Here is a 68,859-nt window from a genome sequence, read left to right on the forward strand (position 1 = left end):
GCTGAAGAGATAGACACAGGGTCCTGGGAAAGTTTGAAAAAGGGGCCCCCAGCATCGCCCCCACCCCTGCTGCCCCCGGAGGAGAGGGAACTTGCTGGAAGACATGAAAGGAAGCTAGAAGGGTTTGCTTGGGAGAGAAAGTGGGAAGGGTATTCTGGACGGAGGGATGGATAAGGCAAGGCTCCAAGATGTGCTGAGTGTATGCGAGAGCTGGAGGTGGGGGACGGCCAAAGCCCTGCTGGGGGCTGACAGGAGAAGCCACTGAAGAGAGGGGAGCTGAAGCTGGAGGAAAAGGAAGGCCAGGTGGAGGCGAGGTGGTGGGCCACCCCAGGGAGCTGGCATGAGGACAGCAAGGAGACCGGCTGGGATGGCACCGGCTGGCCCGGCTGACCCCTTGCTGCGGGTCTGCCTCGCGCCCTTGATGTGGTCAGGGCTGCTTGACCCACGTCGCTGATCACTTTCACTGAGATAGCCGGACCACTTTGGCCAGACAGCCTTCTGAACCTCAGTTTCCATGTCTGACAAATGGGGAGATCCCTTCCCTAAGTTGTGGCAAGGACTGCATGGCATGCTGCATCTACGTGTACAGGTATGCCCAGCACCTAAGAAGCACCGAGGAAACGGCCGGCGGCTCCATGGGTATTTTGACCTGTGTAACAGGGACGCTGATACCGGCTGGCAGGCCATGTCCACTTCATGGTGAGGATCCTGTGAGGGCTGGTTGTGACCAGGAGGAAACTGAGGCTTGGGGGAGCTGAGTGTCCCTGTCCTCCTTCTCGGAGATAAAAGCAGTGAAGAGTGACCCGGGCAGGGTGGTCTGCATGGACAGCCTCCTCTTGCCTGGGTAGACACCCACCACCTTCTGGCCCCCGGCCGTGTCAAGTGGGGGATTCTGCTCTGCTCCCCAAGGCCAATTTTTGTTCCCTATGCTGCCGCACAGCACAGGACACCTCTTCCCAGCCAGCTCTCTAGTCTACCACATGGGACTAGGGCTCCCTTCCAGAAGTTTCTTCAGATATTCTGGCCAACAGCATGATGTCCTCCTGTGAGGGGCGCTTTGCCGGGCAGCCTGGTGGAGAGGATACAGGCCTTGCCCGCCAGAGATTCAAATTGAGTTGGGCAGCGGATACCCCCGGGCACGTGGGCACAGATACCCATGGTCTGCCTAGCTCTGTGCTGGCTGCTGGCAGGTAGGGAGCAGTCTCAATAATTGTGCCATGAGGCAGTCAAGTGCAGAAAGAGCAAGAATTTCAGATCCAGTGGCCCAGGTTCAGATTCCGACCCTGTCGCTTCTTATTGCGTGACAGTAGGCTAGTGACTCTGTCTCCCTGTGCCTCAGTTTCCTTGTCTCTAAAGTGGGCAGATGCACAGTATTGCTCTTTGAAGAGCTCCATTCAGTTTCCAGTGGGCGTTCGCTGCCCCCCTTCCAGAATGAGTCTCCCTATTCGCCCAGCCTGCCACAGTCGATGTGTGGTTCACTTTCTTGTTGTCTTCCCCTCTGTCTGTGAGTCCCCATGGGCTGGGTCCTGCCTCTCCGTACCCATTTCTTGGGCAGGGGGGGCAGTGGTCTGCTGGTTCGCCGATGAGCAGTGGTGGCCAGTTTCCGTGGTGTAAATCTTCCCAGCAGGACTGATTTCAAGCTGCCAGCCGTTTAACAGTCTCACAATGGGAGCCGGTACAGCACCCAGGCATTCAGTAGGTGGTTAATAAACAGTAGAACAAGGAGGAAAGTCCCTGGGAGCTGTTGGTCAGATAGACTTGGGAAGCAGCCACCTGATTCTGGAGCTGCGGAGGGCTTGTTGGAGGGCGCTGGATAGGCGGAGGGTGGGGCGAGAGACTACCCTGAGTAAGCATCCACAGGGAGGAGGGGAGAGGGAACGGCGGCGGTCTCCTTCCCTCCACACCTCTGAGCCTGCCTCTCTCCTCTCTAACCCCTCTCCTCCCAGGGGCTCCCCTTGACCTTGGCCTGGGCCTTAGCGTAGAATGGCCCAGCTGGACCCCATGCTTTAGCCAAACAGAGCTCTGAGATGTGGTCCACACATGCCCCAAACCTCAGATTCTATTCCTTTGCTTATGCTGTTCTCACCACCCAAATGTCTGTTCCGCCTTCTGTCCCTGGCACTCTGGCTCTCACCAGAAGCCTCCGTCTGATGCCAGCGTGTTTGTTATTGTGTGTTTAGCCCCGTGGACCTACAGGAGCACGAATGAATGAATGAATGAATGAATGAGTGATTCTCAGCCAGGGGAACATCCCTGCTCTTCCTTCCACCTATTCCTCCTCCTCCTCCCTCCCTGACCAAGGACACTGAAGCTCCAGTGGGCAGCCTCACTAGCAGCAGAATGGTCACAGGGACCTTGCTTGTCCCCATTTCCCAGAAGGGGAAAGAGGCTTCAGGAAGGGGTGAGAACTTCCCAAGGGCTAGAAGGAGGCCTGGGGGGGTGGAAGGGTAGTGGACCACCCTCGCATGGTCTAGAATAGGCTGACAAGGGGCCCAAGACCTTGCTTATAATCCAGAAAGTTAACAGGGAATACTTTTCCTTGCATTGCTGAAATTCTCCTGTTGGCTCACTTCTTTTCATCTTTTCTATAAAAGTAAAATCGGAACAATAGGAATCATTCACACACCTAATTACTCTGTTGTCTTATGAGTTTAGAGCTTATTTGGCTAAGACTTTGGTTCCCACTGAAGTGGGAATCCCGGGGGTGGGGTGGGGTGGGGTGCAGGGTGAAGGCCAGGACAGGAGGTAGGAGTCTGTGCTGATGGCGGGGTCTCCTGAGGGCCCGGCCTCTGGCTACCCCTCTAGGCAGGCCAGGAATTTCCCAGAAGGAGCAGGCCCGGAGGTCTGAGGTCTGAGTGAGGGAGGGTGGCCAGAGGCCATCTCTGAGAGTCTGGATGCCAGAGACCCGCGATGAAGAACTTTGCAGTCATAATAATTTGCAGCTATTTATCGAGCACTTACTATGTGCTGGGCGCTGGGCCAAAGCACTTTGTCTGCATTATCTCAGAGACACCTCCTAACTTCCCACGAGGTAGGTACTATTATTATCCCATTTGGCAATGCGAAGGGGCTGGGGACCCAAGGCCGGGAAGTGGCAGGGCTGGGATCCATTATATCCAGCCAGTAGTTCCCCAGCCTGTAGGATGGGGCTGCTTGTCCAGACCCTTCCATCACCCAGAGATGACTGCTGTCTGCGGCTCATATGCCTTGGACTGCCGCCTCCCCCGACCCCGCCCTCCAGAGGGCCCTGGGGTTGCCTGCTTCCTTCTCATAGGCCTGGGACCCTGCCTCAGGAAGGCCTGCTCAGCCTTGCCTGGGCACCAGGGGGTTAGTATGGATTTTCCGGGCTCCCCTCCCCGCCCTACCGAGTCAGAATCCCATCCTGGGAGGAGGGTTGGAAATCTATAGTTTCGAATCCCCTGGAGATTCTGAGGCCTGTGGACTCCAGGAACCACTGCTTGGCCCCACGAATTCCATGCTGCCTTACGAGACCCCTTCAGCCTCTGTGACTCAGCTGCTTCCTGTGTTCTCTCTGCTCCCCCAGCTCTGCAACAACCACACTGTCCCACCCCTCCCATCCCTCTCTTCCCAAGCCCATTGCTTTTATCTCAGCACCTGCTGCCACCACCTCCTCCAGGGAACAGATCCCAGGCTGACTGTGGACCCCCCAGAGCTTGCTTACCACTTTGGACAAGCCCCTTGTGGCCGCCCTCCTCTTTTACTGGGGGGCTGGCACGCGGTCTGGGTGAATCGAGGTGACTGGGGAAGAAGGCCCCGGGGGAAGCTGCCCATTAAGTGGGGGCACTGGTTCCTGAGCTGGGCACACGGGCACTCTCTGGGAGGCTGGCACCTTGCCTCACACAAGCAGGCACTTGAGAAGTATTTAAGTGTTTGCTAAATGGTGATTTTGAAAATGGAGGGTGAGGGCCACTTCCGGAAACAAGGCAGATTAGCTGGTTTAGGTGAAAGGTGGAGAAGGTGCCTTCCCGACCATCACCTGGGACTGCGTGTGTCACAGCTCATGTTTATGGCGTGAATGGGAAGGAGACGCTGGTGCTTTATGGCGTGATTTCGCTTCAGCACCTCAGGGCCGCTGCACCAGCTCTCCCCCTGACCCAGACAAGTAGCGCTGGGGCTGGGTCCCCCTGCGGCCTGTCCTGGTGCTGTCCCTCTGTCTGCAAGTGCCCTTCCTCTCCTCTCCTGACTCATCTGTCCTGTAAGACTCTTCCAGGAAGCCATGTGGCGTTCGTACTACCCCACATTCCTGTCTGTCTGCCTGGGAGGAGAGCCTTGTGCAGGGAGGTCTGTCGAGGGCCTGGTTGGAGGGGAGGGTGCCAGTGGTCGGGGGACTGGGGAGGAGGTCACCAGGGCCAGCCATGGGGCTTGCTCTGCTGTTCGTTGTGTCCAAGTGGCAAAGGGAGGGGGTTACAGGAAGGGTCAAGGGGCCTCCTGGCAGGGCTCCTGGAAGCAAATGTGAAGCACAGTCCAGCCAGGTGACAGCCACCTCAGCCCAGAGAGGGGGCCAGACTGAGGCCACCCATTTCACAGAGGGGACGTTGAGTCCCGGGGCGCTTGGCACTGACCCAGAGCTTTGCGGTCTGTAGGAGGAGCGCCCAGGACTGTGGGTTTGTGCCCCACCCCCATTCCTCTCCCACGCTGGAGTGTTTCTCAGTGGGGTCCTGGTCAGGGGGTGGATGAGAAGGAGGCCAGGAGAGCAGAGTCCCCAGGGCTCAGGCCTGCCCTCGGGTCCTCTGGCTTGGAGACAGTGCTCCTCAGGAAAACTGCGTGTTGTCCCAACCTGGCAGGAAATCCATGCCAATAGTTCATTCCAGCAAAAAGGTGCTCAGGAAAAAAGTCTACAAGAACTTAGGCTACAATGTTAGCCCAGGGGTGGCAGGTTGATGAGTGGTCCTGTCTCTTTCGCTGTGATGTCCAGATTCCCCAGAATGTATGAGAAACCTTTAGAACCAGAAGATGAAGTTAGGTTCTAAGAGAAGAAAAGGGGCCGTGAGAACAGCCAGCTCCCCATTTGTTGGATTCTGGGGTCCCTGCTCGTGAGTAGCCTCCAGGGAGGCTGGCTGTGGGGTCTCAGGGTGGGAGTTGCCCGGCCCCAGGGACATCCCCCGGCACAGGTGCACCGGGGCACACAGCTTCCTTCTCTCTCATCCCTGGAAACTGGGTCAGTGAGAGTCCAGGCCAGGGGGTACTGGGATGCCACGCCCCGAGAATTCTGTCCACACCTCCGACCTCCTTCCTGTGGCCCCAGTCCGACCTCTGCACCTCTTCCCCTGCGCACCCCACGTTCCTGCCTTGGGGCCATTACTGTGCTGGACTCTGCATCTGGAAAGCCAGCCAGCTCCACCCAGGTGTTGCCATTCACCGAGGAAGCCACCTCTGCCCCTTCCAACCAGAGGCGCCCCTAGGGCTGTTGGCATTACTGCCCCCCCCAACCCCTGTGCCCAGTGGATTGGCTGTCTTCCTGACTGACCCTGTCTCTGAGCGCATTTCCGGCAGTCCTGAGCCATAGTCAAGTTCTCACCTGTGGTCACGGGCTTCCTAATGACAGCTGAGCCCTGATCAGCTGGGGACTTGATCTCTGTCTCCACCACGGCCCCCTCTGTCCTTGGTACAGAGCACTTGTTCATCCAGTTAGTACTTGATCACTGGGTGTCTTCTCTGTACTGGGGGCTGGGCTACGTGCCAGGGCAGGGTGTGATCATGTCTGTGATTTTGTGCATTTTTTTTTTTTTGGGCGAGTTACCTAGCACACACACAGCAGGAGCACCTCCATCATACGAATGCATGTCCCTCAGGCTGTGCCCGTGTGTAATCCTGCCAGTCCCGAACACGCCTAGCTAATTCATTCAGCAAGCGTTTATTCAGTGCCCACAAGGAGGTGCCAAGCCGTGACCCAGAAGCTGAGTGCCCCAAGCTCCCTGCCCTTGTGGAGTTCCTGTCTCGTGGGGCCATTATAGAGTGGGCTGGTGGGGAAGGGGGGCCAGCAGGCGTGGGGGGTGGTCAGGACGGCATCCTGGGGTGGCAAGGAGAGGGGTGGGGAGGGGCACTCCTGCCGGGGCTGTGGGTGTGCTCTGCGATCCCGCCATGGCCCTGGGAGCCCGAGCGGGCCCTCCTTGCTGGTTTCGCTGCTCTAGGACCACGGAGCCCTGGGCTGTGAGTGCCGCCGCTGGTGCTAGGAGGAGGGCACGGTGCCCTGAAGAGGGAGTATGTTGGCTGGAGAGCCTGGGCTGCAGAACTTTCTCTTTTTTTTGTTTAAATTAGTTTATTTGTTTATTTTTGGCTGCACCGGTCTTCGTTGCTGCAGGGGTGTTCTCTAGTCGGGGCGCATGGGCTTCCCGTTGCAGTGGCATGTCTTGCTGCGGAGCATGGCCTCTGGGCGTGCTGGCTTCAGAGTTGCAGCACTCAGGTTCAGTAGCTGTGCCGCACGGGCTTGGCTGCTCCGCGGCCTGTGGAATCTTCCTGGACCGGGGATCGAACCCATGTCCCCTGTGTTGGCAGGTGGGTTCTTATCCACTGTAACACCCGGGCAGTCCCTCCAGCTATAGAACTTTCTATGAGAGGCGATCCTTGGAACTAGAACCCAGAACACAGCACCCAGAAAGTAGAAACCTCCCCCCGCCAAATTCAGACCAGAGAAACTGGAAGATGGTACTTGGAGAGGGAACATGAAGCAGCAAACCTGGAACGCGGCCTGTTGGAACGTGGAGTGCTGATGCGGGTCAAGCTGGAAGGTCACGTCTGCGCCCCCAGGGGTCAGTGGGAAACTGAGGTCCAGAGAGGGTGGGGCGGCCCTTGCCTTGGGGAGCAGCAGTGGGCATGTGCGTGGTCTCCGCTGAGCCAGTCCCTTCCCACGGCCTCCTTGGATGAGGCACATCCCCTCTCTAGGCCTCGGTTTCCCTGCCTGTGAAGTGGGCTTGAGCAGATGGGCTAGGATGAAGCGCACCGCCTGGGAAGGGGATGCTGCTGCTGGTGCCCAGGGTCTCCCGGGAGGTTAGCCGGATTGCCGGGGCCTGGACCCCAGCCCCCTGGCCCCTTCTCACCTGTGCTGATGGTTCTGTCGCTACTATTTCATCCTCTGTCTCCTGCCCTCTGATCAGTGGGAAATCTGAGCGCCTGCCGGCCTGTTCCAGAATGCTCTGTGGATCCAGCGGGCGGGAAGGACTAAGCCATTACCAGTGAGACCAGATTGGTAGCACCCGTGAAATTAAGGAGCAGGGGCCCAGCGCCGGCAGCCCTGTGTGATATCCCCTCCAGTGGTGAGGGCTTATGGAGAGCACCTGGTGGGGACAGTCAGGTCCCGACCCAGGGATGCTGTAGCTCCTCGCAGGCCGGGTCGGACAGAGAAGAATCAAGGAGGGAAAAAAGAAAAGGCTCATTGTTCAGCCTTGAGGAGGTTCACCTTTGCCCAGAGCTGCAGAGCCAACCAGCTGTGTACCTGCTCAGGACTGCACCCAGCAGGTTAATTATGCTGCTCAGGTTCCCAGGTGGCAGGAGCCGCTGCCTTTGGGCCAGGTGCAGCCCCCAAACCCTCCTGGGAGCCTGCAGGCGGCGTTACCAGCCTCCCTTTCACGCCGCGGACAAGCCTGGAGAAAGTGGGAGTTTTGCTTGGGATCGCAGAGCTTGGGGTGGCAGAGCCAGGCTCAAGCCCGTTTCCTCCCTCAGCAGCAGCTGCTTGAGCACCTACTGTGTGCCAGGCCTGGATCTGGGCACTGAACACACAGTGGTGAGCCATGGTGGGGAGGATCCTAACCTGCTCGAAGCGGTTGCTTCACTTTCCACCTTCCTGTCCCTCCTCGCGGCCATCAGGCATCTCTTTGCTCTGAGCTCCCTGAGGATGGAGTTGTGCCCTGTGTCTTTCTTTACTACCGGCTCATTGGAAGGGACCCTTAGGATGCATGCAGGTGAGCCCCTTCACTGGGGCATCCTGAGCCCGAGGTCACATGGCAGACAGAGCTAGGACTTGTAGCCACCTTTCCAAGCCCCCGACCAGGCCTGAGAGCCCAGCGGCACTCACTGAAAAGTAGTATGTGGATTTGGGGGGGGGGTCTTTCATTCATTCATTCTCCAAGCCTCTCTATCAGGTGCTGGGCTGAAGCTGGGGACCCCGGGGTATTGGGGGGTTGTGCAGGCCAGGGTTGAGACAGCTCGGCTCTGTCCACAGGCCAGGGTCAGAGAGGCCTGGAGGAAGTCAAGTCCAGTTCAGCTGATCCCTCTGAGCTCGGCGTGGGGCCGGGGAGTGTAAGATTACACAGAAACTTGGAGCCTCCTGAGAGATCTGGACTTTATCCTGAGGGCCAGGCTGGAAGGGGCAGCGTCAGATGTGGCTCCTGCCTGGCTCCAGGGCACCTGGCTGGAGCCCCCCTTAGGAAGGCCACAGCTGTTGTCTAGGTGAGCACTGGCAGTGGCACAGCCAGCGGGGAACGGGGCGCAGGGCGAAGGGTGGGGCTTGAGAGGTTTCAGGGCACACGGAATAGACCCGCCTTGGTGACGGGCGTGTAGGGTCAGCGAGAGGGAGGCTTTAGGGTGGCTCCTGGGGTCCTGGCATGGGCTCCCGGGGTGGCAGCTCACGTCACTGGCCGGGCGCAGGAGGCAAGTTGGTAACGGCCGCGGTTGTCCCTGTCCTGGGTGCCAGGCTCAGGTCACGGGTCATCGGCTCAGATTGTTAGAACAACCGTTGGAGCGAGTTCTTTGCTCCCTGTCTTGCGGCTGAGGGTGGCAGGCAGGCATGATGGGAACTGACTGTAAAGCTCAGGTGCCTGCCCTCCCTGCGGCCCATCCGGGATCCCGTGGAGCCTGCCTGTCTGTGTCCCTCAGCCCAGCCGGTGCTCGGGCCTCCCACGTGCACACGTGCACCTTGCCCCCCCGTACACATGGGGAGGTGCCCGTGGGAGGCCTTCCACTCCCACTGCCTAGGAACACGGGGACCAACCTCTGCCTCCGTCCTGTGCCTTGGCACCCCCGCCACCCTGGGCATGGGCACTCTCTCGCCCCCCCGCCCCCCCCAGCACAGGCACTCTCCCACCCCGACCTCCCAGGGTGCAACGCCTGGGACAAAGTTCCTCCAGCTGCAGCTTGACTCTCTTGCCCACCCAGCCTGAGCAAGAGAAAGCACCATGAGGACAGAGAAGGGGTGGGGCGGACCCTCCCCTCCCCTCCCCTCCCCTCCCTTCCCTTCCCCTCCCCTCCCCTCCCCTCCTCTCCCCTCCCTTCCCCCACTCTCAGGCCTTCTGGGCTGGAGATGGAGCTGAAGTGGCCCTTTGTACATTGTCCCTGGAGGATGGGCGAGCCTGAGTGGGAGGGGCTGGCACTGCCGGGGCTGCCTGCCTGGGAAGGATGGCGCTGATCTCAGCGGGGAGGGGGCAGGGGGCTTTCTCAGCACAGCAGAGAGCATCCTGCTAGGCGTGGAGTCTAGCATCACTTCCCGTCCGGGTTCCGTGCTCACTCAGCAGCTGTTTGTGGAGCTCCTGCTCCGGGGTGGGCTTTCCCTTAGGGAGTGGGGGGCAGCAGGGACCGGCGACTGTGGCCCATGGTGACCCTGCTCTCCTGCTGTTGACATTCCAAGTGAGCAGGGTGTGGGTGGGGGAGACAGACCACTAACACGTAAACAAGATCGCTTCCGCAGTGGAGTGTGGAGCCCATGACGGGGAGGGGACCACTGCTTTAGCTGGCTTTAGCTGGTTGGTCAGGAAGGCCCCTCTGAACAGCAGCTGGCATGTGGAGATCCGAGGGAAGGGCATTCCGGGTGGAGGGAACAGCCAGGGTGAGGACTGTGAGACAGGTGAGCCTGGGGTGTGGAAGGGACGGGAGGCAGGGACTGTGGCTGGAGTCACGTGGATGAGGGACATGGGGTCAGCAAAGATGCAGGGACCAGATGGCCAGGGCCTGTGGGTACAGAAAGGAGTTGGGATTTTATTCTGAGTGTGATGAAGGTTCAGAGCAGGGGGATGTGGCCCAATGGGGCCTTTGCAGTGACAGAACTGGTGGGACTCAATGCCAAAGGAAAATGTAGGGCCCTTTGTTCAAAAATCGAGAATTTCAAGTGGTTAGGACTCTACGTTTTCACTGCAGGGGGGCATGGGTTCAATCCCTGGCTGGGAAACTAAGATCCCACTTGCCCGGAGGTGGCAAAAAAAAAAAAAATTCAAGACGGAAAAAGATATAGGCAAGAGGGAGACCAGTGAGGAGGAAGAGGAGGAGGGGCCTTTTGGAGGGACGTGCCAACTGGCCTACCAGCATCCCTGCCAGGCCATCCAGGCACACGGAGGGCATGTGGAAAGCAGGTATTGACCCCAGCCTGGAAGCTCAGCGGACTGGTCTCTCTCTTTAGGTGTTATCCTGTTTAATCCTCCTGGGGTGAGGGGCTAGGGTGGTCCCACATTGCAGATGGGGGACTCTGAGTTTCAGGGATATTAAGTGACCTGCCCAGGATCGCACAGGAGTGCAAAGGCATGGGGGCAGGATTTGAGAACAGTGCCTCTGGATTCTGGATCCCGGGCAGCTGCTGCCCGAATTGCAGTGCCCTGCCCCACGTCCTGAGAGATGGGGCTGGGGGCGTCTCCTACTGTGCTGGGCCTAGAAATGAGTTGCCTCTGTCTCTCATAGAGGCAGAAGGTGCTCAGCCCCGGCCTGACCGGCCTTGCTTTTCCTCGCTGTGAGCCTAATCTCTGTTCCACAGACGTGGACACTGAGGCAGGGCAGGGCCATCTGCCCTGGCCACCCTCTTGTCCTGATGGGCCAGAGTGGGTCGTTTGGGTCTGGAAGGATGAGCGGCTGGGAGGTGGGCCAAGAGCTGCAGGCCCGAGATGCAGGGGTCTCTGGGGAAGTCTCCTCCCCACTGGCTTTGGTGGGCTCCATAAAGATATGGGTAAACTCCGGGAGTTGGTGATGGACAGGGAGGCTTGGCATGCTGCAGTCCATGGGGTCGCAAAGAGTTGGACACGACTGAGTGACTGAAGTGAACTGATAAAGATGTGAGCAATACATCAACTATGAACTTCCAGATGTTCAAGCTGGTTTTAGAAAAGGCAGAGGAACCAGAGATCAAATTGCCAACATCCGCTGGATCATGGAAAAAGCAAGAGAGTTCCAGAGAAACATCTATTTCTGCTTTATTGACTATGCCAAAGCCTTTGACTGTGTGGATCACAATAAACTGTGGAAAATTCTGAAAGAGATGGGAATACCAGACCACCTTTGACCTGCCTCTTGAGAAACCTGTATGCAGGTCAGGAAGCAACAGTTAGAACTGGACATGGAACAACAGACTGGTTCCAAATAGGAAAAAGAGTACGTCAAGGCTGTATATTGTCAGCCTGCTTATTTAACTTCTCTGCAGAGTACATCATGAGAAACACTGGGCTGGAAGAAACACAAGCTGGAATCAAGATTGCCGGGAGAAATATCAGTCACCTCAGATATGCAGATGACACCACCCTTATGGCAGAAAGTGAAGAGGAACTAAAAAGCCTCTTGATGAAAGTGAAAGAGGAGAGTGAAAAAGTTGGCTTAAAGCTCAACATTCAGAAAACGAAGATCATGGCATCTGGCCCCATTACTTGATGGGAAATAGATGGGGACACAGTGGAAACAGTGTCAGACTTTATTTTTTTGGGCTCCAAAATCACTGCAGATGGTGATTGCAGCCATGAAATTAAAAGACGCTTACTCCTTGAAAGGAAAGTTATGACCAACTTAGATAGCATATTGAAAAGCAGAGACATTACTTTGCCAACAAAGGTCCGTCTAGTCAAGGCTATGGTTTTTCCAGTGGTCATGTATGGATGTGAGAGTTGGACTGTGAAGAAAGCTGAGTGCTGAAGACTTGATGCTTTTGAACTGTGGTGTTGGAGAAGACTCTTGAGAGTCCCTTGAACTGCAAGGAGATCCAACCAGTCCATTCTGAAGGAGATCAGCCCTGGGATTTCTTTGGAAGGAATGATGCTAAAGCTGAAACTCCAGTACTTTGGCCACCTCATGCGAAGAGTTGACTCATGGGAAAAGACTCTGATGCTGGGAGGGATTGGGGGCAGGAGGAGAAGGGGACGACCCAGGATGAGATGGCTGGATGGCATCACTCTCGATGGATGTGAGTCTGAGTGAACTCCGGGAGTTGGTGATGGACAGGGAGGCCTGGCGTGCTGCGATTCATGGGGTCGCAAAGAGTCAGACACGACTGAGCGATTGAACTGAACTGAACTGAACTGAGATGAGGAGACTGAGGCCTGGACAAGTGGGAGGAGGTGGAGCCAGGAAGCCAGGCCCTGTGAAGGGCAGAGCTGGCGCCAGGCCAGGCCGAGGCCGGCTCATCAGGTAGCCACCTACCTGCGGCCTGCGCTCGGCCTGAGGGGTGGGGAACCGCCCTCAGGGAGGAAGGAAGCAGCTGCTGTCCTGCCGTGTGGGCTGGGGACTGGGTCGGGCAGCGCCTTGCAGCAGCTGGGACAGGACGCTGCCTCACCTGTGGCTTGCCACCCTGGGGTCCGAGGCAGGTACCGGATTGGGTGAGGGGAGGGTGGGCCTGGGGGCTCTAGGGAGGGGCCAGGCAGAGAGCAAGGTGGGGGGGCGGGGGGCGGGGAGTGGGAAGCCCCAGGGTCTAGGTCGGACACTCTGCCGCCACTTAGAGGGTGGGTCAGGCTGGGCACTCTGACCCTGAGCCTCCTTCCTCACCTGTGATGGCACTGGCAGCCAATGAAAGGATCAGATTGGAACAAAAGTACTTAGTGCCCCTGCCAGAGGGTGGTTCTGGGAGAGGCCTCAGGTGGGCCCGCTTCTTCTGCCCATATTGCCAACAGGCTGGTGGCGATGGCTGTTGGCACAGGAGTCCGGGGGTCCCCAGGCCATGTGGTCAGGCCCAACTGGCAAACAGCAAGCAAATGGAAACCTCCAGCAGGGGCGCAATTGTGTGGCACCCTTACTGTCTGAATCCTGGCCATTAGGGCCAGGGAGAAGATAATGGGGAAGCTGGGGATAAAAACTGATGAGAGAGAGCGTGTGGGCAGGGGGCAGCAAGAGTCAGGTCCTCTGGGAGGTTTCAGGCCCCCAGAGCTCCTGAAGTCCAGGCCTGGCCTCAGAGTTTCCCCAACTTTTTGGAGCACCAGACCCCCTTCAAGCTACTGGAGACCGCAAGATAGGACCCTGTTCAGGGTGATCTGTTCCCATTGGAGTTGGATGAGGGGCTGGGAAAGGGCCCTGGGGCTCCCTCAGCCTTTCTCAGGGAACCCTGAGTTGTGTGAAACGTGTGTGTTTTTTTAAAATTTTTATTTATTATTTCGCTGTGCTACCTCTTAGTTGAGGCACGAGGGATCTTTAGTTGCGACATGCAAACTCTTAGTTGCGACGTGTGAGATCTGGTTCCCTGGCTAGCGATCGAACCCGGGTCCCCTGCGTTGGGAGTGCAGAGTCTTAGCCACTGGACCACCAGGGAAGTCCCTGAAATACAGTTTGAAGTCAACACAGGCCAACCTTGCAGAGTATCTCATGGTGGGGTGGGAGGACTCACATCGTTACAGGGGGAAGGGAAGGGAAGGGAAGCTGCCAGCCATGGGGGTTTGGGAGGGTGCAGCTGTCCTGGGCACGGGGCTCTGGTGGCTGGTCTGGGCACATGCCAGAGCCAGGGAGGACTGTGACCCACAGACTCAGGCCCACGGGCTCCTGCCAGAGGCCCCTCCCTGGGTCAGGCTCAATGCGGCCTCCTAGCCTTTGTCCTGGAAATCCTGAGTGAGGAGTCGCGGACGTGGTGTATGGGGCTCCACTTCCTCCCAGCTGGGTGGTTTCTGGCAGAACTTTCCAAGGTTGATGGGAGGCTACCTCTGATCAACATTATCAGTTTTCTATAAATCCAGCGTTTATAGGAAGTCAGGTCTCCTAGTCCTTAAGTTTGGTCTCCCTGAGGGTACATGTGTAAGAAACTCCACTTTGTATCTCCTCTGGTTCTACTTTATTTATTTAGTTTTGGCCATGTGGCATGCAGGATCTTAGTTCCCCGACTAGGGATCGAACCCGTGACTCCTGCCTTGGGAGCACGGAGTCTTAACCACTTAAGCCCGCGAAGCCCTCCTCTGGTTCTATTTTAGGCTGAAAGTTTTGCACAACTGCCTTGGGACTGCTGATCCCAGAGGGTGCTGACCAGGATGCGGTGCCCAGGCTCCTGCCCTAGCCACCCCCAAAGTGTGGGGAGTGTCTGTGCCACCCCTCGGGGCCCCTCACCCCTCCCCAGGCTCGAGGCTCCTGCTTTGCTGCCCCTGCGCTGGGCTTCCCAACACGTTGGCTTCTGAGCCCTTGGCCCCACGCTGCTGTCCCCCCGCTGCACGGTGGCTGCTTCTCGATCTTGGGTCTCCGTTGAAGGGTCCTCTCCTTGGGAGGCCCTCCCTGACACCTGGCACCCTCTGCTGGTCAGTTTTCTCATTTGCCCTCTGTCCCTCCGCTGGACTGAGCTCTATGAGGACCTCCTCCCCCCACCTGGCTCCCTACTGTACCCCCAGCTCTCACCTACCCCAGGGCAGGCAGAAGCACCAGTGGCCTGATGGTGGTCCGTACATTTCCCAAGGGCCTCTCTCAGCCCCCGAGTGCCTTCCCTCCGCCCTGCTCCTGCACCCCACCCCCCAGCGGCTGTGCGGCGCTGCTGAAGGGCACAGACGCAGCCGGGTCCTTGGGCCTGATATCCCAGCCTAGCACGCCTCCCTCTGCTGTCGTTGTCATTCAGTTGCTCAGTCGTGTCTGACTCTTTGTGACCCCACGGACTGCGGCGTGCCAGGCTTCCCTGTCCTTCACGATCTCCCAGAACATGCTCAAACTCATGTCCCTGGAGTCAGTGATGCCATCAAACCATGTCATCCCCTGACACCTCACCTCTCAATGTTTCCTGGCATCGGGGTCTTTCCCAATGGTCGGCTCTTTGCATCTGGTGGCCAGAGTCCTGGCCAAAGCTTTTCCCTCTGGCTTGCCCCAAACACTCACTGAACGTCTGTCTGTCTGGGCCCTGGGCTGGGTGTGGGGAGCGCAGGCCTACCTGACTTAAGAGAGCAGTGTAGGGACAGAGGTGGGCAAGGCAGGGGACAAGGCCTGTCGCCGCCAAGGGTGACGCACCCAAAGCAGGGGTTGGAGGAGACGGGACTGCCCCAGGGTGGGGCAGTTAGGGTCAGGGCTGGGGCACCTTGGGGGCACCTTGCTCTGCAGACACCTGTTCTCAGTGCCCACAGAGCCCTTTCTGTGGCTTGTTTGTAGGTCTCTGTGTCCAGCCCCTCTCCTCATCCCCAGGGCCATCCCAGAGTCCCCACTGCCACCCCAGAGGCCTCAGTGGTCTCCCTCCTCCTGTGACAGACACTCCCCACGTGCCCCTCACCAGCTGTTGTCTCACACATACCTCCTGGTCCAGGTACTTCAGACACGCAGACCCCTCACCACTGCCCCATGACGGCCACATCATCACCCCATTTCACTGGTGAGGAAGCTGAGGCCCACGGAAGTGGCGAAGCCCTGCCATCTGGCTGCAGGGTCTGGGCGCTGTCTCAGGAGGCCTCTGTGCAGATCCAGGCCTAGTCACCCCCCACCCAGCCCCCCGTCTTGGATCAGTCTGTGTCCCCGCCTGGCACAGACCACGGGCACCGGCTGGTCCCTCACGGCTCTGCTCCCGCTCTTGCACCTTCCCAGACCTTCCTCAGGCCCTGCCTTCAGCCCCATCTTGGTCCCGGCATGTCTGGGCTCCCCTCAGAGCGCCATGCCTCCTCTGGCTCTCTCCCTCAGTCACCTAGTATTTAGCAGTTAGTGTTAGTTGCTCAGACATGTTTGACTCTTTGCAACCCCATGGAATCCTCTGTCCATAGGATTCTCCAGGCAAGAATACTGGAGTCAGTAGCCATTCCCTTCTCCAGGGGATCTTCTCGACCCAGGGATGGAACCCAGGTCTCCTGCATTGCAGGCAGATTCTTCACCATCTGAGCCACCAGTCATTCCGTAGTTCTTAGTCCAGGCTGGCCTGCCAGAGCCGAGCCAGCAGAGAAAGCGGGAAGTGCCCAGGGAGGTGGCCTCAGTGCCCCATCCGGCTGGTCCAAGAACTGGCTCCCGGTGGGGCTCTGCCTGGACGCTTGGGTCCCTTATCTGTGGATGGGGAGAGTGGTAGCTGTGCCCCACCCCCCACCCCCTGGTAAACAGGTTTTGCCAGGACATTCCGGTCACCTGGGCAGATGGAGTCCTTCCCTTGAGCCGATTCCCTCTCTCCAGGGGATGCCAGGGGAGCAGAATTCCTGGGGACTGAGGGTCATGGTACACCACACCCACCCTCAGCCATTCTTGTCCAGCCCGGGGCAGGACTGCCAAATCTGCAGCCCCACTCCAGGTCTACCTGTTGGCAAGTGCAGGATGCTCGGGGAGCCTCAGTTTTCCATTTCGTCTTCATTCCCACAAGCCCTGGGTGGCGGAGTGAGTAGCTTAACCTCTCGAAGCCCCATATTTCCTCATTTGCGAAATGGAGACACACGAACCTTCCTTCAGGCTCTGCCCCAGGCATCTGCCCCTGATTTTTTCTCCAGCCCTCGGATCGGCAGCGCCTGGCTCATAGCAGGTTCTTGGTAAACGTCCACCAGCAGCCTGGGTCATGCGCTGGCTGTTGAGTGACCTCAGGTATAGGCTTGTTTCTTGTGGAGCCGGCCTGATGGATATGAACCAAAGGAATGAATAAAACAAGGAGAGATGACTCAGCATCAGCTGTTTCTCCCACCTTGCCGGAGCTCTGGGATCCGTCATGTTCTGTAGCCACCTCCTCGGCCCATCTCTTCTCTATGTGGGATTGGGGAACCTCACATCGGAAAGACCTTTATTTAGTTCCAGACTCAGCGGGAGGTGGTTGCTGTCTTCTGGTCCCTGAGACACTGGTTTCCTCTGCTGAGCTGCAAGGAAGAACCCGGAAGCGGTGGCAGAAGCTCCAGGGAAGCTGATTGAGGCCAATAGAAGAATTTCTAGCAGCCCAAATGGCCCGGAATGGGCGGTACTCAGAATTGGACAAGCAGAGGCCAGATGGGCACTCGGGAGGGGCACTGGCATGGGGCAAGAGGTTTGGTTCTGAAAGCCAGATAAGTCACTGAGAATGCATTGAGGTGATGGGTGCCAGTCAGCAGTAAGGAGCGCCCCCGCCTCCCAAATTTGCCCAGTCATTTAACAAAGCTGGCCGGGAGCAAAGCCTGGCACACGGAGCTAGGCAGAGCCCTTGGGTACTGTAGAGCGGAACTGGGATGGGGTGCAAGGCAGACTTTGGCTCAGTCAAGATGCCTGCTGAAGCACATGGGAGCTGGTGAGAGTCCATCTGAAGGTACTCTTGGGTTGGGGGTGTAGATTCCTGCTAGGAGTGGAGACAGAGGGTGGGCTGTGCAACCTCCGAGATTTCCCCCATGGATATTCCGAGAGTGCCCTGAGCACCTCCTAGGTGTCAGACCTGTTCGCTGCTGGCCCCTTCTGTCAGCCAGAGGAGTTGGGTGCCCTGTGGCTGCTGACAAGCTGAGGACACCAGGGATCACAGCTGTCAGCAAGGTGTTTCGAGGCAAGACGGGGAAGGGGGCCAGAGGGTGGTGAACAGGGGACATGGCCGTTAGGACAGAAGCTGCAAGACCACAGCAGAGGCTGGCAGGGGCCAGGGTGAGGCCGGCTAAGGGCCGAGCTAGGACCCTGGTCAGCGCATGTGAGCTCAGGACCATGGAGAGCGCCACAGGAGCCTGGTCGCCAGGTGACAGCTGTCAGGGTGCACCCATACCCAGGAGGCTGCCGCCCGCCTGACGAGCACATGAGTCACAGCCCGTGGCCTCCAGGGAGCACCTGTCTTTTCTCTGGCCGGCAGCTCCTACTGGACGCAGCCTGAGCCCAGACCCCAAGGCCGTGACTGGGTTGTGGGCTTTGGGCTCATCTTCCTTCTCTCACCTCATAAGCTTATCAAGCACAGGCCGGGTGAAGAGGTCACAAGAAGGAGGGAGGAGCAGGAAGAGGCAGGGTAGAAAGACAGTCTGCCCAGCTGGAACCTTCCAAGCATGGCCATGGCTGAGAGTCAGTACAGAAAGAGGAGGCCCAGGGTGGGCTGGTCCTGCCAGCATCCTGGGTCTGGGTCAGCTTCCTGCGGCCATGCTTATCTGACTGTCAGGAAGCACCTGGTCCATTCCCATCACCTTCCTGCAGGAGACCCAGGGCTCTGAGGCTGGTGCAAACCTACAGAGTGAGTGAGTGAGTGAGTGTGTGTGTGTGTGTGTGTGGCGGGGATCTTTTAGGGAGGCTGGTGCAACCTACAGAGTGAGTACGTGTGTGTGTGCGCCTGGGGGTCTTTTACGGAGGCTTCCAGAGAGTCTCATAATTCTTCCCTCCTTTCTGTAGAGCCCCAGTGGAGCCCAGGGAAGCCGGGCACTGTTTCCCAGCCCATCTCCCATCAGAACTCAGGTTCTGACCAGGCTCCAGTTGAGCCCCCCACTCAACTCCTTGCTGCTGTTAAATAAGAAAGCACCCACCAGGCCCCAGGCCCTGCCAGGGGCTCAGCTCTGGTTGAGCCTGTGCACCTGCTGCCCCCTCCCCCAGCTGAAGGCTCTCCCTGCTCTTCTTCCAGGTGGGGGAATAACAGCGGTAAGAAGAGCTAATGCTTATTGGGCTCTTACTCTGTGCTAGGAGCTTCACATGGGTTATTATTGAACCCTCATTTTCTAGATGAGCCAAAGGAGGAAAGTTATTTTCACCTGCCAAGTCCACGCAGATAGGAATGGAGAAGGCAATGGCACCCCACTCCAGTACTCTTGCCTGGAAAATCCCATGGATGGAGGAGCCTGGTGGGCTGCAGTCCATGGGTTGTTAAGAGTCGGACACGACCGAGTGACTTCACTTTCACTTTTCACTTTCATGCATTGGAGAAGGAAATGGCAACCCACTCCAGTACTCTTGCCTGGAGAATCCCAGGGATGGGGGACCCTGGTGGGCTGCTGTCTGTGGGGTCGCACAGAGTCGGACATGACTGAAGTGACTTAGCAGCAGCAGCCAAGGCCACGCAGATAGGAAATGGCAGAGCCAGAGGTCTGAGCTGGACTGTCTGGTTCTAGGCTCTGTGTGCACACAGTTGGCGGCTCTGGCTGAAGCTTGCTCCCTGACGGCTCCCTGCCCTCAGAGGCTCGTGTCCAGAGATGAGGAGACAGATGGGCAGATGGGCTCAGCACTGGGAAGAAGGGACGGAGTGGGGCTGCAGATTGGTCTCTCTGATTCGGTGACTGAAGTGGGCAAGGCACTTAGAGAGGACCCTGCAGAGACAAGAGCTACCTCCAGCCCAGCTCTGCCATTTTCCATCTCCATGGAGGTAGTTGAAGGATGACTTCCGCCCCAGTCAAAGGCTGGTCCATTCTGCAGGTCCCGGAGCCACTGAGTGTGACTCGTCACTCACACTTCACGCCAGGTCTGACCGCTGCCTGCACCCCGGCCCTTGCCCAGACAGTGCCGCGGCCTCCTTGCTGCTTTCCCTGCTCTGTTCTTCAGGTGACTGTCTGCTCTCAGCAGAGCAGCCCAGCTGAGCCTGGACGCTTAGCATCCTCCCGTGAAAGCCGCACTCCAGCATTTCCGTTTCGCCGCCCCTCCTTCCTTGTCTTCTGGCCTCACTCTTTGTAAGGCCCACCTTGGCCGCCTGATTACCTGCGAACCTGCCCACTCCTAGTCTTTACCGCTTTATTTTTCTCCAGAGCACATCTTTCTAACATACCGTATGATTTGGCTCATTTTAGTGGCCACAGCCCCGTGCCTGCTCACCCTGCGCCAGCTCCACGAGCTGGGGGCTCTTGTGGTCCTCATCTGCTGCGCTCCCAGGGCCAGTGCAGAGCCTGGCACTCAGTGGGCTCTCAATAAGTAGTTACTGAGTAAATGGAGGAGACGGGTTGGGTGACGCCCTGCAGGGGGTCACATGGGTCAAATGCAGTGGTAGCTGTTCCGTCCACGGACTGCCTTCACTGGTCACTGGTGGACTCTCCATGGGACCCTTATCACCCCACTTGGCTTTCACTCCACTTGGGCTGAACTTGGCAGATGGAAGGGACCCAGGACAGCTTTACCACTGGATGAAATCCCACTACTGACCCCACAGGATTGAGTCCGACCCTTACTGATTGTGTGTCACTAAGTTATACCATCTCTCTGGCCTCGGTCTCCTCATCTGTAAAATGGGACAGTGGTACCTGCTGCATGGTGGGGGGATCTGGTGAGGACGTGCATGTGATGTGCTCAAGACAGTAGCTGGCCTGTAAATGTCAGTGACCATCAGCTTTATCGGTACACCTGGTGGTTCAAGATGAAGCTTTATAATGGAGGCAGAGATGCTGAAGCAGGGGTCTAGTTTGGTTCCATGACCTTAGCCCACAGCCAGGCCACCAGCACCAAGGAGGGCTGTGATCTCAGATGTAAGGAGGCAGAGGCTGGTTCGGAAACCGAACTTACCTTGAGGTCCTGATTTGATCGCCTTCCTAATATCCTTTGGGGAAAGTCTTGCCATCTTTCTGAGTCTCAGTTTCCCCGTCTGTGAAAATGGTGATCACAGTCCTTAGTCTCCCTGGGTGGGCAAGACTTATGTGAGACCCCAGGGCCCATGCTTATTTATTTATTCGGTTTCTTGTTTACAGGCCACTCAGTCTATAAAATGTATTTGAAAATACTTGAAGATAAGATAAAAAGAGATCAGGCCAAGAACAAGTTCAAGGAAAAAAAAAAAAAACCCAGACAGCTGTGTGTAACAGTGTCCCAGAAAACTTGGCCTGTGAGGCACTGCCTTGCTCTGGGCCAGCCTCTGTGTCTGTCAGCCTCCCAGCAGCCCAAGCCACGAGGGATACACACTCCATTCCGTGATTCTTGGCAGCAAGCCGGGCTGGGGCCTTATCACATGGCCTCACCCTGAAGGCCCCTGCAATTCAGAGGGGGGACTCCCAGGCCCTGGCGAGTCTGTTTTCCAAAGGGTGCAGCTGGCCAGAGGTAACTAGATCCTAAAAGCCTGTCTGACCAGGGAGCTGAGGGGCAGCTGGGTCGGTGTGACCTCAGCAGGGCTGCGGGGCCCCTTACCTGAGTTTCTCTTACCTTCCTGGGGCCCGTGTTCACGGCTGCCAGGAGGTTTCGTCTGAGTGGCGGCCCCAACCTTGCCTTGCACCACTCACGGCCAGTTCAGTCCAGGGAGGCCTGTGATTGGGGTGTCCCATAGAGACAGGCTCCAAGTGGGCAGAAATGATCTGCCAGAAGGTGCAGGGCTGCCTTGCCAGGCCCTAAAAGCCCTCAGGAGGGCACTCTGGAGACCTCTGCCATGCTGACCTTGTTTGCTGTGTTGCCTTGCGCCTGGTCCCTGCCCCAGTAAGAGCTCCCATCCTCCTGCCTCTCCTGGGCCTCAGCTCTCGGCCACTCCACTCACCCCACCGGCTGGGTCTGCCTTTGCCAGAGCAGGGCTAGAATCCGTGGTGGGGACGGGAGCTCCCTCCCGCCTCCCTCAAAGCCAGTGGAGACCAGTCCCCGCCCGCCCCTGGCTCTGCCCCAGGGCAGCTGACATTTAGCAGAGGTCAGGCCCCAACCCCTGACTGTCCTGCCTCCTGCAGTCAGCTGTGCCGACCCCCGCCTGAGGCCAGGCTCCAGGGTGTCTGCATTTAAACTGGAGGAGGGGGGACATATGAGGGCACAAGTATCACCCTGGCCAGCAGGATTGGCAGACTCAGCTGCTCGTCACTAGCGTGCTCAGGACTCCTCACCAAGGTGAGGCTGGGGAGGGTGGCCCCTCCTCCCCGACATGAAAGGGTGGGAGGATATGGTCCTTAAAGCTTGTTCTAGATCAAACATTTCATGATTGTGCGCCTTATAATCATGTAGTTTAGAGAACATTTATGTTGGAGTCTTCCAGCCTTGAGCTTTGAAAGAAGTAGAAACCTGCTGAATACCTGCTGTACACCAGGAACTCTGTAGTCATTTCACAGATGTAGAAACCAAGGTTCAGAATGGTGAGGAGCCTGGCTTTAGTTAGGAAAGGAAGGGGAGAGTATAGCAAGTGAAGTGAAGTCGCTCAGTCGTGTCCGGCTCTTTGCGATCCTGTGGACTGTAGCCCTCCAGGCTCCTCTGCCCATGAATTTTCCAGACAAGAATATTGGAATGGAGTGCCATTCCCTTCTCCAGGCGATCTTCCCGACCCGGGGATCGAACCTGAGTCTCTTACGTCTGCTGCGCTGGCAAGCAGATTCTCTACCACTCAGTGCTCCCCGGGAAGGCACTGGTCTGACTTGGCCAGATGGGTGTAACCTCCTGGCCGGTGTGCCCTCTTTCCTGGGCTGTGTGGTGAGAGTCAAAGGTGCTGCACAGGCTCCCTCATGAGATAAAGAGCATGGCTGAGTTAAGTGTGGAGTCCAGTTTAGAGTAACGTGAGCCTTTCAGTTTCTTAGTTGTGACCACATACTGTGGCAATGTAAGTGTCCACACTTGGGGAGATGGGGTAACCAGTGTAAAGGAACCCTCTGAACTATCTTTGCAACTTTTCTGATAAGCTACAAATATTCTAAAATAGAACTTTGTTTTAATTATGAAAAACAATATATATGGCTTTCCATTCCACAACCATAAACTAACTGATAAACTGTGCAAACAAGTAGAGAATGGTCCCTCATAGAGAATGATTCATTCCAAATGAGTATGGAATATGTGAAATTTAAAAGGAAATGGTACATTTATTTCTACTGACATGAAAATCTCTTTAACCTGTGGTTGATTGAGGAAAACCACTTGATTGGATGAGTGTTCAATAGAATAATAATTATAAAAAAAATACTAAGCTGAGAACAGAAAAAAATGCATATAAAACCAGTGATGCACCTCAAGCAGATAATATTTATGGCTGGCTATCAGTCAACTGCCTTGCATGGGGCAATGAAGGAGTCGTTACTCAGTCACTCAGTCGTGTCTGACTCTGCAACCTCATGGACTATGACACCCCAAGCTTTTCTTGTCCTTCACTATTTCCTGGAGTTTGCTCAAACCCATGTCCGTTAAGTTGGTGATGCCATCCAATCATCTCATCCTCTGTTGTCCCCTTCTCCTCCTGCCTGCAATCTTTCCCAGCATCAGGGTCTTTTCCAGTGAGTCGACTCTTCGCATCAGGTGGCCAAAGGACTGGAGCTTCAGCTTCAGCATCAGTTCTTCCATTGAATATTCAGGGTTGATTTCCATTAGGATTGACTAGTTTCACCTCCTTGCTGCCCATGGGACTCTCAAGAGTCTTCTCCAGCACCATGATTCAAAAGCATAAATTCTTGTGTGCTTAGCCTGCTTTATGGTCCAACTCTCACATCTATACATGACTTTTGGCAAAACCGTAGCTTTGACTGTATGGACCTTTGTTGGCAAAGGGATGTCTCTGCTCTTTAAATACATTGTCTAGGTGTGTCTTAGCTTTCCTTCCAGGGTGCAAGCATCTTTTAATTTCGGGGCTGCAGTCGCCATCCTCTGGAGAACTTTTTCTTAATTGTGTTTATTAAATATGTTAGAATTAGAAGTGTTCCCTTGAGACCTGGAAATTTTTTTCAGTGAAAAAGGTTTGTTAATATAGCCACACACACACACACACAAAGAGACAGACAGATGGACAGATAGAAGGAGAAAGCATCCTGGACAGTGCAGGGAAGGGACCCCATGTCTGCAGCCTACAACCCACTCGCCCCCTCCCTTAGGGCCTGTAAGCCCCTTGGGGCAGGTTCCGCATTGTAGGGTTGAGCTTCTCCCAGGATGCATTCTGTTCTGGAGTAAAGCCCAGCGATGCAGCTGGCACAATCATGGTGGGGTGGGCCAGGTGCTGGAGCTGGCTGCTGTTCTGCCAAAAGTTTTACTTTCCTTTCAGTAAACCTTTTCAAAGGATTCATTTGAAACCACTCTTGCACACAAACAATTTCAATTTTTTATAGACGAGAAGATAATTTCAATATACAGTCATTAAAAGAAAAAAAATAGAAACAATAGAGAGAAGTAAAAACATATATCACCACACTGGGGCAACAACCTACATCCAGACTTGACCATCATTGGGAGGTCCCTGCAATCTGGAGTCCCAGATGGGAAGGGTTTTGGGTGGTGCATACACCCTATGGGTGATAATCCAGATTGCAGCTTTGAGGGCTCCTGTTTATAATCCCAGGCCACAACCTGGTACTATAAGCAGTTTGTGTTCAAAAATGCAGCTCTGGGTTGTCTTTTTCGTTTTTAACTTTTACAATGCTATTTGTTTCACCTTTTGAGTCACAGGATTTCATTAGACCCCAGGGGGTTGGCCAGACCTCCAGGGGCTCAAGAATCCCAAGACCCACTCCCTTTCTTATTTAAAGTGCTGCCTGACTTGCTTTGCTTTCAGGCAGGCATGGAATCCAGGCAGTGTGCAAGCAGGTCAGAGGCCGGCTCTCCTTCTGAAGCCTGAACACGACTTTTTCTATTTTAGTTTCTCTAAAAGTTGCATTCCTTCCCTCAGGAGAAGAGCCTCAGGCTCCCCTTGCCAGGCCTGCAGACTCCTAACCGCTCTTTCTCCCCCGTTTCCTGCAGGATGAAGATGAAACGCTACAAGCTGTTTCTCCTGTTCTGTATGGCCGGCCTGTGTCTCATCTCCTTCCTGCACTTCTTTAAGACCCTGTCCTATGTCACCTTTCCCCGCGAACTGGCCTCTCTCAGCCCTAATCTGGTGTCCAGCTTCTTCTGGAACAATGCGCCGGTCACGCCCCAGGCCAGCCCGGAGCCGGGTAGCCCCGACCTGCTGCGGACCCCACTCTATTCCCACTCACCCCTGCTGCAGCCGCTGTCGCCGAGCAAGGCCACGGAGGAGCTCCACCGGATGGACTTCGTGCTGCCCGAGGACACCACCGAGTACTTCGTCCGCACCAAAGCCGGGGGCGTCTGCTTCAAGCCAGGTACCAAGATGCTGGAGAAGCCCCCATCGGGACGGCCAGAGGAGAAGATGGAGGCGGGCGACGGCGCGTCGTCGTCGGCGCGGGGCCCGGGCCGGCAGCTGCTGAGCGCCCGGGAGCGAGCGGGGAGCCGCGGCGCCGGCACGCGGCGCAAGTGGGTGGAGTGCGTGTGCCTCCCGGGCTGGCACGGGCCGAGCTGCGGCGTGCCCACCGTGGTGCAGTACTCCAACCTGCCCACCAAGGAGCGCCTGGTGCCCCGGGAGGTGCCGCGGCGGGTCATCAACGCCATCAACATCAACCACGAGTTCGACCTGCTGGACGTGCGCTTCCACGAGCTGGGCGACGTGGTGGACGCCTTCGTGGTGTGCGAGTCCAACTTCACCGCGTACGGGGAGCCGCGGCCGCTCAAGTTCCGCGAGATGCTGACCAACGGCACCTTCGAGTACATCCGGCACAAGGTGCTGTACGTCTTCCTGGACCACTTCCCGCTGGGCGGGCGGCAGGACGGCTGGATCGCCGACGACTACCTGCGCACCTTCCTGACGCAGGACGGCGTGTCGCGGCTGCGCAACCTGCGGCCGGACGACGTCTTCATCATCGACGACGCCGACGAGATCCCCGCGCGCGACGGCGTGCTCTTCCTCAAGCTCTACGACGGCTGGACGGAGCCCTTCGCCTTCCACATGCGCAAGTCGCTGTACGGCTTCTTCTGGAAGCAGCCGGGCAGCCTGGAGGTGGTGTCGGGCTGCACGGTGGACATGCTGCAGACGGTGTACGGGCTGGACGGCATCCGCCTGCGCCGCCGGCAGTACTACACCATGCCCAACTTCCGCCAGTATGAGAACCGCACGGGCCACATCCTGGTGCAGTGGTCGCTGGGGAGCCCCCTGCACTTCGCCGGCTGGCATTGCTCCTGGTGCTTCACGCCCGAGGGCATCTACTTCAAGCTGGTGTCGGCCCAGAACGGCGACTTCCCCCGCTGGGGCGACTATGAGGACAAGCGGGACCTCAACTACATCCGCAGCCTGATCCGCACGGGGGGCTGGTTCGACGGCACGCAGCAGGAGTACCCGCCGGCGGACCCCAGCGAGCACATGTACGCCCCCAAGTACCTGCTGAAGAACTACGACCAGTTCCGCTACCTGCTGGACAACCCGTACCAGGAGCCGAAGAGCACAGCGGCCGGTGGGCGGCGGAACAAGGGTCCGGAGGGAAGGCCACCCGCCAGGGGCAAATTGGATGTGGTTGAAGGCTAAGGCTGCATGATCTTACAGGGCCAGGGGCAGGGTAGGGGTGGGGTGGGGTGTTGGCCCCTGCCCCTCCTGTTGTTACCTTTCTGCCTCCTTCCACCCTCTGGGTGGTTCGTCAGAGGACCAGGAGTGGAAGGTGGGGGAGTCTTTCCTACTCAAGCCCCTGTGAATCCAGGGTCAGGCCTGTGAGCTCAGAAAACACCCTTACCCCCCAGGGTAGGAGAGCAGGTGCCACCGCCCCTAGGAGTGCTGCGGCTGGGAGGTGCCTGCAGAGAGTGCAGGAGGGTTACTGGGGAGCAGGGGTGGGCGGGGGAGGGAGCCTGCAGGAACCCTGGGGCAGCAAGAGGGGTGCTGCGGTCCCCTCCAGGGAGAAGCAGCCCACCATGTGGCCTCCTGGGGCTTTGGACCCACGGTAGGAAGGGAGAGATGCCAGGAGTTCCCAGGGCTCTGTAAATAGTCGCATTCGGGCCCTGGAAGAAGCAGGGACACCAGGGTGGGAGGGAATGAAAAACGGCAGCTGGAAAGAAGCTCCAATGGATGCTTTGTAGTGGCCTCAGGAGTGCCGGGCCAGAGGGAGTGGGGACCTCCACTCTCGTCTCACAGGACATACAGCACAGATGGCCCTGTGCCCTCAGCCCCTCTGGAGATGACGCAGGTGTGGGGAAGCCTGGGGAGTCTTCTTTTAGGTTCCCAAGCTGGCCTTGACCTTTCTTCTTACTTTTTATATCGCTGTCTTGTGGGCTGCCCACCCAGTCCTTGCAAGTTCCAAGAGTCCAGTTCTCAGGCTGGGATGGGACTGTCAGCTAGCCTAGTAGGTGAGATGTGGGCAGCCTCCTCCCCCATCACCCCTTCCCACTAGAACCCACAGCCTCAGCTCTCCACTGTCTCAGGTGGAGGCACCCTTGTGCCCCTTTGGGGGCTGGCTTGGGGCCAGGAAGGGGCCACAAGGCTGCTCTGGGCCCACGAGGGACATTAAGGCCAGTTGTTTGTCATCTCATTCCTTAGTTGCCTCGGGGGAGGGGGGTGTATATGTTAGAGTAGATTCTAAGCTGCTGTAATTAAGAGACCCCAAAATACAGTGGTTTCAGCAGACAGAAGCTTGTTTCTAACTTACCTCTCTGGAGGGTGGTGGTCTGGAGGGCAGCTCTGCTTTCCTGCCTCATGCCTTCCATCTCTGGATAGAGTGGTTGCTCCAGCTCCCACCGTCTTGTTTGCATCCATGTCCGAGGGAAACAGAGGACGTGCATGCCCCTTCTGTTGAGAGCGTGAGCCAGAGGTGGCACAGTCACTTCTGATGGCATCTTGCAGGACTACGTCACTTGGCCACCAGAGCTGCAAGGGAAGTGGGAGAAATGGTTCCCAGCTGGGCTGCCCTTTTCACCTATTAAAGGAAGGAGGGGAAAAAATAAAGGTGGAGAGGATACTTACAGGGACAAGGGGCATCTCTGACCCTGAGGGAGGAGGGGAGAGGGCGGAAGTGACTGTTGCCCTGGTGGGATCCTGCTGACATGCTCACAGCTCCTGCATCAGCCCGTCCCTGCCCGCCTCACTGGCGACCCAGGGCTGGATCACTAAGAGCATGCAGTGGTGGGCAGGGAGTGGTGCCCCCTCCCAACGGCCCCCTCGGGTGTTTACCCAGTGATGCTGAGCCTGCCTGTGGAACGGTACATGTCTTTGCGTGCGTGTGTATTTATGGCATGGGTGCATGCTTGGTGTGTACTTGTCCGTGTCTGTGTTGGTGTGTCCCTGTACATACATGCCTGTGTGTGGGACGTGGGAACAGGGCCCAGGCCTCTCCTTGCTGGGACCTGGAGCCTGTGGCCATACTTCCTGCAACTCCCCAAAATGACTGAGGCAGAAGGGCAACCTGGGGAGCCAGAAAGCCAGGCTAAAAGGGATATGGGGGTCTGTCTGTCTGTCTGTCTTTCAGTCTAAGGAATGAGAATGCTCTCAACCTGAGGGCTGTACCGCTGTGAGACCACGACCTCCTGGCCTCTTCCCTCTAAGCCTCCAGCCAAGACTTTCTCGGTGTGTCTTACTGGGGGGTTTCCCGGGGAGCTGGTGTGGTGTGGGGAGCTGGCTGCGGAACAGCCTCAGGCAGGCAGGCATGAAGCAGGCTGGGGGGCCCCCACTGTCCCTCCAGTTGAGGGGGTGTCCCAAGGGAACCAACCCCTCCCTTGGAGTTAGAGCAGCGACCCCCCCAACCCCCCAGCCCCTCTTGGGGCTGAGAAGTGGCTCAAGAGGTCAGGGTGTCCCTGTGGCTCCAGGTCACTCCAGGCCAGGGCCTGCCCGCCAGCCACCTCTGCCCACCTCCTGGGCGGGCATCTCTGGGGACACATGCCTGAGCCCCAGCCTCCCACCTTGACAGCCTCCTCAGCCCACACCCCCACACCTGTGGGGAGGTCCCCCCTCCAGGCTGGCAGGGGTCCCTCGCTTCCAGTTTGCCAGCTCAGGGGCAAAGGTAGAAAGAGGGAAGGAGCTTGGACATGCCAGACCCCACCTTCCCTCTCAAACAAGGAGGGCCAGGTGTGTTTGTGGTCACCCCCCAGTGGAGGCCTGGCCATGGAGAGCAAGCCCAGCCATCTGCAGGGTCAGGGGACCAAGGCATGGGGTTGCAGAGTTTCACTCAGAGTCACATCATACACTGGGAACTTCGGGGACAGGGGATCCCTGGGCCACTCCCCTCCATGAAGGCAAACCAAACTGTGAAAGGGGATGCCAGCAGGCTGCTGGCCCTGTTGTCATAGCCACCTTCCTTCCTTCCTTGGGAAGCCCTGGCCTGGGGGTCTCCAGACTCATGGAGGCCCAGCCCACCCTACGGGGGTTCCCTAGGGTGTGGTGGTTTCCACAGCAGGTGTGGGAGAGCTTTGGGGACAGGTGACAGGGTGGGGAGCTAGGACTTGCCCCAGCAGCAGGCAGGGCCCTGGGAAATGTGGAATTTAAGGACACCGATAATAATAATAGTATTATTTTTTTTGTAAGGGAAAATCAATATGTACATTCTGAAATCATTTTCTCTGTAAATGGTTGGATTTCATTTCACCCTTAAAGGGATGCTTAAAGGAGAAGATAATATTAATAATAAAAACAGCTACAAAGTCTGAAGGTTGTACTTGAGTGGCTGCTTTGGGGGTGCGCTGGCACAAGAAGGGGTGCAAGTGGGTGACTCTGGTCTTGCTGGGTCGGTGGGGGTTGGTGAGCCTTCCCGAGGACTGGACAGGCAGTGGGGGGGCATTCCAAGCATCTTCATTTAGGGATGCAGTTACCCCCACCCCTGACCCCCACCAAGGGAGCCTCTGACTTCCCACCAGTGGAAATGGGCCTGGAAAGGGGGTGATGACGGGTGGTCCTTCACAGGAGGAGGAAGTGGGTCCGGGCCTGGCCACTTTCCTGAGGTGGGCAGGGGACCCCTTTGGGGATCTAGATGAAGACCCCGGTGCCTCTAGGGACAGGGGAGTGATTCTTCCACCATTGTGCACCTGTCAGGGGTCCTAAGGCCACACACTTAGTGGGTGTGGGGTCAGACCTGAATTAGGGGTACCGACCCTCCAGGGCAGGTGGGAATGGCAGCCTCCACAGTTGGTCATCTCCCCTATGGAGCTAACCTGGACTTGTGCTGTGATGGCGCCCGGGTGGTGGAACGTGGGGACTTCCTGGAGGCTTATTCCAGGTCTTTTGGATCCTGGCATTGTCCTGCGTGGGGGAGCCTCTGGATAGTTTCTAAGGAGAGTCTCAAAGATGAACTCTGCCTTGGTCCCTCGTGGGGTGGCTGTGCAGCCTCTGTCTTAGATGGAGAAACTGAGGCTAGAGACGGGAGAGGAGTGACCGCAGTGTTGCTGACCAGAGCAGGGGCTCACGTCTCCTGAGCACCTGGGGAGTGCCGAGCCCTTTATGCCCATCACTGACGCCTGCACTCAGCCACACCCCAAACCCAGGAAGGCGCCCGCAGGTGCGGGATTGAGCGGGAGTGGGAGAGATGGAGATGCTGCCTCTATCTGGGGGATGCACCAGTGACCCAGCTGCCAATTAAGGTCAAGTTTACAGCCTTTAAATCGTGTCTGATAATGAATCATCACCATTGTAATCCTTCACAAACATTTTTAATGAAATGCCTATTTTGTGCCAAACTCTGGGCTAAGAGAGTTTCCTCCCTTATCATTCCCATGTTTTAGATGTGGAAAGTGAGGCTTGGATACATTCAATACGGCAGGGAAGGGCAGTTTGCCTAACTCCAGAAACTGAGATCTTAACCGCCAAACTTCATCTCTGAGTCCATTCGGGGAGGAGGAGGAGGGTAGGGGGAGAGGTGGAGAGGATGGGGGTGAGGCCAGTGCCATCATTCAGACATCATCCAGGCTTCTGACAGCCAGGCACAGTGCTGGGTCGTGGGTCGCCGAGAGAGAGGACAGTCCCTGTTCTCAGAGGGACCACAGTCAGTGGAGAACACAGGGATGCATGACCTCGGGACAGGGAGGTGAGGCTGGCACAGAGTCCCCAGAACCCAGAAAGTGGCATCGTGCAGGAACCAGTGTCACTGTTTGTCCGTGAGCATCAAGTAAAACACATCCCCTCCACTGGCCATCCAGGTAGGTGTGTGGGCATTGATGGGCTTCCTGACCTTGAAGGGGGGACATATATTTTCTTCCAGACTCAGTCTCCTCTCTATCAGAATAGCCCATAGAAAGCTTTACTGCATGCAGAGGATAAAATGAAATAAAGAGAAAAGCTTGGCAACCTGGTAAGCTCCATTAGGTTGGAAGAGACAAGAGCAAATGTGACCACTGCAGTCAAGACCCGTCATTAAAATCCTCCCAGTTTGCTTTGTGAGTGGGGGATTTGCTTGTGTGCAGATAAAACCCCCAAATCCCAAAGGCCCATCATCCTGGAGCCCATTGGAAGTCTCCACCCATGTGCCCCAAATCATGAAACACTCACACATGTTTTGGGTTAAAACAGATATCTGGTTAAAGCTCTAAGGAGTGAGAGGCCTTGCCCAGGGCCAGCATCCTTGACTCTTCACCTGCTGTTCCGGTGAATTCCCAGTGACTCAGTTGTAATAGGAGAAGGCAATGGCAACCCACTCCAGTACTCTTGCCTGGAAAATCCCATGGACTGAGGAGCCTGGTAGGTTTCAGTCCATGAGTCAGTCGCAAAGAGTCAGACACGACTTCACTTTCACTTTTCACTTTCATGCATTGGAGAAGGAACTGGCAACCCACTCCAATGTTCTTGCCTGGAGAATCCCAGGGACGGGGGAGCCTGGTGGGCTGCCGTCTGTGGGGTCACACAGAGTTGGACACAACTGAAGCGACTTAGCAGCAGCAGCAGTTGTAATAGGAAACTAACTCATTCCAATTAATACAGTTTTAAAAAATTATTTATTTGTTGGTTTTGCTGGGTCTCCGTTGCTGCACAGGCTTTTCTCTAGTTGTGGCGAGTGGGGGCTACTCTCTAGTTGCAGGGCAAGGGCTTCTCGTTTCAGCGGCTTCTCTCGTTGCAGAACACAGGCTCTAGGGCATGCAGGCTTCAGTAGATGCGGCAGGTGGGCTCAGTACTTGCAGCTCCTGGCCTCTACACAGAGGCTCAGTAGTTGAGGTCCACAGGCTTAGCTGTCCCATGGCATGTGGGATCTTCCAGGACCAGGGATTGGAGCTGTGTCTCCTGCATTGGCAGGGAGATTCTTAACCATTGAGCCACCAGGAAAGCCCCCCAAATCTTCTAATAGTCTTTTTTTTTTAATGCTGTTGCTCTTTATTGCTGCAACACAAATCACCCTGAAATATAGTAGATAAAACAACAATCTATTTGCTCCCAGTTCTACAATTCAGGCTGGGCTCAGCTGAACAGGTTTTCTGATCTGCGGTGGGTGGGCAGCTGCTATAGAGACATGTCCACCTGCTCAGACCTGACCTGCATTGTTTTGACAAAGGAAGGGATGACATAGAAAAGCATGAGCCTGCCAGCCCATCACCAGCCACACAGACCGGACTCCATCAGCCTCCCAGACCCACTGAAAAGAGGCTCTGAGAAGGACCCATTGCACCCATGAGGTCTGCTGTGGAAAAAAACCGTCGCCTGACTATGATCCCAAGGAAGCATCACACAAACCCAAATTACGGGAAAAAACCAATCTGGCCCCTCATCTACCCTTCCATAGCCTCCAACCCCTTCCTGCAGTATTTGTAAGAAAAGCCCAACCCTCCATCAGTAGCACAGACCATCTGTGAAGCACCTATCCTAGACTCCTGAAAGCTTCCAGAGACAAAACGTCAACAGTGACATAATCGTTATCACTGGGGCCTCTACATGTGGCCTGGCTGTCTCCATCACCCCACTGGTCAAGGCCAGAGGACTTCCCAGTCAAGTCCAACCCATCAATCCAGTCTCATGAGCTGAATTGCTTTAGCCACTAAGCTATGGGGGTGTTTGTTACTCAGCCTAATTGTGGTCCTACATAACTGATAGAGTTTGCTTTCAATGAAGGATAGAAAATCCAACGCAAACTAGAAAAGCAGAGGAAGAGTTTATTGGTTTGCTGGCAATAAATGTCAGTAATGGTAAAGCCTTCAGCTGCAGCTTGAGGCGGAGTTCAATGTCACATGGTCATCCAGCTCTCTCTGTGGCTCAGCCCAGCTCCACCAGTATTGCCCTCATTCTCAGATGGTTTTACCCCTCATGCCTGTAAGATGGCTGTAGCAGCTCCAGGGCTCACACCATCTCATCTTGTGTACTCAGCACAGAAGAAATAGAGCTCCTAAAAGTCCTGGGTCTGGATCTCACTGACTTGGATGAGGTCATGTGATCGTGCCTTGACCACTGAGAATGGAGAGGGGTTGGCATATACTGATTGGCTTAGATCAACCAGAGCCCATTCTACATTGACTGAAAAGGAGGGGAGATGCTCCCCCAAATTGGGGGCAAAGATGTCACCACTGGTACACTCTCAGCTGCCTCCATCAAGCCTTTCACCAGCCCTTGGTCAACCTGCTCTCCTGGATCATTTGTGAGCTGAGGATCTTCATAGAGCAGGCTTCTGGAGTGGGTGTGAGGATGCCCAGAGTTTGGGACTGAGCCTGGAGCGCTGAGACAGCTTTGCAGGTGCGAGCCAGCATGATGACCATGTCTCCTCCCTGCATTTCTTCACGTGGTGTGCTTGACACATGCACCATGCATCTCTTCTCAACACTCCTCCCCTTAGCCTCTGGGCATTTCTCTTCCTCCTCCTTGTCATTCCTTCTTGGTTGCCTTCCTGGGCCCCTTTTACCCCATAGGGCTTTCCTGGTGGCTCAGATGGTAAAGAATCTGCCTGCAATGCAGGAGACCAAGGTTCAGTCCCTGGGTTGGGAAGATCCCCTGGAGAAGGGAATGGCAATCCACTCCAGTATTCTTGCCTAGAGAATCCCATGGATGGAGGAGCCTGGCGGGCTACAGTGCATGGGGTCTCAAAGAATCAGACACGACTGAGTGACTAACAATTTACCCCATCAGTTCAGTTCAGTTCAGTCGCTCAGTCGTGTCCGACTCTTTGCGACCCCATGAATCGCAGCACGCCAGGCCTCCCTGTCCATCACCATCTCCTGGAGCTCACTCAGACTCACGTCCATCGAGTCTGTGATGCCATCCAGCCATCTCATCCTGGGTTGTCCCCTTCTCCTCCTGCCCCCAATCTCTCCCAACATCAGAGTCTTTTCCAATGAGTCAACTCTTCGCATGAGGTGTCCAAAGTACTGGAGCTTCAGCTTTAGCATCATTCCTTCCAAAGAAATCCCAGGGTTGATCTCCTTCAGAATGGACTGGTTGGATCTCCTTGCAGTTCAAGGGACTCTCAAGAGTCTTCTCCAACACCACAGTTCAAAAGCATCAGTTCTTCAGCGCTCAGCCTTCTTCACAGTCCAACTCTCACATCCATACATGACCACAGGAAAAACCATAGCCTTGACTAGACGGACCTTAGTCGGTAAAGTAATGTCTCTGCTTTTGAATATGCTATCTAGGTTGGTCATAACTTTTCTTCCAAGGAGTAAGTGTCTTTTAATTTCATGGCTGCAGTCACCATCTGCAGTGATTTTGGAGCCCAGAAAAATAAAGTCTGACACTGTTTCTACTGTTTCCCCATCTATTTCCCATGAAGTGATGGGACCAGATGCCATGATCTTCGTTTTCTGAATGTTGAGCTTTAAGCCAACTTTTTCACTCTCCTCTTTCACTTTCATCAAGAGGCTTTTTAGTTCCTCTTCACTTTCTGCCATAAGGGTGGTGTCATCTGCATATCTGAGGTTATTGATATTTCTCCCAGCAATCTTGATTCCAGCTTGTGCTTCTTCCAGTCCAGCGTTTCTCATGATGTATTCTGCATATAAGTTAAATAAGCAGGGTGACAATATACAGCCTTGACGTACTCCTTTTCCTATTTGGAACCAGTCTGTTGTTCCATGTCCAGTTCTAACTGTTGCTTCCTGACCTGCATACAGATTTCTCAAGAGGCAGGTTAGGTGGTCTGGTATTCCCATCTCTTTCAGAATTTTCCACAGTTTCTTGTGATCCACACAGTCAAAGGCTTTGGCATCGTCAATAAAGCAGAAATAGATGTTTTTCTGGAACTCTCTTGCTTTTTCCATGATCCAGTGGATGTTGGCAATTTGATCTCTGGTTCCTCTGCCTTTTCTAAAACCAGCTTGAACATCAGGGAGTTCACGGTTCACGTATTGCTGAAGCCTGGCTTGGAGAATTTTGAGCATTACTTTACTAGCGTGTAAGATGAGTGCAATTGTGCAGTAGTTTGAGCATTCTTTTGCATTGCCTTTCTTTGGAACTGGAATGAAAACTGACCTTTTCCAGTCCTGTGGCCACTGCTGAGTTTTCCAAACTTGCTGGCATATTGAGTGCAGCACTTTCACAGCATCATCTTTCAGGATTTGAAATAGCTCAACTGGAATTCCATCACCTCCACTAGCTTTGTTCATAGTGATGCTTTCTAAGGCCCACTTGACTTCACATTCCAAGATGTCTGGCTCTGGATTAGTAATCACATGATCATGATTCAGCCCTTCAATAAGGGGTCTCTCTGGGGCTTGGTCCTGGGCCCACAACTCTGCTTACAGTTCATGATTCTTATCAAGGTGGGATTGAGGGATTTTCCTGGTGGATACAGTGGATAAGAATCCACCTGCCAATGCAGGGGATATGGGTTTGATCCCTGGTCCAAGAAGATTTCACTTGCAGCGGGGCAACTAAGCTCGTGTGCCACAACTACTGAGCCCCAGTACGGCAACTACTGAAACCCGTGCCTCGCATCAAGAGAAGCCACCGTGGTGAGGAGCCTGGGCACTGCAACGAGGAGCAGCCGCCACCCTGCAGCTAAAGAGGGCCCGTGCACAAGACCCAGCGTAGCCAGAAATAATGAATTAATCTAAAAATAAAGGTGGGGTCAGACAGATCTCTCCAGGGAGTCCTCTCTCCTGAGCACCCTATTCATGGCTCCCACAGGGGTTGAGTGTCACGGTCGCCTCAAACACCGAAGAGCCAAATGGAACTCAGCTTCCCTAAAGGCTTTTCCCCCGTATGTTCCATCCTGTTGATGATGCCTCATCTTCCCAATCACAACAGCTGGAAATCTGAGAGTCATCCTCGAAAATTCCCTAATAGTAGCTACCATTACTGATCATCACCTACTGTATACCAGGGTTATGATCCAACCACCCAGGGTCCAAATTCCAGATTCCAAGTTGCTAATCACATGACCCTAGATGTGTTCAGCTCAGCATTTGTAAAGTGGGGATGACAACTCCAACCTGAAAGCATTGGCTGGGTGTGGGTATTAAACGAGGCCCGTGAAGCAGTGGGCACAGAGCTGGGCACCCAGTAGTCAGTGCTACCTGCTGTGGACATCTGCACCTGCTCTTCTCAGCATCCCCTAGTGGGTACACCCAGCTTCCGAGGTGGCCCTGCATGGCTAAGCCAATGCGCACATCCATGGCCTGGTCAGGGCAATAGCTTCAGGGATGGAAAAGTGGCCCAATATAGGCTTTAGTCCAGTTCAGTCCCTCAGTTGTGTCCGACTCTTTGCGACCCCATGAATCGCAGCATGCCAGGCTTCCCTGTCCATCACCAACTCCTGGAGTTCACTCAAACTCACGTCCATTGAGTCGGTGATGCCATCCAGCCATCTCATCTTCTGTCGCCCCCTTCTCCTCCTGCCCCCAATCCCTCCCAGCATCAGAGTCTTTTCCAATGAGTCAACTCTTCGCACGAGGTGGCCAAAGTATTGGAGTTTCAGCTTCAGCATCAGTCCTTCCAAAGAAAACCCAGGACTGATCTCCTTTAGGATGGACTGGTTGGATCTCTTTGCAGTCCAAGGGACTCTCAAGAGTCTTTTCCAACACCACAGTTCAAAAGCATCAATTCTTCAGTGCTCAGCTTTCTTCACAGTCCAACTCTCACATCCATACATGACTACTGGAAGAACCATAGCCTTGACTAGACGGACCTTTGTTGGCAAAGTAATGTCTCTGCTTTTTAATATGTTATCTAGGTTGGTCATGATACAGAATAAATTGCCAGAAGCTCCTAGAAAGAAGTTCTTGGGGATACTTCCCTAATGGTCCAGTGGCTAAGACTCCACACTCTCAATGCAGGAGGTCCAGGTTTGATCCCTGGTCAAAGAACCACGTGCCACAACTAGATTCCATATGCCCCAACTGAGAGTCCACACACCACAACTAAAGATCACACATGCCGAAATGAAGATCGAAGATTCTGCATGCCACCACTAAGACCTGGTGCAGTCAAATAAACAAATATTAACCAAAAAAGTTCTTGGGAATTCCCTGGCAGTCCAGTGGTTAGGACTCCATGCTTTCACTGCCGAGGGCCTGGGTTCAATTCCTGGTCAGAGAACTAAGCTCCTGCAAACTTCACGGTGCAGCCAAAAAAAAAGTTATTTTCTTTAATAAAAAAGAACTTCTCCATCCACTACTAGAAAAAATACAGGGGTGTGTGTGGAGCATATAGCTTGTAGCACTGGCTGCTATATGGAGCCTCTGCTAAAACACAACCAGGGACTTCCCTAATGGTCCATTGGCTGAGACTCTGCACACCCAATCTAGGCGACTGGGGTTCGATCCCTGCTCAGGGAACTATATCCTACATGCTGCAGCTAAGACCTGGTACAGCCAAATTAAAAAGGAAAAAACAAAAAACCCCACAGCCAGGATTTCTCAACTATGTGTGCCCTTTTGTTAAAGACATGTTGGGGCTTCCCTGGTGGTCCTGTGGTTAAGAATCTGCCTTGCAGTGCAAGGGACACCAGTTCAATTCCAGGTCCATGAGGATCCCACATGCCTGGGAGGAACGAAGCCCGGGTGCCACAACTATGAGCCCTCGAGCTGCAACTCCTGAAGCACTCACCCTAGAGCCTCTGATCCAGAAGAAAGGCCACCTGGGCCCCAAGCTTCTGCTGTGTCCACATCAGGCCTTTTGGCTATATGATCTCTCCGCAATCTGAACAGTATCTGGGAAGGCTTTCTTCCCACATTCCAGTCTATGAGATTGGAGGTGGGGAGCCTAGGATTTCGGGAGATTAAGGGTAGAATTGCTGAAAGGCTGGGAACCGCTTCCAGCCGGATTAAGGACCAGGGAGGGCTCTACCAGCCTTCTCGTGGCGCAGCGCTGCCCCCTAGTGGGAGAGCCAGAACCCGCCTTGCTTGCTCCCTTCTTTCCTTCCTCTTCCTTCTCGCCGGACACCAACCCAGGATGTGAGCCAGATGATACAAATACAGGCCACAGAATGGAAAAGCAAATGCATAAAAATTAAAATTTCAGAAAATGATAAAAGAAAACCAATCTCAGGAAGTAACACACCATGATGAAGGCGATGCTGGGGACATGTCAGAGTGCTGAAGGCACAGCGGGGTAGAGGAAGTGAAGTTTCCAAAGCTCGTGCTGGAGGTGCGGGAGCTCCGAGAGACGCGTGAACAGAGGACATACCTCTGGAGCGTCTCTCTTGTTTACGCGGAGGGGCTGGGCCTCACTTTTGGGTCTCCAGTGGTCTGCCCCGGGCCTGGGCACACTCACTCAGTCCTTGATGAATTATACTGACCTGGGCACATAGGAACTCACCCTTCCTTGGATGACTGGTCTCCCTGGCCTCTAACTTGTAATAACAGTAGTAGACGTTGGAAGGCAGTACCCTGACCTGGAAGTAGGCTAATGTGAAGTTGCCACTCTGTTCTGAAGACTTGGAAACGGGGTCCTCAAATACGCACAGGAATTTGATATATGATAAAGTGGCATTGGGGGAAAGCAGGATTGTTTTATAAATATCAGACAGTCGTTTCAAAAAAAGATTAATTACAATCCCTCTCTCGTTCCTTGTAACAAAATGAATTCACCACAGACATAAGATTTTTAAAAAGTACAGTTTGGCCAGTCTTCTCTGTCTCTGAGTGGCTGTACAGTGGAAGAGGGGGTCAGTGCAGGGGGAAAGTTAAGCTGAATAAACTCTCAGGTCTAACCCTCAGCCCAGCGACCCTCAGCCCTCCACACCCACTGCTGCTGCTGCTGCTGCTAAGTCGCTTCAGTCATATCTGACTCTGTGCGACCCAATAGATGGCAGCCCACCAGGCTCCTCTGTCCCTGGGATTCTCCAGGCAAGAATACTGGAGTGGGTTGCCATTTCCTTCTCCAATGCATGCATGCATGCTAAATTGCTTCAGTCGTGTCTGACTCTGTGCGACCCCATGGACAGCAGACCACCAGGCTCCCCTGTCCACGGAATTCTCTAGGCAAGAATACTGGAGTGGGTTGCCATTTCCTTCTCCATCCACACCCACCTGCTTCCTGTGATACTTTGCCCTTGACTGGAATAATCTTGGCTCTCACTTCTTCAACTCTAGCTGCCCCACCATGCCTGGATTTTCTTCTGGGACTCCCGGGAGGTGGGGTTGGGGGCCCTGCAGGTCCCAGCACCCCCCGGGAGTCCACCTGGGCTCCCAGGCTGTACCAAGAATTCGGCTTCAGTCCCCTTCCTGAGCTGTGGAGGTATTTACCTTGGCTTTGAGCACAGCTGTGCTGTTCTGGCTTCCTCGTTCTATATTTTAAGGTTTGATGCTTTGTGATTACAGCTGGGAAGATACGTCAGAGAGGGTACCCATCCTGACTCCGGAAGACAATCATACTTTCTCTCCAAATCCCTTTCCTTTCCATCTTGGATGAGAAAGCCTTGTGAGGCTTTGACAGACTCGGCAGGATACAGGAGCCCAACGGGTCATATACATGAATGAACATCCATGGAGAAGATGACAGGGAGCAGCGTGGATTGGCGTGCGGGGGGAGCTCAAACTCTGAGCCCAGTGCTTCCAGATCTTCTAAACATTTAAGCCGAACTAGAAAGCTGTCTTTTATATTTGTCTGTATCTTACAAAGCTTGATGTGAAGCAAGAACACGTCTTGGTCCAGCCCAGCACAGGGACTTCCAGTTTGCCCCTTGTGGAGATGGAAGCTACGTGCTTGTTCAATCGCTAAGCTGTGAAGCTGTAGTCAAGGAAGTTATAGTCAGTCTGAATGGTGCCTCATCTGTAAAATGGGTACACTGAGAAAATTCCCTTGTGATCCAGGGGTTAAGAATCTGCCTTCCAACAAAAGAGGCACAGGTTCCATCCCTGATTGGAGAACTAAGATCCCACATCCAGCAGGGCAACTCGAGTCACATCATCCCAAGTGATGAAAGATCCCATACGATGCAACTAAGACCCAAGGCAGTAAAATAAATAGATATTTTAAAAATTGTTGTACACACATATGATGGAATATTATCTAGCAGTTCAGTTCAGTTCAGTTCAGTTGCTCAGTCGTGTCCGACTCTTTGAGACCCCATGGATTCAGCACACCAGGCCTCCCTGTTCATCATCAACCCCTGGAGTTCACTCAAACTCACGTCCATCAAGTCAGTGATGCCATCCAGCCATCTCATCCTCTGTCATCCCCTTCTCCTCCTGCCCCAGTCCCTCCCAGCATCAGAGTCTTTTCCAATGAGTCAACTCTTCGCATGAGGTGGCCGAAGTATTGGACTTTCAGCTTCAGCATCAATCCTTCCAAAGAACACCCAGGGCTGATCTCCTTTAGAATGGACTGGTTGGATCTTCTTGCAGTCCAAGGGACTCGCAAGAGTCTTCTCCAACACCACAGTTCAAAAGCATCAATTCTTCGGTGCTCAGTTTTCTTCACAGTCCACTATCACATCCATACATGACCACTGAAAAAACCATAACCTTGACTAGATGGACCTTTGTTGGCAAAGTAATGTCTCTGCTTTTGAATATGCTATCTAGGTTGGTCATAACTTTCCTTCCAAGGAGTAAGTGTCTTTTCATTTCATGGCTGCAGTCACCATCTGCAGTGATTTTGGAGCCCCCCCAAAATAAAGTCTGACACTGTTTCCACTGTTACCCCATCTATTTCCCAAGTGATGGGACCAGATGCCATGATCTTCGTTTTTTGAATGTTGAGCTTTAAGCCAACTTTTTCACTCTCCTCTTTCACTTTCATCAAGAGGCTCTTTAGCTCCTCTTCACTTTCTGCCATAAGGGTGGTATCATCTGCATATCTGAGGTTATTGATATTTCTCCTGGCAATCTTAATTCCAGCGTGTGCTCCTTCCAGCCCAGCGTTTCTCATGATGTACTCTGCATATAAGTTAAATAAGCAGGGTGACAATATACAGCCTTGACGTACTCCTTTTCCTATTTGGAACCAGTCTGTTGTTCCATGTCCAGTTCTAACTGTTGCTCCCTGACCTGCATACAGGTTTCTCAGGAGGCAGGTCAGGTAGCAGTAAAATGGAATAAACTGCTATGACAACATGGATTAAGCTTAAAATAATTTTTAAAGTGTGGGTTCACTAGTGCAGTGCCCTGACAGGCTGCAGTCAATCCATGGGGGTGAAGGATGTAAAGGGAAGCAGCTGCCACTCCCCGAGCAACTGTGGGCTGCTCACTGTACTCAGTCTCCCTGTCTCTCTCCTACGTCCTGAATCTCCCCGAGGTGCACAAGTGGAAAGTGGGGAGCTGGGATCTGGGCTCTGAGCCCACACATCTTCTGCCCTCAGCCCCCTACTCCTGGTGCCTGCCAAAGAGAGGTATTCAATGAACAAGCTTCCATTCCCTTTGCCCATTTCAGCACCACCTGGCACAATGTGGGCAGCAAAGATTTCACAGGACAATGGGGGAAACACCTGTCCAGCGATATCAGGTTCTAGTCCGGTAAATATAGAATCGATGACATCTGAAGATAGCAAACCCCATGAGGATGGAGTTGGCTCTCAAAGAATGATTTCCAAATCCCCGGCCGCTTATATCACGGAGTCGTCATTGATCTGGTTATAGTCCACGTCTCCATCATCCCGGGTAATAAGAGCATCTACACTTTCACTACACCCTGAGTCTCCCTCGGTAGGCTGGGGAGGGTTGGTGGGCTGGGCTGGGCTTTCTGTCTTGTTGCTGTTCAGTCTCTAAGGCACATAGAACTCTTTGTGAGCCCCAAGGACTGCAGCACACCCGGATTTCCTGTCCTTCACTGTCTCCCAGAGTTTGCTCTGAAGAGCAAGAAGAGTCTGGGGGAGCTGATCTGAAGGGCAGACGCCCAAGGGGCCTTCCTCTTTCCCTCCTAAAACTAATGTTCTCTAGAACAGGAGGGTCAGGGGAGATGTAAAAGTTCCCTTGGTCTTCCAGCTGGGAAAGTCACCAATTAGGCTTATGTGGGTCACAACATGATTTCCTTAAAGAGCAAAGTAGGGCAGCCTCGAAGAGTTGGAAGAGTACACATTTTGGAGTAAGACAGACCTGGGCTCCGCAGTGAGCCTCTCAGCTGCCTGGCTTGGTGTCTTAGGGAAACGCCTGAACCTTTCTCTGCTTTGCTTATCATCATCAGGACAATCATGCTGACCAACATGGACTTTTGACATAAACAACATTTGTAAAGTACTTAGCCATGTGTCTGGCACACAACAGATGCTTCATAAAGGCACATGTAGGGTCTGCTGCCATTTTGGTGTTTCTCCCACACCAATCCAGCCCTCGGGGAATGATGCCTAAGATCCCAGATGCCACACACATTATTACTCCTAAATCTTAGCCTCCTCAAGGCCCCTATCTGGGTCCCTCCCTTTCCTAGATGTTCCAGGGGTCCATGGTTTCCCCAGTATTGATGGGGCTCCCTCTGTCATGGGAGATCTTCCTTTACCTGAGTGGATACTCTAGACCCCAGAAAACTGCCTTATTTTAGAAACACGGGAAGCTTGGAAGAGGCTCTTGAATAGGTTGGAGCAGGGGAAGCAACAGGCATTACTCAGGCAGGACCCCAAAGCCATGGCTGACCCTCTGTCTCACTCCCCCATCAACCAACTGTGGCCCTACCTCCGAATACTTCCTGGGTCCGACCACTCCCCTCCACACTGCTGCCCCCTGGTCCAAGCCCCTGTCCTCTCTCCCCTGGGGCTTTGCGGCAGCCTCTTGATCAGTCACCCTGCTTTAGCCCTTCGGCCTTCCATGAGCCTCCAGTCAGACAGAGCCTGTGAAAATAGAATTCAGGGACCTCTTTCTCAAAGATGACACCACAAGTGAAGAAGAAAGCCCCTGCCCTCCCAGAGCTGACGTCAAAACAGACTTTGAAGGTCAGCAAGGCGGTGCTGAAATGCATCCAAAGACACACACACAAAAGAAAATCCACACGTCACCCACCTTCCAGAGGACAGAGGCACCACGGCTCCAGTGGGAGCCTCAATATTCTCGGAAGTGCACCTCCAGGAGGACCAAGCTTGACCGCTATGTCAGCACAACATCCCCCAGGCCACTGGATCCGCCGTGAAAGAGAAGACAGCAACACGCTCATGTTCTTTATGGAGGTCAAGGCCATCAACACAGGTGTCAGACAGGCTGGGAAGATGCTTTTATGACATCACCTAGCCAGGCCAACACCCTGATGGGGTCTGACAGAGAGAAGAAGGCATATAGGTTCGACAGGCCTCATAATGCTTTGGGTGGTGCCAACAAATTGTATCATGTAAACTAAGTCCAGTTGGCTAATTCTAATTTTTTTTTTTTAAACCACAGACAAACTCATGGTTGTCAGATCCCATCACTCCTTTACTCCAAATCCTCTGGCGGCTCGTATCTCAGATGGTCTCCTCTCCCCTGCCTAGGATAAGGACCTCCTGTCTGGCCTCTTCTTCAGCTCTTGCTCACTCTATTCCCCCAGGCACTGGCCTCCTCCCTGCCTGCTCCTAGGATAGACTAAGGGCCCACCTGAGGGCCAACACCTGGAATGCCCTTCCTGCAGGTCCTACTCAGGTCCTCTTATCAGACAGGCTCTCCAGCAACATTCCAGGTATAAAAGCAGCTCCTTTCTCTCCACCCTCATGCATTATTTTTCCCCCCAATTCTTATCACTTCCTTTTACATCTGCCCCGGTGGGAAGATGAGGCCTTGATCTCATCATCGGCCACTCGTGTGGCAGTGCATGGCATTGTTGTTGTTCACTCACTCAGTGTGTCTGACTCTTTGCGACCCCATGGACTGCAGCACACCAGGCTTCCCTGTCCTTCACTATCTCCTGGAGCTTCCTCAAACTCATGTCCATTGAGTCAGTGATGCCATCCAACCATCTCATCTTCCGTTGCCCTTTCTCCTCCTGCCCTCAATCTTTCCCAGCATCAGGGTCTTTTCCAGTGAGTCAGCTCTTCGCGTGAGGTGGTCAAAGTACTAGAGCTTCAGTTTCAGCATTCGTCCTTCCAATGAATATTCAGCGTTGATTTTCTTTAGGATGGACATTAGAGACCCCAAGCAACGATTTGTGCAAGAATAATTGGATGGGTGGGCAACTGCTCTGTGGGTGCCCACCCCTTCCTGCTCAGTTCAGTTCAGTTCATTTCAGTCACTCAGTCGTGTCCGACTCTTTGTGACCCCATGAATCGCAGCACACCAGGCCTCCCTGTCCATCACCAACTCCTGGAGTTTACACAAACTCACGTCCATCAAGTCGGTGATGCCATCCAGCCATCTCATCCTCTGTCATCCCCTTCTCCTCCTGCCCCCAATCCCTCCCAACATCAGAGTCTTTTCCAATGAGTCAACTCTTCGCACGAGGTGGCCAAAGTATTGGAGTTTCAGTTTCAGCATCAATCCTTCCAAAGAACACCTAGGACTGATCTCTATTAGGATGGACTGGTTGGATCTTCTTGCAGTCCAAGGGACTCTCAAGAGTCTTCTCCAACACCACAGTTCAAACGCATCAAGTCTTCAGCGCTCAGCCTTCTTCACAGTCCAACTCTCACATCCATACATGACCACTGGAAAAACCATAGCCTTGACTAGATGGATCTTTGTTGGCAAAGTAATGTCTCTGCTTTTCAACATGCTATCTAGGTTGGTCATAACTTTCCTTTCAAGGAGTAAGCGTCTTTTAATTTCATGGCTGCAGTCACCATCTGCAGTGATTTTGGAGCCCAGAAAAATAAAGTCTGACACTGTTTCTACCGTTTCCCCATCTATTTCCCATGAAGTGATGGGACCAGATGCCATGATCTTCGTTTTTTGAATGTTGAGCTTTAAGCCAACTTTTTCACTCTCCTCTTTTACTTTCATCAAGAGGCTTTTTAGTTCCTCTTCACTTTCTGCCATAAGGGTGGTGTCATCTGCATATCTGAGGTGACTGATATTTCTCCTGGCAATCTTAATTCCAGCTTGTGCTTCATCCAGCCCAGAATTTCTCATGATGTATTCTGCATATAAGTTAAATAAGCAGGGTGACAATATACAGCCTTGACGTACTCCTTTTCCTATTTGGAACCAGTCTGTTGTTCCATGTCCAGTTCTAACTGTTGCTTACTGACCTGCATACAGGTTTCTCAAGAAGCAGGTCAGGTGGTCTGGTACGCCCATCTCTTTCAGAATTTTCCACAGTTTCTTGTGATCCACACAGTCAAAGGCTTTGGCATCGTCAATAAAGCAGAAATAGATGTTTTTCTGGAACTCTCTTGCTTTTTCCATGATCCAGTGGATGTTGGCAATTTGATCTCTGGTTCCTCTGCCTTTTCTAAAACCAGCTTGAACATCAGGGAGTTCACAGTTCATGTATTGCTGAAGCCTGGCTTGGAGAATTTTGAGCATTACTTTACTAGTGTGTGAGATGAGTGCAGTTGTGCGGTAGTTTGAGCATTCTTTGGCATTGCCTTTCTTTGGAATTGGAATGAAAACTGACCTTTTCCAGTCCCATGGCCACTGCTGAGTTTTCCAAATTTGCTGTCATATTGAGTGCAGCACTTTCACAGCATCATCTTTCAGGATTCGAAACAGCTCAACTGGAATTCCATCACCTCCACTAGCTTTGTTCATAGTGATGCTTTCTAAGGTTCACTTGATTTCACATTCCAGGATGTCTGGCTCTATGTGAGTGATCACACCATCGTGATTATCTGGGTCGTGAAGCTCTTTTTTGTACAGTTCTTCTGTGTATTCTTGCCACCTCTTCTTAATATCTTCTGCTTCTGTTAGGTCCATACCATTTCTGTCCTTTATCGAGCCCATCTTTGCATGAAATGTTCCCTTGGTATCTCTAATTTTCTTAAAGAGATCTCTAGTCTTTCCCATTCTGTTGTTTTCATGTATTTTCTTGGATTGATTGCTGAGGAAGGCTTTCTTATCTCTTCTTGCTATTCTCTGGAACTCTGCATTCAGATGCTTATATCTTTCCTTTTCTCCTTTGCTTTTTGCTTCTCTTCTTTTCACAGCTATTTGTAAGGCCTCCCCAGACAGCCATTTTGCTTTTTTGCGTTTCTTTTCCATGGGGATGGTCTTGATCCCTGTCTCCTGTACAATGTCATGAACCTCCATCCATAGTTCATCAGACACTCTGCCTATCAGATCTAGTCCCTTAAATCTATTTCTCATTTCCACTGTATAATCATTAGGGATTTGATTTAGGTCATACCTGAATGGTCTACTGGTTTCCCCTAGTTTCTTCAATTTCAGTCTGAATTTGGCAATAAGGAGTTCATGATCTGAGCCACAGTCAGTTCCCGGTCTTGTTTTTGCTGACTGTATAGAGCTTCTCCATCATTGGCTGCAAAGAATATAATCAATCTGATTTTGGTGTTGACCATCTGGTGATGTCCATGTGTAGAGTCTTCCCTTGTGTTGTTGGAAGAGGGTGTTTGCTATGATCAGTGTGTGCTCTTGGCAAAACTCTATTAGCCTTTGCCCTGCTTCATTCCATACTCCAAGGCTAAATTTGCCTGTTACTCCAGGTGTTTCTTGACTTCCTACTTTTGCATTCCAGTCCCCTATAATGAAAAGGACATCTTTTGGGGGTGTTCTAAAAGGTCTTGTAGGTCTTCATAGAATCATTCAACTTCAGCTTCTTCAGTGTTCCTGGTTGGGGCATAGGCTTGGGTTACCATGATATTGAATGGTTTGCCTTGGAAATGAACAGAGATCATTCTGTTGTTTTTGAGATTGCATCCAAGTACTGCATTTGTTGACCATGATGGCTACTCCATTTCTTCTGGGGGATTCCTACCCGCAGTAGTAGATATAATGGTCATCTGAGTTAAATTCACCACTCCAGTCCGTTTTAGTTTACTGATTCCTAGAATGTCGACGTTCACTCTTGCCATGTCCTGTTTGACCACTTCTAATTTGCCTTAATTCATGAACCTAACATTCCAGGTTTCTATGCAGTATTGCTCTTTACAGCATCGGACCTTGCTTCTATCACCAGTCACATCCACAACTGGATGTTGTTTTTGCTTTGGCCCCATCCCTTCATTCTTTCTGGAGTTATTTCTCCACTGATCTCCAGTAGCATATTGGGCACCTACCGACCTGGGGAGTTCCTCTTTCAGTATCCTATCATTTTTGCCTTTTCATACTGTTCATGGGGTTCTCAAGGCAAGAATACTGAAGTGGTTTGCCATTGCCTTCTCCAGTGGACCACATTCTGTCAGACCTCTCCACCATGACCCATCCGTCTTGAGTGGCCCCTCACGGCATGGCTTAGTTTCATTGAGTTAGACAAGGCTGTGGTCCGTGTGATCAGATTGGCTAGTTTTCTGTGATTATGGTTTCAGTGTGTCTGCCCTCTGATGCCCTCTCCCAACACCTACCAACTTACTTGGGTTTCTCTTACCTTGGATGTGGGGTATCTCTTCACGGCTGCTCCAGCAAGGCACAGCTGCAGCGCCTTATCTTGGACAAAGTCGCCCCTCCTGACCTTGAACGTGGAGTAGCTCCTCTCGGCCCTCTTGCGCCCGCGCAGCCGCCGCTCCTTGGACATGGCCTTGCTCCTCTTGGCCGCCGCCCCGACCTCGGATGTGGGTTAGCTCGTCTTGGCCGGTGCCCCTGACCTTGGACACCTTCCTGCTAGATGCCTTTTAATCCTCACAAAGGCTGAGAGGGGCTGAGAGGGGTTAGGAAAGTTGCCAGAGGGCAGGCTACTCTCTTTAAAGTAGAGCTGAATTTGGAGCAGGTTGGGCCTGATTCCAAAGCCTGCCTCTTCCCCTCCCCTTCTGAGATGCTGAGCTGGGAAAAGGGGAAAGAGGGCTGACAGATCCCATAAGGACATGGCTCCTGCCCTCAAATCTGACGAGAGACAAAAAGTAATGGAGAAATTAAAAAGCAGTGCCTAGCAAATAACAGGAGCCAGTAAACATGTTTGTGGATTTCCTTGGTGGTCCAGCAGCTAAGATTCTGCACTCCCAATGCAGGGGGCCCAGGTTCCATTCCTGGTCAGGGAATTAGATGCTACAAGTCACAACTAAGAATTCGCATGCAGCAACAAATATCCTGAGCGCCCCAACTAAGACCCGGATTAGCATCCCCCCCCAAAAAAAACCCCAAACAACACATTTCCTTGAAGGAGTGAAGCCCTAACTGGGATGTGCAAACAGTTCTGTGGGACTCAAAGGAGACACCTAGGTATGTTGGATAGGGGCACGGAATGAGCTGGAGTCTTCTAGAGGGGATGTTTGAGGAGGACCTTGGACGGTAGGTCTTTAACAGTCGAGTGGTAACAGCACGGAAGGATAAAAAATGAGCAATCTGGCAGAGCTTTAAAAGCCACGATAGGGAACATTGTTAGTGCTAAACCTCCCCAGGGACCCTCCACGGCTCCAGCCCGAGATCAGCAAACAGCGCTGGGGCCTGACAGGTTACAGGGCTGACAGCAGGTTGGGGGACCAGCCCGCACAGCGGCTGATCCAGCCCACACAACGCTTTCCCCCTCTCCCCCACCGGACCACTTGTCCGCGGCCCTCTGGGGCCCTCTGGGCGGGGTCCAAATGGACTGGCCAGGCCCACCCTTGGGTGACGTCACGTATAGAGGCGGGACTCAGGACTGTGGGGCGGGGCCCCGAGAGGGGGCGGGGCCCGATGCGGCTCCTGGCCCCACCCTGAGAGAGGCCTAGGCAGGGGAGACCGGAAGTCCTCCAGCCACCGTCTGCCTCCCGGCTCCCTTCGGTTCCTCCTCTCAGGTCCGGGCGCAAGGTCGTGGCCCGGAAGTAAAGGGGCCATGTTGGTGGGTGACCCTAGAAGAGGTACCGGGCGAGAGGCGAATCTCGAGTAGAGGGAGTGCGCGCGGTCCTCAGGTGAGCGCGGGGAGGAGTGAAGGCCGGGGTTGGGGGTTCGCCACGCCTTCTTTTCAGGGTCGCTGTTTTAGTCCCTAGCCTGGCCGGGGCCCACACTATCGGCCTGACCACCGGGGGTCTCTCCCCAGCCTGCCCTGGATTTTCCCCTGGAGGCCGCTCCGGGGCCTCTCCCCAACCTCCGGAGCTCTCCCGGTGCCCCAGAGCCGGCCTGGCCCAGCCTCAGGGTCTCTCCACCCCTGTTCGGTGCGATCCCCCCAGGTAGGGGGAGGACCTGGGGACCCTCCAGGGCCCACCCGCCCATTCGCCGGTCGACCTTGTAACAGCTCTTGCATGCCAGTCGCCTCCTACTTCGTAAAACACTTTTCTGTTGATCTCTGGATTCATCTGCCCCACTCAGGGAGACTTGGCGCCGAGGGGCGCTCTTCTGCAGTTGAGGGTAAAGGGACGAGGACGGTGGCTTGCTCACGCTCGCGCAGCAGGCTCGCAAGGCCGGAGGCTGACGGTAGCTGACTTTGGGCCCAAAGTCCAGACCGTTTTACCAGTCAGATACCTCTCCCATTCAGTCTCATTTATTTATTTCAGAAAGAGGGGTGATCATTTTTTCCACACAGGGACATTGTGAGCGTCCTTTGTTAAGTTTATTTTTTGAGCCCTGGGTATGTGCCAGGCGCTGAACTGGGAAAGTTTGTACAGTACCTTAGAAGTGCTGTATGCATGGGAAGATCCCAGCAAACGGTAGTTTTCATTCCACAGGCAGGCAGAGTCGGGGTCGGAAGTGCACCCCCCTTTACAGCCTTGCTTGTTGGTGAGTTACTTCTCTCTGGGAGCATCAGTTTCCTCCGCTTAAAATGGAGATACTGGTGACACTAGAATTGTTGATGGAATGAGATGTCACGTGGGACCTGCTTGGCCAGTGTGTGCTATAATAGTAAACAATCAATAAACATTAACCATTGTTGTTATGAACCCTGTCCACTTCATAAGTTCCTCAGTTTAAATGTGATAATGGATGACAAAGCACTTTACAAATGATAACACTCCTTGGTTCTGTAAGGGTTTATTGTTACTGAAGGTAGATGATGGTGGTTTATGTGTAACTAAATCTGATACTTATTGAGCACTAACAAACACACAAGGGGAGGTAGCATTAATCATAGCTGCCACAATATGGCTTGGCATATGCTGAGTGCTATTCTAACCACTTTTAATCCTCATACTAACCATATGGAAAATACAGTTTTAATCCTCATTTTACAAATGAGGAACTAAGGTAAGCCCAGAGAGGTTAAGAAACTTGCCCAGGGTAATCAGCTTACTAAGTGTTGGTGCTAGCATTCAAGTATGACTGAGGCCCCTTGTGGTGAAGTTACATTACGTGTGCTTCTTCCCTGGTGGCTCAGATGGTAAAGAATCTGCCTGCAGTGCAGGAGACCGGGGTTCAACCCCTGGGTCGGGAAGATCTGCTGGAGAAAGAAATGGCAACCCCCTGCAGTTGCCTAGAGAAGCTAGGCTCCAGAGGAGCCTGGTGGGCTACAGTCCATGGGATCACAAAGAGATGGACATGACTGAGCAACTAATATTTTCACTTTCTTTCACTTTACATGCGACATCTCAGGCAAGTTTCAAAATAATCCTGTGGGGTAAGTACTATTAGCATAAAAGTACATAGCGGTATATAAATGTAGATAGCATTATTTCTATTTTACAAGCGAGGAAACTGATGCTCAAAGAGGTTATGTACTTTGCCCAAAATCATTTGGCACGTAAGTGGCAGAGCCAAAATTCAGGCGCAGGTAGTCCAGCTTCCAGTCCCTGACCTTTCAGCGTAACTGGTAGTTTCCCAGGAGCAGGAGTCTGTAGGCTGGGATCTAGTCCCGGCCCTGCCACTAAGTCACAGTGTGACCTTGAGGGGGTCTCTGAGACCTGGATTAAGAACTACAGAATTACTGGTGAATCAGACGGTAAAGAATGCCTGCAACAAGAGAGACCTGGGTACAATCCCTGGGTCAAGAAGATCCCCTGGAGAAGGGAATGGTTACCCACTCCAGTATTCTTGCCTGGAGAACCCCAGGGACAGAGGAGCCTGGCAGGCTACAGTCCGTGGGTTTGCAGAGTCAGACACGACTGAGCAACTAACACTTTCACATTTCACTTTCATAGGTCCTTCTGGGCTTTCCTGGTGACTCAGCGGTAAAGAATCCACCTGTCAATGCAGGAAATGTGGGTTCGATCCCTGGGTGGGGAAGATCCCCTTGGAGAAGGAAATGGCAACCCACTGCAGTATTCTTGCCTGGAGAATCCCACGGACTGAGGAGCCTGGCGGGCTGCAGTCCAAAGGATCACAAAGAGTCGGACACAACTGAGCAACTGAACGAGAACAACAGTGTAGTTCCCTTCTATCATTAATTCTGATTCTAGGCTTCTCTTTCTTCCCTCCTGTGTATAGCTTGACGCCCAGCCCCTGTCAGTCCCTCATGGCCTCATGGAGCCGAGAGGCGGTGCTGAGTCTCTACCGGGCTCTGCTTCGCCAAGGCCGACAGCTTCGCTACACTGATCGAGACTTCTACCTTGCCTCCATCCGCCGTGAGTTCCGGAAAAACCAGAAATTGGAGGATCCCGAGGCCCGGGAGAAGCAGCTGGAAAAGGGCCTGGTCTTCCTCCATAGCAAGCTAGGAGGGATCATTTAGTGTCCTCTCCTTTCCCCTCCCATCCTAATTCCAAGGGAAAGAGGACACAGGTGCCTTCCAGAGACACACCTGCCTCTCTCCCACCTCCACCTCACAGATGCATTAAGAAGCCTCAGGTAGGTAGGCCTGTGTTCTAGGTTTCATTTTTTCTGATACAGGGGACCAGGAAAGGGAGAATCTTTCTTTTTAGTGGCCAAAGTTCTTTAGGCATACTGAAGGAAATATCAACATAAATAACAGAATGTTCCCTTATAAAATGCTCCCAGTTAAAAAGGCCCTTAGTTTCAAGTCCTACTAGGAGATCGTTTTTCTTCATAGAACATTAAATGTATGAAAATGCTAGAAAAGTTACTGGTTAAAACTTAGATCTTGTTCCATCTGGCTCATTCTTCAGTGGATTCAGTTCTCTTGAGGGTTAGATCACGTTCTCCCAAACATAACTATGTGGTTTGGTCACTGAATCCAGTCCTACTCTTTGTGACCCCATGGACTGTAGCCCACTGTGGCTCCTCTGTTCATAGAATTCTCCAGGCAAGAATACTGGAGTGGCTTGCCACTTCTTTCTCTGGGGATTTTCCCAACCTGGGGATTGAACCCAGGTCTCCTGCACTGCAGGCAGATTCTTTACCAACTAAGCCACTGGGAAGCTGTAAATATAACTGTACTCTGTTTCAAAAGTCTCTACAGCAAGCATAGTGTCCAGCCCTCAGAGGACTGCCTTCGTGCCACTGCTGCTAACAACTGTGGGATTTAGGGCAAATCACTCAATCTGTCTAGGCCTCCATTTCCTCTTTTGTAGATGAAATAGCATCCCACTCCAGTACTCTTGCCTGGAAAATTCCATGGATAGAGGAGCTTGGCGGGCTACAGTGGGGTCGCAAAGGGGACACGACTGAGCACCACCACTGAAATAGTACCCACCTCTTCAGCTTATTGCAGGAGTTAATAAGAAAATGCACACAGAGTGCTTCAGTGGTTCTTGGCCAGTGGTATGTGAGCTCTGTTTCCTGTCATGCCAGTGTGACCAGCAAGTTCCACTGTAACCTGATGACTGTACTTAATTCAGCAACTTTCCCAGAGGGCCCGCCCTGGCATCATGGTAGGCACTGAGGTGGGGATGAACGATGTGGCGATCCGCAGGAGGTAGCTCTGGACTAGAGGTGGGTCAAGAGCTTATAGACGGGGAAGGGGCCAAAACTACCTGGAGAGCGGGGTTGGGGTGAGGAATCACAGGTAGCTATAGAAAAGAAGACATTGGAGGTCTGCCTCAAACAAAAAGTAGCGGCTCATGGGTAGATGGGCAAGAATGAGCAAGTGAGGAGGTGAAAACCACATTTTGTAGTCTGGAAACCTGAGTCTGGAGTAGCTCGAATTGCGTACCTGTAAGGCAGGTGACTGGAGTTGAGACTGAGCCAGGTCTGGAAGGACATCAGATCTCCTGTTGAGGAAGTTGTGATACCTGATGGCGGGGGGTGGGGGGTGGGCACCACAGCTTTGTCAGCCGGGGAGTGGTGTGGATGAGGGGTCAGGGCAGTGGCCGCATGCAGAATAAATCGGTGAGAGGCCCCATAGGGGGTGAATCTGAGCAGATGAGTGGAGGGACTGAGGCGGTGGGGTGGCTGCATGTAGGTGCAATGTGGGCAGCAGGGGACTTTACCAAGTGGGGGCTGGTGCAGCAAGAGGAGAGAGAATGAAGGATGACTTTGAGGTGGAAGGCATGCCAGCTGGGTGGAGGGTACTGTTTTTAAAAGAGAGGGAAGGCAGGAGGAGCCTTGTGTAATAGTTTTGCGTTGATTGGCAGACCTGCCTTTGGGAGTAAAGGGGAGGTAGGAAGTGATGCCCACGAGGGCCTGCCTGCGTAGGGAAAGTGGAAGTGAGTACTGAAGACTTTCTGTTCAGAGTCTGTTTTGAGTGTGAGTTGGGTTACAGGTTGCTGCCACTACCTCCTCCAAAAACAAAAAAAAGCCATAGAATTAGTAGCTTACTGGTGGAACAGATGCGTCAAGTCCTGTCTGTCAGGTACTGCTGGCCCTGGGGGCAGTGAATGAGCCAGAATGCCTCTGGGGCATATGGTCTAGTGGTGCGTGGAGAGCAGATGGGTACAAGGTGGGGCTGCAGGCTGTTTGGGACCCTGTAACCTGCACCCCAGCACCGTGAGCTCTAGGTTCAACTCGCGACTGCACAACTTACTCGCTTGGTGACTTTGAGCCAGTTACCTGACCTCTGCCTCAGTTTCTTCATCTGACAGTCGGAGCTAACAATGTGACTGACCTCATGGGATTGTTGTGAAGAGTAAGAGAGCAAAGAGGGGGAAAATGCCCAGCACATGGTACATGCTTACCGTGTGTTAGTTCTTATGCATACTTAAGCCAGGTCATGTTTAGTTCGAATCATATGACCTTTTCAAGTAAAAGAAGTTGGAATGTTCAGAGTTCTGTGTCATCATCCTAGGAAGCCACAGGGCCACTGTTACTCACCACCGCCACTGCCAGTACACGGGGTGGTGAGTATGTCTGTTCCCATTCTTGTGTCTGAGGAGACAGGTTAAACACCTCGTCTGAAATGTTAGCAGAGTTCACATTCTGCATCCTCAGCCCTGCCCACCGGGACAGGGGTTCCTCCTCTTTTTTAAAATACTTTTAACTAGTTGTATGTGTACAGTTCAGTGGTGTTAAGAATATTCATCTTATGATGTAACAGATTTCCAGAGCTTTTTCATCATGAAAAACTGAAACTAAACCACAGGGCTCCTTCCTAATTGCGCAAGGACCCAGGCTCCTTCCCCTTTGTTAGGCAGAGCTCGTACCCCTCTGTGGCTCCCAGCTAGGAGAGCACGGCCTGAGTGGAGGGTATACTGTGGATAAGCAGTTTCAACTGGAACAGGTTGAATTCAGTTTTAGAATAGAAACTCTGATCTCCCTGGGGGAGCTTGTGGGTGTTCTCTCCTCTTGCTGGTTGCTAGGTCGTCAGCACCACCTGGTCCTTGGATGGGGCAGGAAATATACTGCACTGGTGTAGAAGAGCCTTTTCCCAAGTCTGCTCAACATGATAGTTTTGGTCTCAAGCTCAGGATGGCATCAGTGTCGGTTTTAGAGACCGTTCCTGGCTCCATCTCAGAAGGTGAAACGGACCTCACAGGATAGTCTGGATTCAGAGTGGCTTCTGAAATGTGACCTTTGTCCTGTGGATGGAAATTGTAAAAGACTTAATGATAGCCCATGTTTGTAGGGCCCTTTAACAGCTGATAAAATGTTCACGTGCAGTATTTTAGTAGCTGTGTTGGCCTCACTACAACCCTGTGATTTAGGCCGTGCAGGCGTCATTATCCCCTTTACATGGCTGAGGGGCTGAGTAACTAATTTGAGGTCACCCAGCTAGTTAGTCAGGGCTCAGTGGCAAGTCCTCAAGATTTCTGAGTCTAAAATTCAGCCTCTTCTGTCGTGCCACCTCACTGCCTCATTCTCACCAGCCATCAGAGGGTCAAAGACTAAATGGCCCAGAGAGGCTCCTTCCAGCTTCCGTGCAAAGGGGAGCCGGGCCCTTCTTGCTCTGCTGTATCACATGCAAGGATCATTTAGGAGATGGTTCTCCCTATTGTAAATACATCCCTAAAGAGCCTTTTGTTTTAAAAGAAATAAAACAGTGGTTGGAATAGAAAATGGCAACCCGCTCCGTTATTCTTGCCGAGAGAATTCCACGGACAGAGGAGCCTGGCAGGCTACAGTCCATGGGGTCGCAGAGTCAGACTCTGAGCACACACAAAACAGTGGTCATCATTATTTGTGGGGAACTGTACCTGTCAACTTTGTCCTGACTGTATTAGTTTGCCTCGGGGACATTTATGTCCCATCTCTGTCTCAGTGGCTGCTGGAGGGATGATGATGGCTGGAGTTCCTGCCTGACCCCACCTGCAAATACAGAGTTTCCCTCTTCTCAGCCTTGCTTGCTCTGAGCATTTGAAGTGGAAGTATATTTAATTTGGCCAAGTCTCTCATTCTGTCCCTGAACCTGAAGCGTCTACTAACTGCAGAAGGTGGAGAAGAGAACAGAGAAGTGCCAAGGTGGTGAATTCTAGTTAGAGAAAAAGTAATGCTTGACTACAACTCCTGCTGAAATAAGTAGAGTCAGAAATACTCCTTTCTTGTTGATGAGGGAGGCGCAAAGCGTGCAGGGTGAGATGAATAGCACTCAGTTGTAAGGGTATCGAAAAACTACTTCACACTGGAAGGTGCACCAGTGATCTTGTCTCTCTGTCCTCCCATTCTGGGTAACGGGTGGATGGCACACAACTGTTTATAGGTAGTTCCTGGGATACAGGACATGGGAGGAAGAGGAGAGAAGCAGTGTGAAGCGCCGAGCTCTGATCCGAGCCACTTTGTCATCCCTCATCTGGGTTGGGCCCAGGGTTTTAAGTCCATGGGAAATGGGTTGTTTGGGGGATGAGGGGAACTTCAGTCAGGATGACCCAGTTGTTGCCAGGGAACAAAGGTGAGCTCACCCCGCGGGAACCCTGCACGGAGGCCAGCCTCGTCTGCATCGTGCCTGTGAACTCCACTCGGGTGGCCACATTTTCAGTTCGTTTTTCAGGTGCATGTGAGCGGGTGGATTTTCTCGTTCTCCAGTTAGCAGCTCAGTCTCCAGCGACCGTCGTGTTTATCCAGCCTCTGCCCCAGTGCCAGGCTCACCTGAGCTTCTCGTGGCCCCCTGTGCACGCTCCCCGAGAAACAGCATTTGTCAAGTGGGACTGTCCGCAGAGAGTTCTTTTCTTCTTTGGCCCTTCCTCACACGTGGACTTGTAGTTACGTCTCCGTGTGCCAGGGTATTCAGTCCGTGTCGTCGTTGTTACCATTATTCGCAGGAAGTTCACAGAATAGAAACAGTTTGAGCTGGGCAAGGGTAGACATGATAGAGGGGGAAAAGCATCATGCTGGGAGTTGCGAGTTGTGCACGTGGCTCTGTCATTCCTTTTCTCTGAGGACTCTGACAAGCCACCTCCCTGTGTGTGAGGTGATGTGATGGGACTAGATGGGCCGCCTCTAATTAAATTAGACCTTCCTGCTCTGACTTTCCACAAGCAGTGGCCAAAGGATCAAAGCACTGTCTGCACTATAGTGTTGGGAAAGGGTCCAGAGGATTGGGTTTCGTGGTGGGGTTGACCATGAGCTTAGCGGTCTCTGTAATCTCAGTAGATGGGTGGGATGGTTTTCCCATAACTAGCATGACCATTTCCTCTGCCTGCATCCAGGTACATCGAGGACACGCTACCTCCCTCCTGGCCCTCGAGCGTGGAGCGCTAAGAGTCAGGGGGATTTGGTTTGCTGGAACTCGAGTACCCTGGACTGGCCCGAAGCGGGAGGGAGGAGGAGGTCTGGTTCTCAGGGTCACAGGTGGTGACAGCTGTGTTCTGCCTTCGTCCTCAGGCGCGCAATGGCAGGTTCTGGTGAGCGCAAAAGCAAGAAAGATGACAATGGCATTGGGACGGCCATCGATTTTGTGCTCTCCAACGCCCGGCTGGTGCTGGGGGTGGGAGGAGCAGCCATGCTGGGCATCGCTACACTGGCGGTTAAGCGGGTAAGTGCACTCAGGCCAGGCCAGGCATTGGAGAGGTGGTAAGGCTGCCAAGTGGAGCTGACCTAGAATAAGACCGTGATACTGCTAATGGGAAGGTAACATGGCAATTTGACATTATTAGACGAGACCTTAAGAGAATTAAGTAAATGTGCTTCTAGGATCCTGCTATAAAGAAACTGTTGGAAATACAAAGAAAGAAGTTTATCTCAGGGTTAAATTGCAAATAACCAAAATAGCTTTTTGTGACCACCTTAGTTAAAATAGCAGCACCCTCACCACACATATATTTTCTATTTCCCTTTCCTGCTTTACTCTTAATTAACACCTGTGTCTGCCTGCTTTAGTTTGTTGATTATGTATTGCCTGAATCCCTATACTGGACTGCAGACTTCATGAAGGCAGGAATTGGGTTGGGAAACTGATTTATTTTGTATACCTAGAACAGTGCCTGGCACAGAGTAGCCATTCAGTGATGTGTTTGTTAAATAAATGGATCGATGTTTGACATTACAGTGTATTGATAAGGTACAGTGTTGTATCATCAGAAATTGTACCATATTGTTCAGCCCTGATTCATTCTTAGTGATATGAGGACTGATAAAAATGACAAGTAAAAAATTAGTTTTTTAAGGTATATATAGTGGAAGATGCTAATTATATAAATACATATTTCCAGAAAGAAATATACCCAGATATTAATAGTTATCTTCTGGTGTGACTTCCCTGGTGGCTCAGGCAGTAAAGAGTCCACCTGTAATGCAGGAGACCTGGGTTCGATCCCTGGGTTGGGAAGATCCTTTGCAGGAGGAAATGGCAACCCACTCCAGTATTCTTGCCTGGAGACACCCTTGGTCAGAGGAGCCTGGCGGGCTACAGTCCGTGGGGTCACAAAGAGTGGGACACGACTGAGCACACAGCACGGCACTTAGTCCTTCAGAGCCGGCCATGTCCCGAAATGGGTACTGAGCCCCGAAAGCAGGCTGGTGCCTGTGCCCCCAGGACAGAGAGGTGGCCCTGTGGACAAGCCCCGCAGGGGCACAGGTCTGACCCCCGTCGGGGAAGCCCTGGGGCCTGGGTGGAGGAGGGGGTGTCCCCGAGTCACCCAGCAGACTCTTATGAACAGAACTAGCAGAAATTCTGAGTTTTTTTTCTGGGTTGTGACATTATGGATAAATGTGTTTCTTACTTATGTATAAGATTTAGTATTTCCTGAGGTTTTCTGTGTGGAGCAAAGCATTCCATAATCTAGACTAAAAGGACGTTATTGGAAAGTAGTGGAACTCATTATGGTAGAACTGGTGGGAAGCAGGAAAGAAGGTCCACACGCTGGGTCCTCTCTGCTCTTTCAGATGTACGACAGGGCGATCAGCGCCCCCACCAGCCCCACCCGCCTGAGCCATTCAGGGAAAAGGAGCTGGGAAGAACCAAACTGGATGGGCTCTCCCCGACTGCTCAATAAGGACATGAAGGCAGGCCTGAGCAGGTCCCTGCAGGCCCTTCCCACAGGCTCCTCTGCCTTCGACACAGGTGAGGAAGGCTGTTGCCCTCTGGGACTCCTCTCAGGCTCTTGGTGCTACTCTTGCCCTCAACACGTTTCTTAAGGACACACGCGCCAGGCGCCATGCTGGCCTTTTGTGCTAAGCCCTTCTCCCCTCTGGGGCTGAGGCGGCTGTGGATGAGCAAGCACGGGATGAGCTCACGGGCCTCTCTCTCTTGCCTTGGCAGATACATTCTGCCCGCCCCGGCCCAAGCCATTGGCCAGGAAGGGCCAGGTAGACTTGAAGAAGTCACGACTCCGCATGTCCCTGCAGGAGAAACTTCTCACTTACTACCGGAACCGGGCGGCCATCCCTGCCGGCGAGCAGGCTCGGGCCAAGCAAGCTGCTGTGGACATATGTGCCGAGCTCCGGAGCTTCCTGCGGGCCAAGTTGCCTGATATGCCACTTCGGGACATGTACCTGAGTGGCAGCCTCTATGATGACCTGCAGGTAACCAGGGGGTGCTTACGAAGGGTAGGGTGGTTCTGACCACGATGCTTCTCAATAGTGCCATTGGGGCAGAAGATCAGTGTCCCAGGCTTGCCAAAAAAGATTAGTCTTACTGCTTCTGAATTCTGCACATTGTGGTAGCATTTGATCCCTGCCTTTAACTCGTTTTCAGTCATAAAACTTCTAGGAAGCTGTTAGAGGCTTCCTCCCTCCTTATTCTTGTCCCAGTTTCTCCTTCCTGGCTTTCTGTCTTCTGGGATCTTGAAGGCATGGAGGATGTTATGTGTACTTCTGGGTCCAGAGACAGTGGGGTGTGTGGAGCGAGCCCAGGCTCTAATGTCTAACAGACCTGGGTTTAAGTCCTCAGTCTGAATTGATGTGGTCATGTGCAAGAATTTTTAGATTCCTTTTTTGCTGGGGGGGGGGGGAGGGGCGGGATACAAGATGGTGGGACCTGTGTTTGGGGAAACTTGTCTCTTGAGGAGATGAAGGTCCCTCAAACCCTTTTTAATTTTGCTACAACAGGTGGTGACAGCCGACCACATCCAACTCATCGTGCCCCTTGTGTTAGAGGCAAACCTGTGGTCGTGTATCCCCGGGGAGGACACCATCATGAACGTCCCTGGCTTCTTTCTAGTTCGCCGGGAGAATCCAGAGTATTTTCCTCGCGGTAGCAGTTACTGGGACCGCTGTGTAGTAGGGGGCTACCTTTCTCCGAAGACGGTGGCAGACACGTTTGAGAAGGTAGTAGCTGGCTCCATCAACTGGCCGGCCATCGGGTCCCTCTTGGACTATGTGATTCGACCAGCCCCGCCCCCAGAGGCCCTGACTCTGGAAGTGCAGTATGAGCGCGACAAGCACCTCGTCATTGACTTCCTGCCATCCGTGACCCTTGGTGACACTGTCTTGGTGGCCAAACCACACCGGCTAGCCCAGTACGACAACCTGTGGCGGCTGAGCCTGCGTCCTGCTGAGACGGCGCGCCTGCGGGCCCTGGACCAGGCCGACTCTGGCTGCCGCTCCCTGTGCCTCAAGATCCTCAAGGCCATATGCAAGTCCACTCCGGCCCTGGGCCGCCTCACTGCCAGCCAGCTCACCAACGTCATCCTCCACTTGGCCCAGGAGGAGGCTGACTGGTCCCCGGACGTGCTGGCCGACCGCTTCCTGCAGGCCTTGAGGGGGCTCATCAGCCACTTAGAGGCCGGCGTTCTGCCCAGTGTCCTGAATCCCAAGGTGAACTTATTTGCAGAGCTCACCCCCGAGGAAATAGACGAATTGGGATACACTCTCTATTGCTCGTTATCCGAGCCAGAGGTGCTGCTGCAGACGTAGGGCAGGTGAAGGCCAAAGCAGGTGTCGGGTGCTCAGGCCCCCGATTCTCCGTTAGAAACACTTGGCTACATAGTTGGTGCCTCACAGGGTCCCTAGGTGCCTCCTGTCTTGCTGGTCATCCCCCTGGTCACTTCATGCTGATTAGAATGACGTTTCTGTCTCCTCTTTTCTCACCTTCCCTTTTCACTTTTGTTACCAAACACTGTGCTCCCTACTCTTCCCCTCCCCCATGCTCCAGGCCAGTTTTCCTTGAATGAATTGAGAAGGTGGAGCCCTGGCCTGAGCTGTGGCGACCACTGGGTATTTTGCATCTTGGCCTAGGTCTGTTTGTGTCGGCAGTGCCGCCTGCTCCTCTTAGGTGTCTGCTCTGTCTTTCCTGCCTGTTCACATCTTCTTTGTTGCTCTTTTTTCCTGGAGCGCATCTGCCTAATTAAGATGTTGCCTTGCAGTTGACTGTCACTGAAGTTAGGATTGCATGTTTCAAACTCAACTCTGCAGGGAGTGCTCAGACAGTATTTAGGATTTCCGGGGATAAAGCTGGTCTTTGACCCAAGTTCCTGGAAAAAAGAAGCCCACCCCCACCTCTTGACCAATTCATATCCAGAAGGACCGAGGTCTCCTGGGCACACTGTTGGCTGCTGCACAGGGGAGTGAGGGCTCACGATAAACTGGATGCAGAGTTATCCGGAGACTGTGTTTCTCCGTGGCCATCAGTGAGAGTGCAGGTGGGCGAACCTGGAGGTGGCAGTGGAGTCTGTGTGCCTGATGTCTGTGCCTCACCTGGGGCTGCTCACATCCGGCGCCGCTGGCTGTAGGTGTCAGAGGGGACGGAAGGGCTGCTGTTGGCCCCTCCCAGCCATATTGCCAATGAGGACAAGGCCTTCAAAGACACAGTCTTAGTGCTCGAGGTTGATAGGCAGCTGAACATCAATGACCACATTCCTCCCTGTCGGGCCTGCCTTTCTCAGATATTGCCTTAGTGCAAGAACGGGTCCAAGAGCCAGCCCTTCGATCCCCAGCGTGTGCCATAAGAACATGAGGGAGTGTCTGCTGAACTCTGCAGGCATCACCAGAGGCCAGAGGGCAGGCAGACATGCACAGACCTCCTCCCTCCATCCCGTCTCTCACCCAGCACCTGGGGAGATCGGTGCTACCCAGGAAGAGCACATGGCTAGAACACATGAGAGGGAGGTGGGTACTTCCCACATTCCTTCTTGTTTCCTGCTGCTAAAATTGCACTGTTTATTGCAATGTAAAAAGTATCCTGAGAGTGGGGAGGAATATTTAATATACAATGTCAGTACATCTTGTTTTGTGTGGTTTTTTTCCTGTTTGTGGCAGGAGGCTGATAATTCTATTTCTGATCTGCCCATCCAGTATTTTGTTTCTCTCATCAAATCTTATTTTTATTCTTACTACCTCTTCATCAATGAGATTCTGGTGAAGCTCTCCGCAGCTGTCTCATTCCTTGCCAATGACAGTGACATGAAATGACTTTAAATAGCATTGAAACCTTAGCTTCCCTTTGAATTTAAGGTAGAGACTCCTGTCCCCTTTTTTGTCATGGTTTAGTGGGTTGAGCAGTAGGGTTAACATTGGCTATATTTAGAGAGTCTTCCTGTCTCTTCTCTGACATACGTGCAAAGGCTCCCTGAAATGGTTCAGTTGTTCCCTTTGTATGAAGACATTGAGAGAGAATGAAAAACACAACAGCCCAGAACCCTTAGAGAGGTTCTCTATCTTGGCTATTCATCAGAGTCAAACTGGGAGTTTAAAATGCTCTGTACGCCTGAGTACCATCCAGGGTGACTGGTGTAGCGGGTGTGGGGTGGAGCTGAGCACTGATGCACCCATCTGCTGTCTTTAGAAGAAAAGGAAGGATAGGGCTATGAGTGTTTGAGAAGCATTCCTTCTTGTTTTTCTTCATTCAGAGAAAGGATCTGGTTTTCCCCGTGTGAATATTAGAAAACCTGGAATTTTCCCAAGCAGGTGTCTCTGACCAAATTCTATAGAAGACATTGGATGGAGACTCAAAAAACAAAAGACTTTAAGGACCGGATCCCAAATCATCTAAGCCAAGTGTAATTGTGATTTGAGTTTATCTCTGAGCACCTTTCTACAGGCAGCTCTGTCTCTTACCTGTTTTCACAAAACCAAAACGCCTAACTCTGCCATTTCGCAAACAAGAATATCTTAGTGGTCCTCAGAACTAGAAGCAGTGGGAATTCTTGACTCTAGTCGTGGTGGGTTTGCTGACTGAGATGGGGCAAGTCCCATCATCACATGTGGATGAAGTCAGTGCTTTGAGATTCTTGGATGAAGGAGGGGACCCCCCCCCCCCTCCCCCAGCCCACACACCTTTTTTTTTTTAGCTTTGGGGAAAGATGTAGGGCCTTTTCCCACCTTTCTACTCTGTAACTTTCACTTTTGCCTGAAGTAACAGCACCTGCTTCTACTCCATCTGGAAATTTTTTTGCACCATCTAGGTTAGCAAACCACATAGTTAGCTTAATGCTTGAAAAAAGACTCATCATCTCGAAAACCCAATCAATTCCAAAGTGTATTTTGGTTTTCCTTGTTGCCCCTTCCTAAAACATGAGTTCAATACAAAGTACTTTATACTCTTGGTTGTGACTTTTTTTTCCCAAATAAAAAAATAACTGAAGCTCATGTCTGGAAAAATTGTGTTGTGAGACCTATAATCTTTCCTCCTCGGCTCAGCCCCTGTGGTCCTCTTCATATTCTTGATTGGCTGGTTTTCCTCCCTGGTACTTCACTCAAGTTGAGAACGCAGATGGTTTTGATGAGGAATCGGCTTTGGGATCAAGAGCCCTGGAGAAGGTTGGGGGTGGAGTTGTGTGAGCGGGGATCCCTGCCATGTGTTCAGAGGCTCTGTTGTGGCACATCTTTGAGACTATGACCCTGGCCGAGAACTGCTCTCACAGGATGTGTTAGAATCCTGACCTTTGAGCCGAAGCTTAAAGCCAAAGAGAATGGTAAGAGGACTTAGGACTAGAGCTGTGAGGCAGTAGCCCTTGTAGGTACACTTAGCTGATTCGAAGGGGCTAAAATAGCAGAGGTGTGTGTTCTGGGGCTGTGTACAGCGCGTTGCTTACCTTTTCGTTACAGTCACCTCATGGTCTCTATTCTTCACCCGAGGCCAGGCCCACAACCTGCTATCCAGTCATTTGCCTGTCCTTCAATAAGAGGTTACCATGTCTGGCGGATAGGTTTGGAATTCGGCACCAGTCTTTTCTGTCCTGTCTGGGCTAGGTCCAGAGAGAAGCAGTTAGCCCTGAGACCCAGACAACTACTATCTTTTTTCTCCTTGAGGGAGGAAATAAAGCCAGGGAATGTGCTGTCTGTCTACAGCATGGGAAGACGAAAATAAAAAGTTTCCAACAGCTTTGGCTTGTGTGTGTGGTATGAAACATTTTCCTACAGGAGTGGGACTGGTTCTAAATTTGCAGGTAGGAGAAACTTTGAACTGGGTTACCATAATGGAAAGGATGGGACGACCTGCCGCTGGAGGCATTCTCCCACCCCTCTGCAGTGTCAGTCTGGAGCAGGATTACTTTATATGGTCATCTGTCAAGAAGCACTGACAGTTCCCTCCATACAGCAAATGGAGGACATGTCCCCCAGGGTCCTTGGTGACACCTTTGGAAGACTTGAGTAGTGGCTCAGGGCTTCTTACTGTCTTTGCACAGAGAGACTAGATGCCTTATGTATGTCGAGATATTTGTGATTCCCCAAGGAGAAAGGAAAACTGCATCTAGTATGCTTTGCCTATACTAGTTGCTCAGTTGTGGATTTCATCTCTGTAAATAATAGTCCTCTGAGGAAGCAGGATGATGTAATGGAGATGGGAACGGGGGACCTGGGAGGTTCGGAAGACCTCAGTTCTAAAAATAGTGGTAATAGGAACTATTTATCCAGCACTTATCAGATACCAGGAGCTCTGGCTCAGTGCTTGCATGTATTACCTTACTTCATTCTAAGCGTACTCATCATGAGCCTCATCTTACAGATCAGGAAACAGACTCAGCAGGATAACTCACTCAACCAAAACGTCTCCACTAATAAACAGCCAAATTTGCGGGTATTTGCCCCTAAAAAATCTCTCAACTCCTACCTCATACTGCCTTCATGGGGCAAGAACACTTCATCCCTTTAGTCCTGTTTATCACTGAAAAGAAATTGTTAGGCCAGACTGAATCAAGTCAACGAATGGTCAGTAGTCACGGAGGACAGTGCTTCCCCAGTTTTTCACATCACAGTCCTCAAAGGAATATTTGTAGAGCCCACTTCAGTGGATGGAAACAAAAACTCAAGGTTTCCACTTCTACCGGGCCTGACAAGGGGGTTGAGAGGTGGTGGAGGGCTTTCTCATCACTCTTGTTTCCCAGTAGAGAGCGCAAGTTGCTGATCCCGACGTGGACGGCGGCTTCCAAACACAAACTACCACAATTGGGCATTAGGAGGACTTGATGGGAAGCGATTGTGCCTAGAAGATACAGCGGTGGGAGATAATTGAAACCACCCGAGAGACAGTAGCTTAATAAAATCTCTCCTTGTTCTTAGCGGAATTGAAACTACATAAACGGAAAGAAATCCCCCCTGTAACAGAATAGCAGATTTATATTTTAGCAAAATGGATTATGTAAAAATACACTCGGAGGTAAGATTATGCATCTCCTCGACTTTTACAGTCAAGAGTAGGGACGCGGAGCTGGCCTTTGATGGTAGGTGGGCACAGATGCGGCGATTCGACTGACGTCATCAGCCAACCTTTTCAATTACTGAAGGGCTTGCAGTCCTCAGTATTTTGCATGAAAACGACACTGTGAAAACGCACACACGAAGTGACACTTCCTTTTGCCTAGTTTTACCTTAGGGCCTGAAACTGGTCGCTAGTTAGGGGCTTCACTGAGAACGGCAGGAAAGGACTGCAAGGCCGGGACCTAACGCCATTACTTGGGACGCACTAGGCAAGGGCTGCCCCAGGCAATCATGACCGGCTCCGGGCGGACCGGCATGAGCAGACCAATTCAAAGCGTTACCACAGAAAAAAGCGAGTGGGTGACAGCGCCAGACGGCGGGAACCTCACCGGCCGCTCCGCCCCTTCCCGCGCAGATCAGGAGCTTGAGCCAATAGAAACTGGAGATATAGATGACTCACCGTGCCTGACCAATCACCTCGACGCGCTCGCTCCTCCATTATCTCGCGCGAGAACCAGGAGACCGTCTACTTCACAATAAAAACCTTTCTTGGGCGTTAAAGACTTCTTTCTCCGCCCCTCGAGCCAACGCCGGAAGTGAGTGTACGGATCCCTCCGCGTTCTCTGGCGGCGGCCTAGAGTGACTCTTAGATCTTAAAAGCCTTGTAAAGAAGTGCACCTTTTTCCTGAGGCCGTAAATAAAAAAACAACTAATTCTCTTTTCACTGGTATGCCCTAGACATAAAAGTGGGAGATTTGGAAACGGTCGGGGCGTCGGATAGATGACAATACGTGGGTAGGAGGCGCGAGTCACGTGACGGCGGCGGAAGGATGTGGTCTGTGATGCGTCCTCACAGAGGCAGAGTCTATAAAGGAGCCGCGCTTGGCTTGCTGTCGCCATTTTTTCTTCCTCCCGCCCATAGATGTAGGTCCTCCGGGCAAGTGCGCAGTCTCTCCTCCCGCTCCCCCAGGGTCCGCGGCCACCATGGCGCATTAGAGGCAGCAGTGCCAGCGGCAGCATCGGCCTTTGCAGCGGCGGCAGCAGCACCAGGCTCTGCAGCGGCAACCCCCCCAGCGGCTTAAGCCATGGCGTAAGTACCAGGGAGGAGCCGCTCTGGCCGGGGTCCCCAGGTCGGTGAGGGGTTTTCGCCTGCTTGGGCGCGGCCGACGGCCTGGCGGCGTCGCGGAGGGGAAGCGGTTTTACGAGCGCCCTGGACGCGTGACTCCGGCTTGGGTGTCTCCGAAACACCGGTGCCCTTGTGTCGGGGGGCCGCGGCGTTTTGCCGTAGAGCCAAGCCCTGGTCGGCCCCGGGCTCCCCGGAAACCACCGGAGTCCCATTTGGCGTCTCGCGAAACGTGGCAGCAAAGATGGCGGCGGGGCAGGGCGGCGGCCGCGGCCTGAGTCGTAGGGGCGTGGGCGGGGCCGGCGGCTGGTGCCGGATTTGGGCGCGAGGGTGGGGCGACTTCCTCTTGTGGCCGCTACGGAAGGGCCGGGCGTCCATCTTGTGCGGCCTCATAGAAGGGTGACACCATGGCCTTGGGGCCACGTGGTCGTCCGTAGTTTCAGCATGGAGTGGAGTTCGGATTTGGCCATCCTGCCTAATGGGTGAGAAGATGAAATTCTCGGACCAGCTCATTTCTAATGGGACTCGATTTCTAATTGTTACCCAGGCTTTTCACGGCATTCAGCAGCAGCCTTGCTGTAACCGACAAAGACACCTTCGAATTAAGCACATTCCTCGAATTAAACACCAAAACCTCGCAACATGGCCGAGATGAGTTTCCTGAGCAGCGAGGTGTTTGTGGGGGACTTCGTGTCCCCCTTCGACCAGTCGGGTTTGGGGGCTGAAGAGAGCCTAGGCCTCCTAGATGACTACCTGGAGGTGGCCAAGCACTTCAAACCTCATGGGTTCTCCTGCGACAAGGCTAAGGCAGGCTCCTCCGAATGGCTGGCTGTGGATGGGTTGGTCAGTTTCTCAGACAACAGCAAAGGTAAGGAGGGATTTTTTTTTTTTTAATCTGCTCGTGGGATCTGGTGATAGGGGTTTCTACATTTGATTCACGTTTCTTCCGACTTTTTTATCTTTTCCAGAGGATGCTTTCTCCGGGACAGATTGGATGGTGGAGAAAATGGATTTGAAGGAGTTTGATTTTAATGATACCCTGTTGAGTATAGATGACCTGGAAACCATGCCAGATGAGCTCTTGGCCACGTTGGATGACACGTGTGATCTCTTTGATCCCCTAATCCAGGAGACTAACAAGGAGCCCCCCGAGATAGTGAACCCAATTGGCCATCTTCCAGAAAGTTTACCAACAATTGACCAGGGTGCCCCCTTCACTTTCTTGCAACCTCTTCCCCCTTCCCCAGGGGCCCTGTCTTCCACTCCAGATCATTCCTTTAGTTTAGAGCTATGCAGTGAAGTGGTTATCTCTGAAGGAGATAGCAAGCCAGACTCCACCACTTCCATTACTGTGATCCCTCAGTGCATAAAAGAGGAGGATGCCCACTCAGATAACGATAGTGGCATCTGTATGAGCCCTGACTCCTCTCTGGGCTCTCCCCAGCATAGCCCCTCCACCTCCAGGGGCTCTCCAGATAAGAGCCTGCTATCTCCAGGTGCCCTCAGTGGCTCTTCCCGCCCCAAACCCTACGACCCTCCTGGAGAGAAGATGGTAGCAGCAAAAGTAAAGGGTGAGAAACTGGATAAGAAGCTGAAGAAAATGGAGCAGAACAAGACAGCAGCTACTAGGTATCGCCAGAAGAAGAGGGCAGAACAGGAGGCCCTCACTGGGGAATGTAAAGAGCTAGAAAAAAAGAATGAGGCTCTGAAAGAGAAGGCAGATTCCTTGGCCAAGGAGATCCAGTATCTTAAAGATCTGATAGAAGAGGTTCGCAAAGCAAGGGAGAAGAAAAGGGTCCCTTAGTTAGGGTAGTCAGGAGTATGTGCGCTTGTATATAGGAGGCTGAAGCTGTTTTAATAAATTATTTTGTAGTGAAAGTACTCCTGCAGTCCGGTGTGTTGCCTCTGGTAAAAGTCCTGATGAATCCCCCAAAGTCTCAATTGCTGTGGGTTGGCTGTCAGTATTTAAACGCACAGATCTTATTTAAATTTCTTGACACTGTTGGGCCATAGGTGAAGATTTAATAACCTGCTGTGCCTAAGTAGGGGTGGAACCTGGACCCTTTGCATTAAGAGCAGGAGTTTTAACCTTTGGGCCATGAGGGAAGCCCCAGGATGACTGATGGGACTTGAAACAATGAGTTGGTTTACATCCCTCCAGTAGGTGGTTGGGTTTTCGCTGAAAACCAAGACTTGACAAAAAACCAAACCATTAGATTTGACGCTACCACCCTTGGGTGTGAGGCTGTGGAATTTAGCCTAAGAAACGGGGGTGGGGGTAGGAAGAGCTTGGACTCCACTTCTGTTTTGTGCCAACATTAAATACCCACCAGATAAGACCCCATGTATGTGTGAAGTTGCTCAGTCGTGTCCGACACCACGGACTAGTCTACCAGACTCCTCTCCGTGGGATTCTCCAGGGGATCTTCCCAACCCAGGGATTGAACCTGTGTCTCCTGTATTCCAGGCAGACGATTTAACCTCTGAGCCACCAGGGAAGCTGAAGTGGATGAGTGGGGTCAAAAGGTTGGCTGGTTCTCAGGCTCCCCTCTGGCACCTAGGCCAGCTGGAAGGCCTGCTATCCATTGGCGGTGGGAATCGGGGAAGAGTGTCAGCATGGAAGGGCACTGGGGTTATGC

At 53.0% G+C, this 68,859-nt stretch overlaps 3 protein-coding genes and 1 non-coding gene across 4 annotated transcripts; 3 read left to right on the forward strand and 1 right to left on the reverse strand.

The window, feature by feature from the left end:
* The first annotated feature begins 514 nt into the window (after positions 1 to 514).
* MGAT3 (beta-1,4-mannosyl-glycoprotein 4-beta-N-acetylglucosaminyltransferase) lies at positions 515 to 26,170 on the forward strand. Its single transcript, XM_052641159.1, has 2 exons — positions 515 to 699; positions 24,556 to 26,170. The coding sequence occupies exons 1-2, from the start codon at positions 515 to 517 to the stop codon at positions 26,168 to 26,170; spliced, it is 1,800 nt and encodes a 599-aa protein (XP_052497119.1).
* Positions 26,171 to 51,469: 25,299 nt separating this feature from the next.
* On the forward strand, positions 51,470 to 62,716 carry MIEF1 (mitochondrial elongation factor 1). Its single transcript, XM_052640310.1, has 5 exons — positions 51,470 to 51,600; positions 56,905 to 57,055; positions 58,405 to 58,582; positions 58,781 to 59,043; positions 59,569 to 62,716. Exons 2-5 carry the CDS (start codon positions 56,912 to 56,914, stop codon positions 60,373 to 60,375), a joined length of 1,392 nt encoding a protein of 463 aa, XP_052496270.1. The 5' UTR covers positions 51,470 to 51,600; positions 56,905 to 56,911; the 3' UTR covers positions 60,376 to 62,716.
* Positions 52,058 to 52,130, reverse strand: TRNAC-GCA (transfer RNA cysteine (anticodon GCA)). The gene has a single exon. It is a non-coding gene; the product is annotated as a tRNA-Cys (tRNA).
* A 3,277-nt stretch (positions 62,717 to 65,993) lies between the features above and the next one.
* ATF4 (activating transcription factor 4) lies at positions 65,994 to 68,101 on the forward strand. The gene is made up of 3 exons (XM_052640275.1): positions 65,994 to 66,187; positions 66,768 to 67,088; positions 67,189 to 68,101. The coding sequence occupies exons 2-3, from the start codon at positions 66,863 to 66,865 to the stop codon at positions 68,022 to 68,024; spliced, it is 1,062 nt and encodes a 353-aa protein (XP_052496235.1). The 5' UTR covers positions 65,994 to 66,187; positions 66,768 to 66,862; the 3' UTR covers positions 68,025 to 68,101.
* The last annotated feature ends 758 nt before the right edge of the window (positions 68,102 to 68,859 follow it).

The sequence above is a fragment of the Budorcas taxicolor genome, chromosome 5 (genome assembly GCF_023091745.1).
Source record: "Budorcas taxicolor isolate Tak-1 chromosome 5, Takin1.1, whole genome shotgun sequence".
In the NCBI taxonomy this organism is placed as follows: domain Eukaryota; kingdom Metazoa; phylum Chordata; class Mammalia; order Artiodactyla; family Bovidae; genus Budorcas; species Budorcas taxicolor.

Bases quoted from the DNA above. Each gene is read 5' to 3' on its own strand.
- MGAT3 (XM_052641159.1), top strand. From the start codon at position 515: ATGTCTGACAAATGGGGAGATCCCTTCCCTAAGTTGTGGCAAGGACTG. The intron at 700-24,555 runs GTGAGGATCCTG...CGTTTCCTGCAG, and splicing joins CAGGCCATGTCCACTTCATG to GATGAAGATGAAACGCTACA.
- ATF4 (XM_052640275.1), top strand. From the start codon at position 66,863: ATGGCCGAGATGAGTTTCCTGAGCAGCGAGGTGTTTGTGGGGGACTTC. The intron at 67,089-67,188 runs GTAAGGAGGGAT...TATCTTTTCCAG, and splicing joins TTTCTCAGACAACAGCAAAG to AGGATGCTTTCTCCGGGACA.
- MIEF1 (XM_052640310.1), top strand. From the start codon at position 56,912: ATGGCAGGTTCTGGTGAGCGCAAAAGCAAGAAAGATGACAATGGCATT. The intron at 57,056-58,404 runs GTAAGTGCACTC...CTGCTCTTTCAG, and splicing joins CTACACTGGCGGTTAAGCGG to ATGTACGACAGGGCGATCAG. The intron at 59,044-59,568 runs GTAACCAGGGGG...TTGCTACAACAG, and splicing joins GCCTCTATGATGACCTGCAG to GTGGTGACAGCCGACCACAT.